The 70,751-nt window shown below is 48.1% G+C and overlaps 2 protein-coding genes across 5 annotated transcripts in view; one reads left to right on the top strand and one right to left on the bottom strand.

The window, feature by feature from the left end:
- Positions 1 to 7,230: 7,230 nt before the first annotated feature.
- Chst10 (carbohydrate sulfotransferase 10) lies at positions 7,231 to 35,743 on the bottom strand. Of its 4 annotated transcripts, none has more exons than XM_021636018.2 (6): positions 35,492 to 35,743; positions 21,086 to 21,217; positions 16,097 to 16,188; positions 13,814 to 14,048; positions 12,744 to 12,849; positions 7,231 to 11,741 (listed from the first exon to the last, which is right to left on the bottom strand). In XM_021636018.2, the coding sequence occupies exons 2-6, from the start codon at positions 21,183 to 21,185 to the stop codon at positions 11,204 to 11,206; spliced, it is 1,071 nt and encodes a 356-aa protein (XP_021491693.1). In that variant the 5' UTR covers positions 21,186 to 21,217; positions 35,492 to 35,743; the 3' UTR covers positions 7,231 to 11,203. The 4 variants fall into 4 exon arrangements, with proteins under 4 accessions (XP_021491693.1, XP_021491690.1, XP_021491692.1 ...); XM_021636015.2 differs by lacking the exon at positions 35,492 to 35,743 and adding an exon at positions 35,245 to 35,391; XM_021636017.2 differs by lacking the exon at positions 35,492 to 35,743 and adding an exon at positions 30,204 to 30,298.
- Positions 35,744 to 61,762: 26,019 nt separating this feature from the next.
- Positions 61,763 to 70,751, top strand: part of Nms (neuromedin S) — a 9,202-nt gene continuing 213 nt past the window's right edge. The window contains exons 1-10 of the mRNA XM_060368961.1: positions 61,763 to 61,838; positions 62,069 to 62,195; positions 63,792 to 63,954; positions 64,248 to 64,298; positions 66,093 to 66,116; positions 66,210 to 66,263; positions 67,468 to 67,542; positions 68,379 to 68,414; positions 69,018 to 69,059; positions 70,058 to 70,104. Coding sequence (XP_060224944.1) covers positions 61,763 to 61,838; positions 62,069 to 62,195; positions 63,792 to 63,954; positions 64,248 to 64,298; positions 66,093 to 66,116; positions 66,210 to 66,263; positions 67,468 to 67,542; positions 68,379 to 68,414; positions 69,018 to 69,059; positions 70,058 to 70,096 — 687 coding nt within the window. The 3' untranslated portion in view covers positions 70,097 to 70,104. The remainder of the gene's footprint in view (positions 61,839 to 62,068; positions 62,196 to 63,791; positions 63,955 to 64,247; positions 64,299 to 66,092; positions 66,117 to 66,209; positions 66,264 to 67,467; positions 67,543 to 68,378; positions 68,415 to 69,017; positions 69,060 to 70,057; positions 70,105 to 70,751) is intronic.

Here is a 70,751-nt window from a genome sequence, read left to right on the forward strand (position 1 = left end):
TAAAACAATAGCAACATCTATCTGTGTTGGTGACAATACAGTGCACAGCCTTAAAAGAAATACAAATATTTCTAAGAGGAAGGACTGGGAACTCAGTGATCTAAGCTGTCCTCTGAGGAAGCTGTGGTCCTCTGAGGATCCTCTGAGGAACCTGTCCTCTGAGGAAGCTGTGAGACCAGGTGCTCAGCTACTGAAGCTTTCTCGAAGGAAACCTTGGCATTCTCTTCAGTTGCATAGCAGTTTCCTCTGAGATAAAACATTTCATCTTGGAAGGAACCTGTAAGACAGGTTCGGAGGAGGTGAAATAGTCCATCCCGCAGGGAAGCTTTGTAAGCTCAGGAAGTACACAGCTCAATGGCTTCAGGAAGTCCCTAAAGCTGATCAGATTTACTAGACCCCCTTCCTCACCAAGGGTATAGTCAGTAAGGACTGCTGAGAGATACTCTCGGGTAAGTGCCTAAAGGAGGTTTAGACCAGCCAAGCTGCCTCAGAGAGACCAGCCAACACAGCTAACCACGGCTCAGCCTAGCTCAGCTGTCAGAAGTCACACTCTGACCTCCTCAGCTGCCTGCACATCGTGAACTGTGCTACAGGGTTCGAGCTGTGGTGAGCTCTCACGTGTGCCGGCACTTGGCACCGCTGTCCTTTAGTCATTTCTGCTCTAGCAAGTAACTCCAATGAAGCGAGATGATCCACCAAGTTGGACTGTTGTACTATTTTTACTTTGGTCTGTCATTGGTTCTCTGAGGTGAGTAGACCTTTGCTCACATTTTCCCAGGAATTGTGTCATATAACACAGCCATACTTAGCTCCAGAGTAGTGGCTTGGAGATGTCACCAGCAATATATTATCCATATAAATCTATATCTGTATCTATCTATACACACACGTATATATCCTTTATATGCATATGTGTATGCATGCATACATATATGTCCTACACACACGTATATATCCTTTATATGCATATGTGTATGCATGCATACATATATGTCCTACACACATATTTATACATATATGTACACATATATGTATATATAAATATATACATGTATATAGGATACACATATATCTATAGACATGTATATGTTTATATACAACATACAGATATACACACATGTATATACAGGATATGTGTGGATATATATCCATATACATGTATATATACACATATATATCCTTCTTATTCATATATATATATATATATATATATATATACATACTCACATATCTCCTGCTCATTAATATATATACACATATCTAAATACGTATATATGTGTGCGTCCTGCTCATATATATGGGAGAAAGCCACAGAGCCTTCTGGAAATACTGCGTAGTGGGCAACAGGCAGAAGCTGGAGCTGAGTTTTGACAAAAGTCGCCTGTGAGAGGCGAAGCATTTACTGCACATGTAGGTCAGCTGCTGCGCAGCTGCTTTCGAGAAGGCACAGAACAGGATGAGACAGAAGTAATTTCAGAAACTGGCTGAACGAAATGCATTTTCTAAGCACCCTAACGTTGATTGGATTAGCCTGTGAAGCAATCTGTGTGCCAGGCATTGATGAATCCAACTGAGAAGCCAACTGGCAGTTAGTGAAGCTTCACAGCTGGGGAAGAAGAGAAAACAGAGAGCTCTGCCCGAAAGTCTCCGTCCTCCCAGTGTGACCACGAGCATTCCTAAGCCTGGCCTCTAGCGCAGCATCAGAAATGTCACACTTGGGTGGCAGGAACAGAATAGAGCTCACAGGAACAGTCCAGCCTGCCACTAAATGAACAACAACAGCAAAAAGTGCTGGGAGGGTAGTCTCAGTCACCGCAGCAAGCCAGGACCAGTTTCTAACCAAAACAGCAACAAAAGCGCACACTCAAGACAACAGGAGTGGACAGAGAGATTGGCCGTGACCGTGATTGCCCATCAGATTTTGCAGGAAAAGATTTCCAAACAGTCATTCAAAACATGTTCAAGTACTAACGTGGACTGTGGTTAAAAGTTTGAAACAGGAAATGATGACAATGTTACATTAACAGGCCTCTGGGTTTTGAGAGGGACACCGAGGCAAGTCTTTTGGTAAGGGATTTATTAAGAACTGTAATGCCAGGGGCTCGTAGGAAAGTTCAGGGCTCTGGGGCTAAGCAGGGGTTCCCTATCATAGATTTCAGAGAGGAGGGGGGCGCCCATGCCATGTAGTTGATAAACATCCATAGCGCTTTGTGTGAGAGGAGGGTTGGGTTTAACGGAGAAAATGTCAGATGGTGGAACAGATGCAGAGGAACATCTGGGGAGAACTATAAATGAAGCAGAAAGGTACGAATACAATGGGAGCTTGCACACTTGCGGTTCTTTCCTCCTGTAACATCTACCCGGTCTCTCAAGGCATTGCAACCAAGTATCAAAAACTAGGTCACATAATATCAGAACCATCCCCGTTCAGAAAGCCGAAGTCTGAAAGCCAAAGGGCTCTTTCTTCCTGGGGTCCCTGAAGACCAGAGTGCTCTATGTTTCTCTCTTAGCTTTTGGGACTCTGCAATTTTTTTTATTGCAAATTAGTTATAATTATTTGCATTGGAAAATGTAGATAACTCATAGGATTATAAAAGTGTCCCCCAAGTTGGCTTAAAGTGATGTAGAAAATTTGTACAGGCCAACAACCTTAGGAAAAGCAAAAAACATTTCAAAAGCTTTCTATTTGACACCATATTCAGGCCTACTTGATAGCTTAAGGTTTGTTTTCCAAAGTTCATGGAGAACAAATAACTCCATGAACTTCCAGGACACAGGAAAGGGAATCCTGAACCTGGTGATGAATCTGCACAGGATCAAGAAGTGTCGGGCACTGTGGCAGACGGTGAAGTGAGACACAAGTGCCATGTGCCATGACACGAAGAACTCAGAACAAACAGGAAGGAATGAGCAAGTGCTGGCCAACTCACAGTGAGCCCGCCACCTTGGCTGAGATGAGACGGCTGCCTGTAACCTTTAACCTTTCTCACTCTCACATGCTGGTTGAGTGTGCTGGCAGCCCCGCACTTGCCCGTTTTCTACCGTATCACTGCATGCTGCCTACCCTCCCGTTTGCTCCTGTGTGGTGCCCTTGAACCTGGAGCATCCCCCCTCCCCCTGGGGATCTGTGTGTCAGGGGGACCACCATCTCCTTCCTTAGTCTCTTAGTCTGTTTTCAGCAGTTACTCCCAATCTCTGTCCATCTGATGGTGATCTTGCCTCTCGAGGCTCTGCTTCTTGGCTGCTCTGTAAGGATCATTTTCCGTTATTGCTAGGGAATCATCCTTCTGCGTCCCTGAGTCTGGTGCTTTTTTATCATCACTCGGTTCGATGTGCCCTTTTTCACCACAGTAGCTGCTGCTCTTATTTGTTGCGTTGTTGGGATAATGGGGAAATTACTGAACTGGGAGGTGAGAAGGGAAGAACTTTGAAAGAAGTAATGAAAACAGATGGGAGGCAGCACAGGGCCATGTGCTCAGCTTTCTCTCTTTATGCAATTTTTTACATCATCTATTTCAGCTACCTTCACTGTATCACAGATCCTGTGGCGCTCCTGGTCCTGCATTACCTGCCCCACTACTCAAATTTGTGAGCTAATGTTTATGGATTAGAAAAAAGGCCCCGTGTGGTACTTAAACAACAACAACAGTCATCTTATTACTGTTTGTTTAATAACGCAGCTCTCAGCTGGGCTCATCTTATTCATTTAAAAGCTGCCCCTCCCTTTCTTCTTCCTGTTCTGTAGAGCACTCCGTGCTCTTGACTGCTTCACTGAAATTCCAGGTGTTACACACTCACTCATCAAGATCCTCAACTCAATTAGGCCACTCTAAAATTACTTCCTAGCCTGACCTCTTAGTATCTATGTAGCCATGGATGGCTTTGAACTCCTGATACTCCCGTCTCTCCCTCCCACGTGCTGGGATTACTGGTGTATAGCAGTATATATACATATATATTGGTATTATTGTATATTATATATTATGTAACATAAATAATATTATATATTTTATATGTACATATTAAAAAGCCATTATATTATATTCCTATTATAAGCTATTAGCTCTTCATGGCTCATGTGTTGAGACTTGAGCAAGTTCTTGCTTAGTGATGGTAACATCAGGAACAACACTCTCCTTTATTTATTGCATTTTTTCCCCGACAGCTGTGCTGTTTTTGAAAACTCAGTTGTACCTAAAACCAAGATCTTTTACTGTCATCGCTGAATATATCGTTTTACTATCACTAAGGCACCAGAGGTCTTAAGAGCAGTTTTATCTCATAACATTTCTTAAACACTGAAGTTTAGGGCAATGGCATTAGTTCTTGCAGGGAAGGACCTCAAGCTAGCAGGTGGTATTGGTAAGCCGGTGGGAAAGCGCTGACATCCCAGCAGGGAAAAGTGATTAGTCCCATGTCCAGACAGTGAAAGAACAGAGAAACCACTGCCCAAGAGTGAGAGTCAGCTCCTGCTGCTGCGAGGAGCGAGCTTGTTGGAGGGAAGGGCTGTGTTTGAAGTCTAAGAGAGTTTCTGCCCTTAGCTGATTTGCCTTGTGGCTTTGGGGCCTACAACGTGGCAAATCCATCATGGCAGAAATACGTGGCAAAGGAAAGCTGCTTGTGCTATCATTCTGTGACATCAGGCAAAAGAAAGGGGAGAAGGAAGAAGAGAGACAGAGGGGAGACACACACAAAGAGGAAAGAAATAAGAGACAGAATGGCAGAGAGAGACAGGCACTAGGGGTAGATTTTAAATGACCCCCAAAGTTCATGGGCAGACATCAGGTCCAATGCAGCAGTGTTCAGAGATGGGGCCCTTGGGAGGTAATTGCATTATGACGGCTCAGACCACACCAACGGATCAATGCTCTTTTAGCTTCCGGAAGGGCTATCTCCGTGTGTGTCTCTCCTCAGTCCTCCCCTGCCCCTCTCTGCCATTGAGGGACATCTGGGTTGTTTCCAGATTCTGGCTATTATGAATAAAGCTGCTACTAACATGGTTGAGCAAATGTCCTTGAGCATATTTTGGAAATATGCCTAGAAGTGGTATAGTTGGATCTTGAGGAAATGCTATTCCTAATTTTCTGAGAAAGTGCCAGGTTGATTTCCAAAGTGGTTGTACAAGTTTACATTCCCACCAGCAATGGAGGAGTGTTCCCTTTTCCCCACATCTTCTCCAGCATGTGTTGTCACTTGAGTTTTTAATCTTGGCCATTCTGATGGGTGTCAGGTGAAATCTCAGGGTCATTTTGATTTGCATTTCCCTGATGACTAAGGATGTTGAGCATTCCGAGAAGAGCAACAGAGCCAAAATATCTGAGCACAGGGATCTTTTCTGAGACTGATACTCCAACCAAGGACCATGAATGGAGATAACCTAGAACCCCTGCACAGATGTAGCCCATGGCAGCTCAGTCTTCAAGTGGGTTCCCTAAGGGGAACAGGGGCTATCTCTCACATGAACTAAGTGGCAGGCTTTCTAATCACCTTCCCCTGAGGGAAGAACAACCTTACCAGGCCACAGAGGAAGAAGACTATGAAAGACAGTCCTGATGAGACCTGATAGGCTAGGGTCAGATGGAAGGTTAGGAGGACCTCCCCTCTCTGTAGACTTGGGGAGGGGTATGGGAAGAGAAGAGGAAGGAAGGGTGGAATTGGGAGGGGATTAGGGAGTGGGCTACAGCTGGGATACAAAGTGAATAAACTGTAATAAATAAAAAATAAATTTAATAAAATAAAGATTGCAAAAGCAGAATCAGGTAGCTTCTCTATGTAGGTGACAAAACTCTCCGGTGGTTCAGGTTGAGGGTTATTAGTGAATGTCAGTCTAATAATAGGGCAAGTGCTGAAACATTCTGTCTATGGAGAACCATCTCGTTTAAAGCGGGAATACACCTTTGCATTACATGGAGACGAAGGGCACGCGGATTTTATTCCTCTTTGCTAGGAATGGAAGCTGTTGGCTTACTGATATCATAGGCACATACCTATATATACACGAAGCTTTTAAAAGGCATCTGGATTTTTCTGTTTACTACTTCTCCCCCCTGTAGAATAATTATCCACAACTTGAATAGAAAAATTGCTCACTCATGTGAAATGCTTACTCGTCACTTAGTCCTGGTTGGCTGGCTTCTGTGGACACCGATGAATAAGCAAGTCAAGATGGGTACAGAGAGACTGGTTTTCCTGACTCTCATCCAAAACCCTAGGAAGATGCCTTCGGCCGAGACAGGCGGACCACGCCATGCCGGAGAGCCGTTTCTCCCACGGCAGGGGGAGACCTACTTTCCCTAACAGAACAGCAGCTCTCAGCCCACAGCTGGTCTCTGTTCCTTTCAGAGCATGATTTGGGGTAGCTGGGATCCATTCCGGCTCGTTCAGAGCAAGATTTGGAATGGTTGCTCTTTCTAGGGCTGCTCCAGCGGGGACGAGAACACAGTAACGTGATACAAATGACACCGCCCGTCACCCCTGACAAAGCCCTGCCGGCGCGGGCAGCCTTTTGCCAGAGGTTGCCCTCCGCGCAGGGAAGCTTTCTGCTATTTTCTTTTAAGTTTTTCAAAACTTCCACCCACACAGCTCAGAGGTTTTTAGCAATCGGTCTGTAAACTTGGCTCTCTTTCTATTTCTACCTTCCCTCAAGCACAGAAATTCTAACCCCACAGAGGCTGGTCCTGATCTCAAACGGCAGTGTTTTCCAACTGTCATCCTTAGTGCTTTCAACAAGCTCTTACAGCCACTTCGTCAAAGTGACGGTGCAGAGGGGCCAGGATTTGACAGGAGCCAGACGAGGGAGAGCAGCGCCCCCTGGAGGCAGATGGGGCCATGCAGCTGGCTGGGCGCCTCCTACCACCCACAGGTTGTAAGGAAACAGGTATGAGGTCCTCAACCACTTTTTTTCTAAAGCTGCATGACGTCCATATTTGTCTTGGGGGTTGTAAGTATCTAATGCCTATGGAATAACAGAATTAGAAAACGTATTGCTGAAAACTTAATTATACTTATATCTCAAGTTTTCAAGATACGGTCATCACTTACTTTGTTGTTGTTGTTGTTCTTCAAATACTTTTTTTCATGCTTGTGTGTATTTTGCCTGCAGGTGTATGTGTGTGCAGTGCCCGTGGAGGCCAACAGAGGGTGTCTAAGCATCTGCATTCCAGATGGTTTCCAGCTGCCATGTGGGTGCTGGGAATCTAACCCGAGTCTTTGCAAGAGCAGCCAGGGCTCTTAACTGCTGAGCCATCTCTCCAGCCCCATTTTTTATTGGTTTTTTAAAAAGCACACAAAGCAATGGGCTTCTCTCTAGCACAAGATTCCGTTTTTACCCCAGTTCCTAAAGAACCGATCGTGCCATTTGCCTACATCTAACGCTTTCGTTTTATCCTCTGTGTAATATCGTTGCTGCTTCTGGTTTTGTGCATTGTCGGCTCCCTCAAAGTCCTAACACTCATTTTTCTTTCCACTCAAAGTGGGGTTAGGGTGTAGCCCGGCGGTAAACTGCTTGGCTGGCATATGTTAGCCCTGGGTTCAGTCCTCTGCACTGCACACAGAAGAAGCACCTGTGACCCAGCAACTAGCCTAACATGACAACCTCACACCCACAGATCTCTATATGATATTAGGTTATCATGTCATGCTGCTGGGTCACTGAATACATGCACCATCCTTATATCAACAATAGGTTATCGTTGCACAGAGTGGTAAAGAGCCTGGGGTGTGTCCGTCTTGGAGCTTTTGGTGGCAAGCAGAACTTGCAAGTGAAGAGATCCAATATTTTGCCGGATCTGGGCAGAGTGCTGGAGGAGCATTGTGCCTTCTCCCGACCACGCATAAAGATAGCTCCCAACTCAGGATATTTTGACTCAAGCCTTTTTTTGCTTTCTAATGGTGTGAAATCAATATGAATTCAGTGAAAATTGTGCTCTGGATTTTAATCCTTTCCTCTAGACTGGCAACATTGGATGCTGAGCAGCAGCAGTGAGCGGCCAGCTAGCCAACCAGTCACAAGAGCAGACAACCGATGCTCCAGCGGGCTGTGTTCCTAAGGTACCACGCCCAAGGGGGAAGGTACTCCGTGTGTTTCTGACTCAGGGTACTGTTTGGCTTCCAATGATCTGTCAGGAAATTACCCTTACACGCTGAGGCCCACCTGAGTGGCAAAATCTGAGCACAGAGAAAGGCATTTGAGGCTTGGTTATTAAGCAAAAGACACCAGAATATGAAGGGTTTCAACATTCTTAGCCTATCGAGAGCGCAAGGGAAGAGAAAATTCGTGGAGACAGAGCATGATGTTGTTCTTCAACCAGGACGTGAGACGGGTGGGGGTGTGAACCATGGTCGTCTCTACAGAGCCCGTGATGATATTCTTGGTTGCTACCTTGACAACCAAGTACATCCAAATGAACTAAAACCCAAGCAGCCGAGTACATCAGTGAGGGACTTCTCTTAATTAAATCATTTGAAGTGGGAAGACCCACTTTTTTTCTCATTAATTTACTCATTCACTTTACATCCTGATCAAAGCCCCCTCCCTCCTCTCCTCCTGGTCCTACTCTCCCACTCTCTTCCTCCTCCCCTTCTTCTCTGAAGAGGGTTGGGGAGGGGGGCTGTGGTTGCTGGGAGTTGAACTCAGGACCCCGAGAAGAGCAAGCAGTGTTCTTAACCTCTGAGCCATCTCTCCAGCCCATGAGAAGAACCATCTTTAATCTGGACCACACCTTCTGCTGGCAGCCTCCACAAAGGACAAAAAAGGAGGAAGCTTGCTCTCTGCCTGCTTGTTCTTTCTGGCAAGTCCATTCCCTCAGTGGCATTAGAGCTTACTCCTGACCAAATCTTTTGATTAAATGATTCTGGCATAGACTGAAGATCAAATGAGGCACCTAGTCTTATTTACTGAACCACAGGACCTTTCATAACCACTGATGGACTAGCTGGACCACAGCTTGTAAGCCACTGCAGGGAATCCCCTTCACGGAGAACAGCAGGCAGAAGGCCGGCTGCAAAACACCTGGCAAGCATTAGCAAAACCGGGGCTCACAGGCAATTTGCAGATCGGGGCTGCTTCTCTGCAGCCGCAAAAGAACCAGCAGAGGCTGCCAACACCGGGTGGGCGGGGGTAGGGAGGGAGGAGCGGACCAAGGTCTGCTGGAGTCTTCTGGGCCCCTTCCAAAGCTTTAAGCTGAAGAGAAGGACTGAGTCAAAGGGACAGGTCCACCCTGCAGAGCTGGATGGGTGACTACTACCCCAGGGTCTCGAAGAAGGGTCTGCCGTTCCTTCCCCGTGAAGAATGCTTTCTGAGCCAGGAGACCCACCTCAGCTATGAAAGGCTGGCGAGAAGGCCAAGTCATGCGTGGGGGTGCAATGCTCCCTCCGTGCAGCAGTGTGGGGAGAGCAGCTACAGCCTGAATTGCGATGAACTTGGCAGTGGGTCAAGGGACACAGGGAAAGAACTGCCTCCTTGAATGAAGAGAAAGAGGAACGTGAGTTTGAAGACAAGAAGGGCATCCTGAGACCTTGGGAAAGGGTATCAGGCTGAGCCACTCTGGAGACGCTGGTTGTCTGGGACCAGGAGCCACGGTGTGTGGAGTTGTCCTGTTCCAGGTGTACTGTGGTAAAAATATTTACTAGTTCGGCAAAGAATGTTAGGGAAATGGCCAGAAGGCCAGAAAGGAGGGAAAGAGAAAAACCAAACCAATCCAGCCACAGTTTTGTTTGTGAGAGAAAATGCTGCTTTAATGAGGACTAGCTTGAAGAAGGCCTCAACTTCACACACATTATTACCTCAAAAACAGAGAAAGAGATTGCTGTTCAGCAACTCGGGCCTGAAGTGATCTTAAGAAGGCTCTGCTAAAACTTCACTAAACCCAACATCACAATTGTGGCAGCTAACAAGGAAGGGATGAGCCTCCTTCCGGTCCATAGCCCAATCCCTGGCCTCGGCCTGCAGCCCCCAAGAGTTACCTGTGGCCCTGGAGGCCCCTCCCTTGGGACTCACTGGTCAGATTTGGCACATAGTTTAAATTTTTTTTACTTTCACATTTACAAGTTCAGGAAGGCTTTATGAGAGAGCTGTGGCCTCTAGGAAAAGCTGCCACAGAAGATGTGTGTGCTAGGGCCTCAGTACTCGGGGAAACCGCCCTGTCATCGCTAGTAGCACTTGGCGGCTGGCTGGCAGCTGAGATGGCCGCCATGGCTTTCTTCTTGCTGGGGCTGGCCTCAGTGCCTAGGATGACGTGTTACCAGAGGCGGCCTCACCCGGGATTTTATTGCTGATGAATCTGATTATCCAACCTGTGGGTCTTTCAGTCCAGGATGGTGGCAAGATTAGAATCAGGGCTGCAGGATCCTACCTGTGGACGCGAAGGGCTACGGCAGTGTGTGATCAGCCTGGCTTCTGCAGTGAGGGCCTGGCCCTCCTACATGTTCCCAGGAGGAGCCTGGATCGCCCACTGGACATGCTCTGTGTTTTCTCCCCTCTCTGGACAGTGAGGTGCCTGGAGACGAGTGGAAAAGCCCCTGCTGCTCGCTCAGATTCGGCAGTCCAGGACAACAGCCGAGTCAAGCCAGGCACCTGAATTCCCTCCTTCCCCACCCCAAGTTCCAAGTCCCTAAGACGCTCCTTCAATGCCCGCACTTTCCAGAAGCAGCCGCTTGTAGGCTCAGACATCCTGAAAACATGAGCTAGCCTGGGTCATGGAAGGACAGCCCGCTCAAAGCGTTCCGTGCTTACCACCACCAAACGTCACAGGGCCTCAAGCTCAAAGAGCACGTGATCTGCCTCTGGGCCTACTGCTGTGCCCAGAAGGCAGAAAGAGGAATCAGGCCTGCGCCCCAGTTCCCCCTGCAGACATTCAGCCACTCTGTCTCTAGAAAGCTCTGGGACTGTACGTGGGCACCCGACCATAGCTGCTGATGGCCACATGACCGCGGGAGGACGCAGCACCTCACGCTGTGTCCTCTGCGTGGTCTGTCCACCAGTCTGCAAATGTTCAGTCTCTCCTAGCCTCTCCTGGGGGTGGTGGCCGGTGACCCCTAAAGATACCGGCTGGGGAGGGGAACCACCAAGGCATGAGCCATCCGAGCTAAGCAGATACTCGGAGCCCAACAGCCTCCAGCAGAACCACGGGGCACTGAAGCGTCACTTCTGCGCTTAGACCTCCACCGAGCCAGCCCCACCTAGCGGGACGAAGCGTCCGGTGCCTTAATTTAGCAGGAAGTCTGGCTTCTGGTACCCGAAGAGCCTGAAGTCCCCTTCAAAGCGAGCGTACAGGCGCCGGATGTCTCGTTTGCCGATGCCCAGGAAGTAGCGCTCCACCTTAGTTCTGTTGTACACGGTGATGCCCGGCGGGATGGCGGGGTAGGACACCAGGTGGTCTATGCCGGCCTCCTTCAGGATGTAGGGGGCGTCCTGCTCCAGGGTCTCGTGGTGTCCCACCACACTGTATCTGATCTCACAGGGCGCGCACAGCTCCACGTAGGTCACCCAGTGGATGATGTGGTCCCCAAACTGAAGGTCTAACCGCCTGCGGTTCGGGTCGCCCAGGTAGCGCACAAAATCCTCGAACTGGATCCCCCGCGTCTCCGTCCGGTTCTTCCGGTACTTCCTAATGATGCCGGGCGCGATCTCGTGCCGGTACCAGGGCTCGAAGCGCGGGTTGTGAACAAACTTGTCCTTAAAGGCCGAGATCAGTCTCTCGAAGGGGTCTCTTACAATAAAGAACTTGAAGTATGTTTTCAGCCTGAGAGAGAGGAAAGCGAGTTAAGAGACGAAACGGATGCCCGGGAGGTCCTGCTGAGAGGGCAGGGGAGGGAGGAACAGCAGGCTGCGCCCGGGGAAAGTGTGCGTCTCACACACGCGCATGCGTAGCGCACTGAACTTGGCTGTTGACCCAGTCTAGAGGCGAGGAGACGGAGACTTAGAACACTGAACTGCTCAGCGCCCTGCCACGCATCCCCTGGGGGCGATGAGGAACTTTTCAATCAGGGCTTCGTTTTATTTGGCTAATTCAAACCTTCAAAAACGTTTACAAGTTTTGTTCCTGGGCAGGAAATCACCAGGGCTAGGAGTGTGAGTCAGGATTAACGGAAGCCAGGGATTTATTTTATGGGCACAGCTTTAAGGATCAGACCCCCAAGTGCCAGTGGGAAGAAAAATCAAAGAAAAAAAAAGATGGGAAGAGGGAAGAGGAAGCCAGGCTGCATGCTTCAATAGGAAGGTACCCTGGACCTGGCAGGGAGGGGCAGCTGTTAATTCTGACCCCTTCAGTCCGGCTCTGTGAAGCCCCTTCACAGCTAGAATGGGAGAACTTCCCACTGCTGCTGACTCCCTCCGCCACAGTCAGGGGGCCAGTCTCCTGCGTGGCCCGGGAGGACATGCTCTTGCCTCTACCAGGGGGAAGTCCACGCAGAAGCAGGCTCGCTGTCCCGGGAAAGTGCGCAGCCCTTTCTTTATCATGGAGAAATGATCCTGTTTAGTAAGGAACCCATAAAAACATAACAAAACCAAAACACAGAGTGCTCCCTACTTCTGGCAATAATCTGGTGCAAACTTTAGTGGCCTTTGTGACAAGGCTGGGGGAGGTGTTCTGAAATTCCCAGGAGGGCTGAGGGTTGCAGCCTGTGCGCGCCAACACAGAACGGTTGACCCTGTGGTCCCCGGAGCCATGCGAACCACACAGCCAGGCTGGGGCTTTGCTGCAAGAACCCCGCCCGCCCTCTCCCCTCCCAGAAGCTGCCCTTACCGCTTCTGAATCCCTGTTTGGCTGAAGGAAGAGAGGCGGGGAAGGCCGTTTTTCTCGTGGTCATGGACCACGTTTTCCGGGATCTCGTCGATGGAGGAAAACGCTCCTGGGGGGACAAGAGGAGAAGGTGCATGGGCTGCCTCAATGTGACCCTGAGAGGTGCCGGTCTGTGTCACCGCAATCCCCCATCATCTCCACAGCACACCCGAGGAGCCCACTGTCTGTGTGTACGCCCCTAACAGCGGAAAGAGAATCTAACAGGAGACAGGAAGGTTCAGCTGGGAAGGGAAGGAAACTGAAGAAATGCACGCGGCCCTGGTACCGGGCCTACCGGGGCAGGTCTTGGTAAAGCCGACAGCGCCTGCTCTCCCGAGGTGGCAGGAGACGCCGACTCTCGTGACACACCCACAGCACCACCAGTTCTGTTTCTCATAGAACCCCACGGCAGCCCGCATGGCGAATGACCTGGCAAGCCCATGCCCGTAGATTAAATGAGTCCATACTGGTTTACAAATAAACAAGCTGACTTTTTCTACCAAACAAGGCAATAATTGGGATGATAAAAAGCTTTCTTGAAATAAGTTTAACTTTTACTCTCAGTAAGACATTTTGTGGATGTTGAGGTCAAGGAGGGTCCTTTGTCTTCAGTCTAAATGATCTGTAACTGATACGTGAAAACACAGCACACTATTCTAGCAGGCACCGGAAGTTTGCTGTGCTTCCCAGGGAGCTGCAGCAGTGAGGTGTTTGGACAGACACATTCCTCCTCCTCGCTCATCCCACCACTGTGAGCTTTGTGTTTCCCACGGCCACGCCCCTACGTGGGCCTTGCTGGTGTCAGTTTGACTGTAGCCTTGATCTCCCACTTGAAAAGGCAGCCTCTGGCGCACCATCCCGGAAGCAGAATAACTGCACACTGTGTGTGACGAGGTGGCCGCACCGACCTGTGCAGTATAAGGGGAAGGAAACAGCCACAGCGAACCTTCAGGAAGACCTGGGTCCTCTCAGGAGAAGCCACGGCCTCCTTTGGGGCCTCCCACCCCCTCCGGTCACAGTCGGGCCCCACGTACCGTTCAGGACGATGAGCACTTTCTTCCACTGGGTGTTGCCCACTTTGGGAGTCTGACAGAAAAGGATCTTGTGCTTGTCACAGACAAATATCCGGTCGAGGACAAACTTGGAGACCTCGGTGTGCGAGAGGTTCCGCAGAGCCTCCTCCTGGCAGGCGTTTCTGATGAGCTCCAGCCGCTGCAGATAAACTGGGGGCTGCTCAGGACGGCCGTCGGAAAGCATCTTTCCGGTAGGCTGTAAGGGAGCGGGACGGCCGTGAAGCAGGAGAGAGCCCTGGGGTGCCCTTCTGCTTCCTTCCCATTCCTAGAGTGACAACTAACGCGTCCTGCCGCTTCACGGGGCCCTTCCCAGCCCTCTCCGCAGCCTTGCTGAGTTCAAGACAGATAGGGGCAGGTGGCCAGAGAAACAGATGCGCCTGGCCTTGGCTCCTGTGATTTTCCCAGGAGGCTGATTTGACACATTGAACAGGTGAGAAAGCTGGGGCTCCAGGTGAAGGAAGAGGCAGGCTACGTTCCTCTGCTGGAAGGACGGCCCTGACACGCGCAGGCCTGGACTCCATCTGCAGGGCTCTGAAGATGAGCAGACGGTTCACTCCTTCGCTGCTGCACCCTGACTGGGCGTCACAGCCACGTGGTCTCATGGGGATACCCAAAAGCCTCAGGAGTAAAAGGAGTGGCACGAGAGAGCCTGTGTGCAAACGTGTGCACATGAGCCCTGTCACCGTATGCATGGGGAGGAGGGGCGCTGAAGAGGAGGAGCAGAGGGGAAATGGGCGGGACAGGGGGAGCTGGACCTGAGACACAGGGATTAGTGTTCAGTAACTTTTACTGATCACGACCTGTGTGTGTGTGTGTGTGTGTGTGTGTGTGTGTGTGTGTGTGTGTAGCATTTCAGTGTCTGACTCCGAAGTTACACGTTTTCTGACAGGCATCTGAAGTAGCAAGGGGCCACCACAGGGTAAGATCTATTTTCCTTGAAGCAGTATCTTCTCAAGTGTGTGTCGGGGGGTGGGGGTGGGGCAAGGCTAACCTCGAACCACTTTGCAAATAGCTCTCCTGCCCGTTTACTCTCCAGTCATGTATTTAAATATTTTCTATTAAAGACCCGGCCCCTGCGTCCTCTCAGAAGAGCTCTGCAGACCCAGCCTTTCTGAGGTGAGTGTCTTGCTGAGGAGAAACCACACAGCTGCCTGTGGCCCTGCTGGGGTGCTTCTGTCCTTACTGAGTTCTCATTTGCCATTTTCACACTGGGAACCTGGCAGGCCCTGCCCTTTGCCCTAGGCTAGTCCCGGACACCTCATCCTTTCCAGCCCAGCTGTGGTCTTCACCTTCCAGACCCAGCAGGAAAGCTGATAAAGTGGGGACCTTCCTGAGTGCACCCCTGTCCCTGGGCAGGGGACAGAGTATTTGTGTGAAAGTGGCCCTGCAGAGGAATTCACAGTACCCAGGCATTGAGGACTCCATGAAAGCTGGCGGCCTGGGCTGCGCCTGTCATCTGCCATGCCCCTGGGGGCCTGTCCCTTGCTCTGGATTCAACTGCTCATCCATGCCTTTTGAAGACTGGTCCCGTGTTCCCTGTCATCCTAGAGTTCCACTCTGGGTCAGAAATCTTTTCACATTCCCTGTTTCTTCCGAAGTCTATCCAACACACTCCACCCCAAGCCAAGGAAGCCAAAACTCGGGAAGGAAGTCAGCACAACCAACGCACAGCACCCATGACGAGGAACACAGCATAAAACATTCACCAAATCCAAATTAAAACCATGAGTGGGAGCACAGGCAGCAAAGGATCCACCTGAACAACCCAGAAGTGTGTCAGGTTTGAGATGGTTTTGGACTTTGGAATATTCCATCTACAAAACGAGAGATCTTAGGACTCAAGTCCAAACCTGAAATTCATTTACGTTTAATACAGACATGAAGGTAACTATGTGCAATTTTGGGGCCTTGTGCATGTGAGGCAGTACCTGTAGCACCGAGTGACAGCCCTGGCCATACAGAATATTTTACATAATCCAATGCATAGAACAAATCTTTGTGGTGTGTGAATTTCCACTGTGGCACCATGTTGGTATTCAAACAACCTCAGCTTGGGCAGTTTTTATATGTCAGGTTTTCAGATTAGGAATTCTCCACCTGTACCATAAGTCAAGCTGCAGTGACACCAGCGGGGCCTGTGAGAGCCACTGGGAGAAGCCGCTGTGAGAAGCCGCTGTGACAGGGCCACAGTGCAAAGTTCCCTGAGGAAAACATTATCAGTTGAAGGGACAGCCTTGTGCTCACCTTTATGTCCTCAGGAAGATGTTTCTCTCCTCTTAGCTTCCCCGAATCCGGCAGGGTCGTCAGGAACATGAACTCCTGTTTGGCACTATAACCTGGAGGACAGATTCACATATGTTCTCACAGAGTCCCAGACACAGAAAGCCATGGGACAGAATGCCGCCCCAGGAGACACTGCCCCACCCAGCCATGCCCCACTGGCCATTGGCAGAGGCAACCCAGCTTGGAGCTCAGTCTGTTTAAGAAAGAGAGACGGAGCAAGCGGACGTCAACTGACAGAAGGAGCCGTTAATCCTCATTTACACCGTTTAAAAAAAGAGCCCAAAATCGATGAAATTAAAAGAACAAACGGGACAAAACCTTTAGAAAACAACTCCGTCGAAGCTTAAAGCCCAGGCTTTGCAAAGGCCCGTTTGAAGAGCTGCGGGCGGGCAGGAATGGAGGACAAGCCTCACGCTCCACAGAGAGCGTGTTTGTAGGCAACGTAAGGAAGATAGCAGGTGAGGCAGGTAGGAAAACCAACGAGCCGATCTGCACAGGACAAAGGCATCTCACTGGAGACTCTCACCGCCTTCACACACAAACCGAAACCACTGAAGACGGCTACAGATCCAGCAGAAAACATGAGAAAGACAGCGACCACCCCCCACACTGCAAGTGGAGAAACCTGGTCATGTATGTACTCAATGCCCCGTTGTGGGACTGCCACTCTGGAAAAGGGTCTGGTAATTCTCATAAAAAAGAAAAAAGGAAAAAAAAAAGCAATATGGTAACAAGACCCAAAAATTGTTACCTAGAATTTAATCCAGAGAAAGAAACATAACAAAAACCCTTATGCAAATGTACACAACAGCTCCGTTTGTCATAACCTCAAACTGGAAACAGCCCACAGGCTCTTCAACAGGTTTGTTTTTTTTTTTTTTTTTTGTGGGGGGGAGGCTAACAAATGGGCACACCCACACAGAGGAATCCGACTGAGCAGTAACAATGGAAGGCTCACTGGTAACACTGAGCACACTGGGAGGGTGCTCTAGGGATTGAGGGACTCCCACAACCGGGTCACAGACTGCAAGGCGCTTTTGAAATGACACAGTTGCATAGAGGTGCAAGAGCTGAGGCTCAGGGTGTGTGTGTGTCAGCTGGGCATAGTGGCACATCTGTCTACAATCCCTGCACTCCAGAGGCCAAGACAGGGCGGACACAAGTTTATAACCAATCTGGGCTAGACAATGAAATTCAGATTTAGATTAAAAAAAAAAAAAGAAAGCCAAACCCAAAGCAAGAGACAACAAATCACCAGGGTTGACCCAACAGACCCTCAGGGTGACAGTATTCTGCACAAGTATCCCTGCCACTATTCCAACGGTGACACTGCAGTGACCATGTGGGCCTGGAGGGTAAGCAGAACTCAGGGTCTCCATGTCCTCTGCTGTTTCTTCTTCTCCTTTTTTTTTTAAATTATTGGCATGACTACTCTGCTTACGTGTGTGTCTGTGTACCCGTGTGCTCCTGGCACCCACAGTGGCTAGAAGCAGGCGTCAGATCCCCTGGAACTAGAGTTACAGAGGGTTGAGTTGCCATGTGGGTGCTGGGACTCCACCTGGGGTCCTCTTATAGGGACCCACTGAGCTACCCTCTGTGGTATTTCTCACAACTGCATGCCAGTTGTGATCACCAGAAAACAAAACAAAACATTAAGTTAATTTACAAACAAACAAACAAAAACAAAACTCCAGCAATCAGGTTAGAACTTCTGGGTTCGTGTCAGAAGTCATGTGACTGCATGTCAGCCAAGAGGGCAGACTCAAGCCACTCGGTCTTGTAAATGCTGAAATAAACAGGTTTTGTGGAAATCTTTCAAATAAAATCTGTACATAATCTATCACTTTCCGAAAACAAACATGTACTTTCAAAAAAAAAGTTCGAGTGTCACAGAAACATAAAGACACAGTAAAAGCACATCAGATATATAAAGGCATTTCATTTAGTGAGCACCCCCTCTTGGTTCAGAGCTGCCTCCATGTTGCCTGCTCTACTCTAGCCCCGGCCACACCAGTCCACTCTTTCAAATCTGCTCTGTTATTTTTACCTTCATTTGATTTCACTTTGTGTCTTTACTTTGTGTGTTTACACGACCATCTATACCACATCCGTGCCTGGTACCCACGGAAGCCAGAAGAACTGGTTGTTACAGACAGGTATGAGCTGCTGCGTGGGTGCTGGGAATTGAACCTGGGTCCTGTGGAAGAGCAGCAGGTGCTGTTAACTCTGGTGCCTCCTCCCTCAACCAGACAGGCTACGGAACAGCCTGGTTTGGCTCTCTGTGCAGTGAGGCCGGGAGCGTCCTTCTGTGCACTAATGAAGCCACTCTGCCCCCGCACCTCAGGGCCCTGGCTCCACTCCTTCCCCTGTGGCTTGACCCCACAGCCGGCTTCCCCTGAGGGGAAGTACAAACCTGGCTGCAGGTACAGGCACAAGCCGTCCTGAGCCAGCCAGAGGGTAAAGTTCATGATGCCTGGTGGACGCAGGGCACCTACCCGCCCCAGTGCTCCTGGCTGCCCCACCTGGGCTCTGACTCCCATGCTGACTGGTCCGGTCTCCATCCACTCAACCTGTCCCCTTTGATGTTGACACGCTAAATGGATGTGTGTGCAACCTGTGCTTCCTACGTTCTGGGTATAGAGAACCGTGTTCTGAGTTCTGCATAACCGACTTGCTGGCGGCTGCCGGAAAGCAACCTATTTCCCATGCTCAGAACACACAGAAGTCGCTACCCTGGTCTGAACAGTCTCACGATTCTAAGCTCCACAGATCCTCTCCTCAGCTAACGACCCTAGCTGACCACAGAGGAGGAAGCATGCCCAGTGGCCTAGTTTTCGCTTTCTGCAGTTTTGCTGGTGGGGAGTTCTCTTCAGCAGTGGCCAGCGTCCCTGCTGCGATCGGGGGTCAGTCCCTCCCACTCTGCCACTCAGAAGCAAGTCTCCAGCTTCAGGGTGGAGAGCTGTGCTCCTCGAGGCATGGCTGGGCATCTTCATCTCTAAGATCATGTCTGCTAACAGAACGATGGCTGTTGATGAGTTTGTACAAAATGTCTGCACTCGCACGTGGAGTACTGCTTTGCTTTGCCTTAATTGTCCCCTCGCTGCCTACCACGCTATCCGTGATGCTGCCTCCTGCCTCACAGCTCATGCCCATGCTACAAGGCAGAGTGTGGAGATAATCCAAAATCCTGGGATTCAGCCTTCAGCCGCTCAGAAGCTGCGATCTGGCCAAGGACTGGCTGAAAGAGAAGGCCCAACAGATGAAAGAAAGATCCCAGACCCACTCAAGGCTTGTTTGTTATTCCAAACCTTGACAAATCACAACACTAAATGCCCACCGCTGGTTTGGACTTATTTTCCTGGATGCAATCTGGCTTATATTTCTTTGCTGCTTTGTTTCTCAGGTGGGGTCTCGCTGTGGTTTTTCCGGTCTCTAACTCAGAAGCTCAATCAAACCCCAGCGTGGGCTAGTTCGGAAGGCGTGTGTCACCCGGCCTCAATTATCTAATGATGACTGACAGACGGGTCACTGTTATGCAGGACCACTGTCCAGGCTTTACAACAAAATGAACTACAAACCGTGTAATCTCGCGGCTCACCCTTCCCGCCCTCCTCCCTAAGAGCTAACGCCAGGGCTCAGAAGTCACGTTATTCTCAGCACGTCCTCTCAGCTTCTCAGCTACCCCGCCTTCGGGACTGCTGCCCACCTGAGAAATCTGAATTGTATGTGTGTCACCAGCAGGCTGCAAAGCCGCAGTGCCTCCAGAACAAGACCCTTTCTGTCTTCCAAAAATCACCAAAAATGACTTGCTGAAACTGCTAAAATCCCCACACTGACACTGGGATCGCTGATCAAACTCCAACTATGCTCCAAGACTTGAAACTCGATCATCTTAGGGAGGCCCTGGGCCCCAGAACCACATGATGGTCCCGGACATCCAACACAGTAAGGGTAACACCCTCCCCCAGGCTGCACAAATTGGCACCTTTCTCCCAAGGACCCCAAGAAGACAAAGGGACTGCAATGGCAGCCAAGCATCCTCTGTTGAGTGCCTGGAATTACCCCTGAGTGCAAATTGTGGTGACTGGGCCCACTGCAGGGGCTAACTTGGGTTTCCCTCTTCTCCCTGCCTATCTGCTTCGGAATTTCTTTCTCCACAGGTAAAATGGGACAGAGGATGGAAGAGGGCGGGCATCAGATGCCCTTAAGTAACTAGGAGTGCACCAGAAGCTCTTCTGGGTGTAGAAGGAGCCCACAGCCAACTACCCACCTACCCTGTAGGTAGGACACCGCTGGTGCAGACACGCCTCTCACGAGCTGGCAGCCACGGAAACGAGCCCAGCCTCTGTGTTCCAGCTCCCTGGGAAGCGCTTCTCCGGCCAGGATACACAGCTGTCTACACCAGCGCAGCCAGCCACGCCCCTCCTCTCCTCAGCGACTGCCCTGGCACCAGAGGGTGGGGTACAGAACCCAAGAGTAACATCCCATGTCCCCCTGGGCAGGGCAGCCCATCACTAGCCAGTCCCTCAGCTGGTGGCGTCAGAGCAGGCAGTGTGTCCATTTTGCAAGCGAGCTTTGACAAGAACAGGAAGCAGGATCAGCTAACCTGGCGCTCAACATCTGCCTCCTCTGAGAGTCTTGGTCTAGTAAAGAGACGAACTCCCACACACAGCCTCACATCACATACAAGCCTCCCTCTACAGCTGCCAGTCACACAGTGAGGACACTGCTGTGCACCCTAGGGCGAGGTGGAGCCTTGCCATTCAAGCATCTCTACCCCAACAGTGACCCGGTGGCTTCAGCCGCACAGAAAGTGCCTCCTCAGGAGGAGCTCCCACAGCCATCTTCCTGCCCACCTCCCCCCGGTTTCCGTGGCATGAGGACTCTGGTCAGGACAGCCGTCCTTCACGCGTGGTGCCCGGGAACAGCGTTGCTGTGAAGCATACCTACCATCCGGGTCTTTAAAGGTCAACGTGATGAACTTGCTGGCCACCATGAACATGAAAACCACCCAGAAGCACGCAGCCAGCAGTAGCCACTGCTGGGGCATGTTGTCAGACGGCGGCCATGCAATGATCCCTCCTGGAAGACACAAGCAGCAGACAGTGGTGAGACGCCGTGGCACTGTCAGTGAGCCCGAACGCGCAGGGGTGAGCACCTCCACTTTGCCGCCTCGGGTGCTCTGACCGGACGCCACTTAGCGAGTCCTATTTAATGACTACTTTAATGAAGGACCGAGCTTACAGCTAAACGGAGCTCCCAACAGCCAGCGGAGGGGAATAACAACGAACAATCGTCATCCTGGAAGCCAGGAGCGTTTGCTGCTGCAGACCTGCTCCCTATCCCCGTTTCCCAGGTCAGTGTCCCAAGACACTTGTGGAAGGGTCTGGGAGGAGAGGTCCAGCAGGAGGGATGGGGTGGGGCCCAAGGACCAGAGGGCAATTCCTGGAGCGCAGGCAGCGTGCAGGGGCAAGCACAGGAGGCTGGGTTTAAAATGCTGGCTGTTGGCTGGTGGAGGTGGATCCACACAGAGAATCTAAGAAAAAACAAACAAACAGCTGTGCTTCCGAGGCCTCAGGCCATTTGCCTTCTAGCACTAGTGCTGAACTCTAGTGATGGTGGGCGGTGCTCTTCATATTATCCCTGGGAGTGATGAGGGCACAGCCTACCACAGAAGTCACTCTCTGCTGAAAGGGCACACAAGAACCAGGGGGTCACCGTCCGTCCTCAGCACAAGGGACAATCGAACATGTTTCAGTCAAGAGGCGCTTCTTGAAGCAAGATTAGACTGTGCGAGGAGCTCGGACTGGGCTGTTTTCCGCCAGCTGACCGTGGCCGGCCATCAATATAGACAAGAGAGCCGGCCGCCCGGCCGTTAACAGTGGGTAGTTTCAGAAGTGGCTTCCCATCCCTGCCTAGACATAGCTCAGCCAAGACCTGGAAAATAATAAGCCTCCTTCTTCCCCATGCTGGACTCTAGAGCACCACTGGGACCAGGCGTCTGCAGCCAGTTCCTTCCAGGGCACCTGGGCGTGGCTCCCTGACACCCTGTCTCTATACATCTGTGCCAGGGAGCCGGCCACCTTCCACACTGCCTGTACCTTCCCTGGGTGTCTTGTAGGCACTCTCGGGGACCCACAAAGGTCCAGTGTGTTTCCAGGGGTCTCCAAACACTGCCAGGAGCCAAGGCCAGCTGGTAGAAAGTTACAGACAGCTGCAACAAGGTCGTGGGTGAGAGATTTATGTTTCCGGAACTTATGAGACATCTGTTCATGAGGCTAGAGAGTTTGAGATGCCGTAGCTGACATTCTTGTAGTATCTCTTTTAGTAAACCTTCTTGCGGTATTCTGCATCATCAACCACCCTGTTATCTTTTGTATTGTGAACTACTTGTTTATACATTTTCCCTTCCTGCCTTCTCCCTATAAAGTTGTGTGAAAATTTTCAAATAAACAAGAGCTAGATCAGATGATAGATTTACTCTCATTCTTTGTGTCTCCTGTTCTACCCATTCTTTTCACCCCTCCTTAGGAACCCACTGAACTCCCGCTGGACGGGACAGAACATGGTTGCCAAATTACACAAAAATATAGGGGCCCAGTGAAGTTTAAACTTCCCATAAACAAATACATTTACAGGATCTACTCAAACAAACAAAATCTCTCTTCTTCTCTGCGTGTACACTGGGCCCAGTGTTTCTGGCACATCCCAGGGATCGGATGCCAGAGTAAAAACATAGAAATGTGAGAGAGCGCATTAAGTTTCTAGGAAATAACACATACATTTTAGGAACGGGACATCTGAGAGGGAAAAGCTACTTGCCGATTCTGACAGATTTAGCGGAGTGTTTGCAGCTTGTCTGTTAGAAGACACACCAGAATCCCTCAACTGCCTGAGGCAGACTGCCCTGAGTCTCCGGGAAGTCGAATCTCTCTCCTCCTCACTGGGGCAGCTGCGTGCAAAAGCAGAATTCCAGACTTGCCTGCAATCTCAGCCTGCGCCTGATTTCAGGCTGTCTCTCAGGCCACTAGCTCTTCTGATGGGCTTCCAGATCCCTCCTCTGACAAGAGGCCCTCATCCTCCCAGGGTCAACATGAAATGAAGCTATGTCAACAAGAGATAGTGTTGAGGGCCACATCTGCCCAAGGCTTTCCCCGAGGCCCTGACAAATGAAGAAAGACTGCAGTTCCTTCTCCATACCAGAAACATGCTTAGCAGAGCCAGAAATGGCCTGGAGCCAGGGCCTTGGTGGGGGGAGGGGGGAAGCTGTGACTTTGGATCTTGAGACCTAACTCTTTCTACCCTAAGGGGCTATCAGTCCCCAAATTGCTGTGTGCTCAGCCTGACATCCTTGAGGTATCCTGTGTTCTCCTTGTGCAACACGGATGAGCTTCCTGCTGGCTCTGTCCCATTGTCTGATGGCTTTCTGCTGACTCGCTCCCATTTTTTGCTCTCCCCAAAATAGTAGGTAAAACACTGTACTTCTTAATAAGCTTGCCTGGCATAAGACACAGCTTGTGCGAGTACCCCGGCCCCAGCTTTTTATCTTCTTCATCTTTCTTATCTCCTGGCCCTCCCGCTTAGAACCCTGTCACTGTTAGAACCACCCGCTGGCCCAGGTCAAGCGCCAACTCCCTACTGTAGACCTTAGTGAACTAGGTTGCCCCAGTCCTTTCTTATTCTTTCCAGCTTATTCTACATTTGTGTAGTGTGGCAGCTAGAAATGAGTACATCACTGTAGTGTGGGTCCCAAGAAGACAGGAGAGGGGGTAGAGGTGCTGCCTCAGACGACTAGGTCCCAAGAAGACAGGAGAGGGGGTAGAGGTGCTGCCTCAGACGACTAGGTCCCAAGAAGACAGGAGAGCGGGGTAGAGGTGCTGCCTCAGACGACTAGGGTGAGTCTCAGCGAGCCGGGTGCAGCTCAGAACCAAGAGGCCCTTGTGCTGCATGGCCCAGTCTCTCCTGGGCCATGGACTGTGAGTGAGGGAACACGGATGAAGGCGGAGCTGCCCTTTCACACACGCAGATTTGCTGGTGACAGCGCACGCCAGGCACTGCCCACTTTGCTACCTGCTCTGGCCATTCCTCACGTACGCCCTGAGCATGTGCCTGGCATCAGGCTGCGATGGTGGTGGGCAGTTAAGGAACCCAATCTCAGTGGGAACCGGTCTTCTGAAGGGGTCTCATTGTGCTCCCACTGGGCCCACCTCTATGGGGAGCTGGAAGGACGGAGGAAGAGTTCTCTGCCACAGGGCGCCTCGCCCACACACCTGGTGTTGCAGGGAGGAACCCCAGGGGTCGCAAAGCCCAGCCTTGCCTGCCCTGCAGCTTCCTTAGGCCAGGGACTCCCAGGCGCTCCCCGCTGGGCTAGGACCTGGGCATGTCTACCCTCCCAGCTGGGTAGCTGCAGACTTCTCATGAATGGCTGTCTGGGCACCAAGTTAGGTATCCCTATGGATAACAGCACCATTTGCACACGTGCCAACGTGCTGAGGCTCCCACAGACTGAAGCATTGGCTGTGGTTACCTCGCCACAGTCACACTGCTCACAGGAAAGTCCAATGTGCTTTTTCATCCGCCACAGGGTTTAATTTCCAATGCAATGTGTGTAAAATATTCTCAGGGCTGACACCTAGACAGCCCCCGTCCTCCTCAGCCCAGCTACCTGCAGGCTTGGGAGAGGGAGAGAAGTAATTGCAAGGCTCCTCCCTCCCTCCTGTCCACTTCACAGCTCACCCACTACCCTCCTTAAGATACAAGTCCTGTGGGGCATGAGGACTTAGAAAGTTTATGTGCACAAACAATAGCACCTGTTCAAGCTGGTCCTAAGAACATTAGCACCAAGGCCTTACACCAGTGTCTCAGGAACGGCTGCCTGGGTTAACCTGCGACTGGCCCATGACCCCATGTCCTGCTCTGGGCTCTTTAGCACTGACGTTCAAGGTCTGCTCCCCACACCATGAGCGGTTGAAGGGCAGTTTCCTTTGTCACCGCCCCTGCTGTTCCGGCACTGGTTTCTCTCATCCGGCAGCCCTAGGCCTTTGCTAGGCACTGCCTTCTGCCTCTCCCGCTCTGGGTTTGTGAGCCCATGCCAACCAATTAACACAGCAGGGATTCGAGCAGTGCCTCACACACAGAGACCTTGGGAGCAGCTGGCCAGCTTGTCCACCTTCCTGAAGCATGATGCCTCACTGAAGGCTCAGAGAACAGCAGCTTCCACATGAGACAGGCTGCCAGGTTCATTCCCTATACTCAACACGGGAGCATCCAAAGCTCTTAGAACTTCAACAGTGCCTGGAATCAGATGACATTTTCTACAGCACAGTGAGTGTGTCTGAATTGCCATGAATTTAAAGCACACCGCCAGGCTGCAGACACGGCTCAGTCAAGAGCTTTGGCTGCTCTTCTGGAAGACCCGAGCTTGGTTCCCAGTTGTGAGTTGGAAGCTCACAACTGCCTATAACCCCAGCTCCAGGAGAGACTACCAACGCCCTCTTCTGGCCTCTGTGAACACCTGCACGCATGTGCTCATATCCACATGGACCCAGACATACCCATAAATAAAAAAAAAAAAAAAATGAATTTTAAAAATGCTGATGGAGGAGTTAAGAAGTCATGCTGGAGTCCCAAACCTTTAAATTTTAAAGAAAACCCTCTGCTAAATGACAAGCCTAGTGGAGAGATCCAGGGTCAACATCGATCATCAGTACATAAAGAAGGAAGTCACAGGACTGGTGTCTGATCCTATTTGGAAATAAAAAACAATACGCTTGCACGCTGAGTTAGAGAGCGTGACTGTGCATTTGAACACCCATGATACTCAGAGTAATACTCGGAGACGACCGTGGGAGGATCACGTACTTTACACGTATTTGTATTTAAAAGCTTTTCTTTTTTAAATAGCAATAGCATTCTCACAATAAAAATGAATAAGAAGTCAAAGAATGCCATCTTTGCACACGTAGCCTGATGCTTTTCGCTGCTGTTTAATTTTTTTTTCTGCTTTACTGGTATTAGCCAGCTTCTTTGCCACGTGCAGCCTGGGGAAAGGAGGTAGGGGCTTTTGTAGCCAGGAAAACCTGATGAGCTGGCGAAGTCAATGTGCACTGGAACACTTAGCAAAGACATATTTTTTCCTTAGTTAATTCTTATTTGCTTTAAAAAATGAGTGATTAAGCATAGGTGGCAGAGAATAACACAAGAAAACACCCCTTTTAAACATTCCACTGCGGTTTTGTTGAAAGTGGTTAGGTTTTTTTTAAAGGGAGCTCTGTAAGCATGGTCAGCGTCCCTCCTCCATCTGTCTGAGCTGCTGTACCTTACCCACACCAGACACAAAACCTCCCACAGATGAGCCAGGGGGATTTCTCCCTAAGGCAGGACAGACCTGTGAGGCAGTAAAACCAGGCTTGCAAGGGTCACTACATTGTCCATGGGGCTCACCAGAGGGGCATGCTACAGCCGGTGAGACCGGGACAGGGGAGGCACCCAATATTTCTGTCTAGCTCCCCACGTCACAGCTATAGTGAGAAAAGGTGAGTAACACAGGCACATTGGGGACAAGCGGCAAGTCAAGGTGACACAGTTAAAATGTAGGCCAGACCTTGGCTTCCAAGTTGCAGACAATGGGAGCCAAGCAGTGAGGCTACAGCCTTGTGGTCTCTCAGAGCACCCACTCCCCTCAGTCCCTAGGTTAGCCCTCTTTATAACACAGGAGCCTCAGAGGTGAGGAGGCTAGACAGTCCCCAGGGGGGAAAAAGCCACAGCAATGTTAAACATTCTGATTTAAAACCTCTACAAGGGGCTGCAGAGATGGTTTAGCTGTTGAAAGTACTCGCTGCTCTTTCAGAAGACCAAAGTTCATTTCCCAGCCTCCACATTGGGCAGCTCCCAACTCCAACTCCAACTCCAACTCCAGGGGACCCACCATCTTCTGGCCTCCGTGGGCTCCTGCACATGCCCATACGTGCATACAGACACATGCACACACAGAAATAACAAATGTTTAACAACAACAGAATAAGCCTTGGTGACCTTGGAGAGCTGATGGACAGTCACAGGTCTCCAGGCCATTACTTCTGGGCTTCCTTCAGCACACTAAATACTCACTCACTGCCTGGCCCTGTGTGTGACCTGACATCCCTGGGACTGCTTGATAAATCCACTTAGAATGTATGAACACACCCCTAGCCTCCACCACTGGAAGGCTCAGAATGCCACCACAAAATACCGGAGGCTAGAGCAGAGACTGCCCTGCTTCGCTATAGCCCATATAACCCAGTAGTATAGTTTGAAAACTGTCTTGATTGTCTGGTTTTCTTTGTTATGCTTCCATAAAACTCGACAGACCTGTTACTGGTTAGAATGTGGCTTCCGAATCCATCTTCCCAGGCCATGGCCTTTCATAGTCATCCCCAAAACAACGTTTTCTTTCTTTCTTTTTTGTATAACTTATTAAGATGATTTATTTTTATTCTTATGTGCACTGGTGTTTTGCCTGCATGTCTGTCTGTGTGAGGAGTGTTGGATCTCCTGGAATTGGAGTTGCAGACAGTTGAGAACTGTCAGGTGGGTGCTGGGAATTGAACCCAGGTCCTCCAGAAGAGCAGCAAGTGCTCTTAACTGCTAAGCTCTCTCCCAGCCCCAGAGCAACTATTTCTTATTTCCTTTGAAGTGACAGCTGTGTTTTATTTTATTTTTTGGCACAGGCATATGCATGTGTATGTAAGTTTGATAGTCGGAGTAATTAAGAAATCGATCGCTCTCCAATTCACCATGAAAACGTATGCCCTTTCACCCGGTAAAACAGGCATGAGAGACACAACAGTCTCATGACTAACAAACCCACAGGAAGCAGAAAGATAGTGCCTGGTGCCATTGGAGGGAGATGGTACCGTAAGAAAACAACAGAGGCCATGACCTGGGCAGAGAGCCCTCGCCAGAGGAGGTAAGAGGACAGGTCCCATGCAAGGGAACACACTTGTGACGGAAAAGAAAGGCCCACATGGTTCAGGACACAGCTGCAGTAGAGCAAAGGCGGCTCAGCACACAGGGGCTCTAACGGTCCTTATGGAATCCGGTCCATAAGGACTGAAAGAGAAACACACTGAAAGGAGGGTGGGTGGGGTCAGGCAGTCTGACTTTAAATTTTTGCTCAAAGATGCGAAGAGCACGTGCTCACTTGGCCACAGACAGTCCATTTCCCCTTGCAGAGGAGGGAGCACTCTCATCAGTGCAAACCAACCTCGCTTGCTCTCCATGTCCATCTCAAAAACCAGAGAGAGACAGCTGGGCAGACAGCTTGGTCAGTAGGGGCGCTTGTTGCACAGGGATCCGAGTCAAGAACCCACACAGAAGAGCTGAGCACAGTGGCATAGGTTTGCAGTCCCGGTGCTGGGGAGACGGGCAACAGCATTCCTGTGCACACGCACACGCACATGCACACGCACACGGGCTAGCCCTCTCCCCTAGTCAGTGGGAGCCAGGCCAATGAAAGGCCCTGTCCCAGAAAAGCAAGGTGGTGCTGGAGAGGTGGCTCAGCATTAGGAGCCCTTGCTGCTCTTCCTGCACAAGACCCAAGTTTGGTCCCTAGTGTGCAGATCTAGTGGCTTTCAACTGCTTATAGCTCAGGTTCCAGGGGCATCGGATGCCCTCTTGTGGCTGCCTCAGGCACTGAATACCCAGGGTACACACCCAGACAGCAGGCACAGCACATACATGTAAATTAAGTCAGATAGATGGATGCTGACTGAGGAATGAACCCAGCGCTCACCTCTGGCCTCAGTGTTTGTGCACACACGCACTCGTGCCCACACATCAGTGAGTGAGCTAGCAAGGCCCACAGCATAGAGTGTGTAAGGCTTTGAAGGGCCCTGGAGAAAGGTGTGTCTCGCAACCAAGCTGTGATTTCCTTGCTGGTTATCACCAGACAGCAGCAGCTATCTAGTGAGTCTGGCTCTACATTGAGGCCCGTGGCTGTCAGCCTTGGCTGTACGTTAGAACCGCTACATCGATCTTGAGAAACAGCAATGCCTGGGTATTGACGGGTCTACGAAGGTGATCAATGGTGGGGGAAAAAGGTTTAGTTACAATCTAAGCTTATCTTCCATAACTGTCTCGAGTCCACTCTTCTTCCAGCGCCTCCATCCGTGGAGTTAAGATTTGCTGCCCACGAGGAAAGAAACCTATGAGGATGTGCCCTAATTTCTAAACCAAAAAGCACCCCCAGTCCCCTCAGGCTCACTTCCATAAGCATCCCCATTCTCCACACTGTGTCCCTAAACACAGGTCTTCTCCATGGAGCTTGCCACCATCCAGGCTCACAACATCCACCTGCAAGGGGACGGGAGCCTGGCACACCTGCACACAGTCCTTCCTGCAGGCTTCCACTAAGGCAGGCACTACCCTCCTGTAACCGGGTGATAAATAGCCTTCAAAAGGCCTGGCATTTGCTGTAATTAACTCCCCATTGTTCAAGGAGCCAAGACAACTCCATCATGGCCCTTGCAGCTAATGGTGGTGGCAGAGCCGCACACGGCTTGGGTCTCAGTGTGCTCCTGGAGCTGGTACAGCCAGCCACAGAGCTTGTCTCCTTCCAGTCACTAAGCGCTATTTACACACACCTGATTCCAAGCCAGAGGGAGGGCTCTGAGAACCCTCAGACAGAACCTGTGGGGGGCAGAAGAACCCACCTCAGACAGAACCGGTGGGGGGCAGGAGAACCCACGGGAAGCCTACATCTCTTTTCTCTTTCAAACAGAGGAGAGGCAGCACACACATGGGTGTCTACAATGACTAATGACAGCCACATGCAGGTTTTGACTTTGGCGGCAACCTTTCTCTCCTGCACTGAGAAAGGGGATGCCCATCTGTCCCAGCCGTCTGTGCTTTCCCCGGTTGAAGCACAAAGCCTTGCCCGCTACGTGATCCAATCCGGTCCCATCCGATCCCGTCTACTCCTCTCAGCTTTTAAAGTGTGCGGGCTGGTTTAGGAAAGGCTCTATAAAAAGGGCCTGCGGCACACAAGCCGGGTCACCTCTGTTTTGACAGGCTTTAGCCATTTACTCACTCAGTGCTGATCTGAGCCCCCAGAACACAGCGACACGTGCTCCCTCCAGGACTGAGTGAGCGCTGACTGATGTCGAGGTCAGAGATCTGTACAGACTAGGAACAGAGAAGGAATGACATGAAGGCCTCTGGGACAGAACAGTGTTAAAAGTGGCAGGCATTCCTTCTTGCTTAGCTTCCTTAGGACTATAGTTTTAATGTTTAGTCTATATTATACGTCTAACATCCACTTATAAGTGAGTCTTTCTGTTTCTGGGTTACCTCACTCAGGATGATCTTTTCTAGTTCCCACTTTGTTTTTAATTGCGGAGCAGTATTCCATTGTGTAAACGTACCACATTCTATATCCATTCCTCTGTTGAGGAACATCTGGGTTGTTTTCAGCTTCTGGCTATTACAAATAAAGCTGCTCTGAACATAGTTGAGCAAATGTCCTTGTTGTATACCTAAGCATCTTTTGGATAGGAGTGGTATAGCTGGATCTCGAGGAAGCACTATTCCTAATTTTCTGAGAAAGTGCCAGATTGATTTCCAAAATGTTTGTACAAGTTTACATTCCCACCAACAATGCAGGAGGGTTCCCTTTTCTCCACATCCTCTCCAGCATGCATTGTCACTTGAGTTTTTGTTCTTAGCCAGTCTCATAGGTGTAAGGTGAAATCTCAAAGAGGGCAAACACAATAGACATCAGGAGCAAGAGAAGACAGGGAACAGGACAGGTGTCTACCACAGATGGCCTCTGAAACTCTACTGATCCAGGTATCGAAGCAGAGGCTGAGACTCACAGCCAAACTTTGGACAGAATGCATGGAATTTTATGAAAGAAGGAGTAGATAGATAGACCTAGAGGGGACAGGAGCTCCAAAAGGAGACCAACAGAGCAAAAATAAAAATAAAAAAATAAAAAAATTCTGACCCCTGGGGCCCTGAAGAGACTGATACCCCAGCAACCAAGGACCATGCATGGAGATAGCATGCACAGATATAGCAATAGATTCAGTCTCCAAGTGGGTTCCATAGTAATGAGGACAGGGACTGTCTCTGACATGAACTCAGTGGCTGGTTATTTGATCGCCTCCCCCTGAGGGGAAGCAACCTTACCAGGCCACAGAGGAAGACAATGCAGACAGTCCTGATGAGACCTGATAGGCTAGGGTCAGATGGAAGGGGAGGAGGACCTCCACTATCAGTGGACTGGGGGAGGGGCATGGGAAGAGAAGAGAGAGGGAGGGTGGGATGGGGGGAAGAGGGAGGGGGCTACAGCTAGGATACAAAGTAAATAAATGGTACTAAACGATAATAAAAAGACAAGAAGTGGTGGGCATTTAGCAGGGAGGATTTGGCAAAGCACTGGCCTGCCACAACTCTCAACCCTGGGCGCGACCACTTGCCTTCCACTAGCATGGTGATGTCTTCCCCATACTACCAGCTGCTAGGTGAATTCTGGCCACCGTCTCTGGGCCACACCCAGAGGACCAGGAGCAGCTGGGCACCTTGGGGCAAATGTGCACAGCTGCTGGCTACATGGTCCAAGGGTGGCGCAGAGAGACAGGCGCTAGAATGTGGGGCTACCACAGGCACCACCGTCCTCACTGAGGCCTGGTCCAGGCGCCTTCCAGACACAAGGCCAGATCCTGTTAGTCCTGCTGGGGGGCGGGGGGGGGGGGCGAGCTGACAGCTCAGCTCTCCAGCCGAGATGAGAGCGCTGGTTTTCAGAATGCTAACAGTTTTGTCTGCTGTTCTCCTGCCATGGTTCACTAGTTCTGAGCGTAGATGCTCAGAGGTTGGGGGAAATTTTTTGCAGTGAATTAGGAGGTACATTTTAAGAAGTAAGGGTTGAGCCAGGTGTTCTGTTTTTCAGCAGTAGTTTAAAAGACAAGTGACTTTTCAAGCAGACAACTGTTTGCCCCTGAATACCAGTGTCTCCCGCTAAACTTGAATGCACGTCTATCACCCAAACTGATGGGCTCCTTTTACGGCCTGACAGGACTCTGAGGACTTCCTGTACCTTCTGTCAGCACTTTTCACTTCCTGCTCGGCTGGGGTGCCATCCCCTGCAGGTCCTGCTCAGTGGAGCGTCTTTGCTTTAGCTCTGAACTCTTTGATGTCAACCTTTAAAATGCACAAGTTGGAGCAGTGAGATAGTTCAGGGTAAATGTGATCACCAGGCCTGAAACCTGAGTTCAATCCTTGGGGTCCACGTGGTGGAAGGAAAAAACTGATTCCCAAAAGTTGTCCTTTGCCACACACTGTACCGTGACATATACATACTCGTAAACACAAACACAGACACACCACACACTCACAGGCACACACCACACAACCAAACACTCACACAAACACACAGCGTGCGTACAAAGTGATAAATGTAAGAGCATGCACAATGATAAACACTGAAAGAGCAATCCCCCAGCCCTGACAACAATCCTGAACATTTTCATACCAAGACTGTATGCAGATTTCAGTTCCAGGTTTACAGCACCTGGGGGAAATGACTGACACAGTTTCTATCTTTGAATGTATAATTTGATATAATAAAGCTTATTTTGATTAAAAACAAAACTGCTGAAAGGGGGGATGGCGCAAACGAGGAAGGGGTGAACAAGCCACAGTTTAGGGCCTAGAATTCTGACATCCACCAGCAGCCAAGTGTCCCTGGGGCAATGTGAACAAGATGGGTTAGAGGAAGGCCTGAGGTGCAGAGATGCTCTCTGGGGCTAGAGTGGGAGTCCTGGTCCTCACTCCATCCTACATACCTCGTCTCCACAGATAGTGTCCAACTTCTATAACACTTCCAGACCCAGAGGGAACCTCACCCAGGCTAGGGGTGATCAGTCCTGCCACACTTTCTGATTCTGAATCGCGATATCGCAGCAAATTGTCAGACTATAACTTAACAAACCACAAGACAGCATATACTTGTCATACAGAGTCCCATTGCAGGTCACCGAGCATGTAAATTCACAGCGCATGTTTCTCAGGGTCAGAGTTCAGAATTTCCCTTTGTCTTCTCTGCTGCCTGCCGTCCTCCCGGCCCTGCCTTCGAAGGATGCTGTCCTTGCTTAGCAGGATGTAGACACCCTAACTCTGTCCAGTGAGAAATAACAAGAGACTGCTGAAGGCTACACTAACTCAGGACGAGCTGCTGGGTGTGCCCTATTAGAGCTGAGGAAACATTTCTAAGTGTGCATGTGCTTATTCACCATCAGAAGCCCAGGCTCCCTAAAACCCCTAGGCAGCAGAGAGAGGAGGCACTGCAGACAGTGAACTGCAGTGATCTCTCATTTTCCCTGAGGTTCCGTCTGAGGCCTGGGGCTGGAGGTTTCAATTTCCCCTGCTGTACTTGCCCTGTTTGAGGTCTACGGTTCCTCTCAGAACCATACTGGATGATTTAAAATAACAGCGAGATATCAAGGCCATCCTCGGCTTGAAGCCAGACAGGGCTGGTAAAACCCCCAACTCAAAACAAAACCAAACCAAAGCCACCACTGAAAGTTAAGTCAATTTTCTTAATATAACTTAGCTTCTACCAGGATGCAGTTAGTTGGGCTCTTCAAGTATATTTTGTGTAACAGGTCCTCACAGAAAGCAGGCAACATCTGTATTTCTCAATAAACAAGAATATATTTCAAATGTGCCAAGAGAGAGCCTGCTATTTAAGAGCCATCCATGTGATTCAGTATGAAAACTAAAGTTATTAATGAAATATTCTTACTAAGAATAGTCCAATCCCACTGTTTCATTTGCTTGATATTGCATAAATAATTTTTATACAGCACCATCAATTATACCAATGGTAGATTCACATTATAAAATAACCCCTATTTTCCTGGATTCTGCCAAGCTTTAGCACCTGGCAGATTCTAGACAAAAGTCATTTAATAAATGGATAACAGATAAAAGTCAACCTCCTGGGATTAGAGGGCTCACAGATTTAATAGGGTTGTTGGCAGAATAAAAAAAAAAAAAAAAAAAAAAAAAAAAGGCCTTTATCCTAAAAAAAATCTCTGTTAAAATTAAAGGCAACTTCATGTCACACAGCTCAAACAATTCCAGACTTTGAAGAGAAGGCAGACTCTTCTGCAGGTTGACCATCGTCCTCTGTGTGCATTCCCGGCCTTCTAATTCTTTATTGTATAATCTCAAACTTAAAAAATGAGCCAAGTATCACCGCAAGTGGCCTAGGATATTTACAAAGTCCTTCCAATGCTCTTTGTTCAGCCTTGAAAACAAAACAAAACAACAACCCTATTTTCCTTTCCAGCAAGGGGAGACATTCTCAGGTCTTTAAGATTCTGTTTTTCAGGGTCAAAAGCAAACATGCAAAGATTTTTTTCTTTTCAACTTTAAATTCTAATTCTGCTTCAAGATGAACTATGTCCCAATTATCCTGGGGATGGAAGGCACAAAACCATTTCTCTCTTTCTGTCTTTTAATCCAGTCTCTTTGAGAGAGAGAGAGAGAGAGAGAGAGAGAGAGAGAGAGAGAGAGAGAGAGAGAAGAGAGAGCGAGAAAGATGAAATCGTGGTTATTCGCAAGCCAGATCGGAGCTGAACTGCCTCATTTTAAGAGTGTCTCAAGTCATTCCCCTACTCTAGCAGCTCGAACAGACCAACGCAATAAGCCAACTCCTTGTGGCCCAGAGGCTCTGTCTGGCGAGAAGAGCTTTTTAGACAATCTGGCTGCTCAGCTAACCAGAACCAGGCTGCACTACTTTGCAGTCACTGCCCAGCCCTTTCCTGCCTTGAAAAGACTCGGGGAGCGAAAAAGCGCCAGCCTTTGGAAAACCTGCCTCATCTTTTCAGGCAGAGAGCACAGAAACCGATGCCTGGACCCCCAACTTCTGACAGGCCTCTTGGAGAAAGTCTGAGGCGAGCCCTGGACCTGCGGGCAGCGCTCCCAGCGCCCAGCAGCCCCGCTCTAGCCCGTGCTCGCTCGGAAAGGCTGCACAGGTTCGTCGCTCCCGGTCTCCCTCCCCGCACACTCCCGGGACCCAGGCGGGGATTCTTCTCTTCCTTCCACCCCCAATTACAAACGCAAACCCGCAGTCCAGCTGAGGTAGATGACGGCTGGCACAAGCGTCGCCGATCCCGTTCATCACTGCATCCCGCACAAGGACGCCTCCTCGTTGCATAATTAAGTGATGAAGGCTCTTCCCGGGGATCTCCCCGGCGCACCCCGAGCCAGCCCGCCGAGCAAGCCCGAGTCCATCACCCTTCCGTGCCCCCGGGGTGGGGGTGGGCGGCCGCAGCTCGGACAGAGCCGCCGCCCCCGGGGTGCCCAGCTCACCCTCCGCGCAGCCGGCGCTCGCGCGCTCCCCGCGGCCGCCGACCCTCCGCTCCGGCCTCGCGGGGCCTGTGGGCGCCCCGGAGCCCGGGAGGCCGGCCCCGCCCCGGGCCTCCGCGCCGCCGCCCGCGGGGCGCAGGGCTGCGGCGGCGCCGGAAGGAGGAGGGCGGGCGCGCGCCGGCTGCGGGGCTGCAGGCCGCCGCCCGCCGCGGCCCGGGACTGCCAGCCGCCCGCCGCGGCCCCCGAGCGTGGGCCTGGTCCTGCGCGTGGCCGCCCGCGCGTGGCCGCCGCCGAGCACGCGCGCGCGTCCGCCTGCAAGCCTGGGAGGCGTGGCGTGGCCTTCATCCTGGGTGCCCGGGTCCCCACCGTCTCCATTTACCCTCTGGTGGAGAAATCAGATGCACCAACAGCCCCGCGCCAGAAAACGCCTCTGAGAAGGCGAGTGAAATCCCAAACTTAGAAAACGGCAATGATGATAACAATAAAACACAAAAATAGATCAATAATCACCCGTTCATTTTTTTTTTTTTTTAACCTGAGTAGAGGTCAGGTCTCACGGGCTTCGGTACAGTGCAGATCTCTATTCCTCCTTAAATAGTTACTTGTTTTATTCTAGTTTGGTTTTTACGCACCATACCTCATTGTAGCGCAGGCTGGCCTGGAACTCCTCACTATGAAGCTCAGGCTGGCTTCAGGCAAGAGTCAATCCTCCAGTCTCAGCCTCATGAAAGCAGGGCGGGATAAGTGCCAGGCACCTCACCTTCCTTCATCCATAATTTCATTTTTAAATATTTGCTCGTATTATTTTTAATCATATGTATATGTGCGTGTCCTTGTGTGGGTGTGTGTACTTGAGTACAGGGGCCAACTGAGTCCAGAAGAGCATGAGATCTCTTCCAGATGGAGCTGAGAATGAGTTGTGAGTTACCCAATGTGGGTGCTAGGAACTCAACTCAGATCCTCTGCAAACCAGCGCTCAAACACTGTGCCATCTCTCCAGACCTATCCATAGTTTCTTAACTGATGGGAATTTTACTGGGTCTTATTAAAGCTTGCTTAAGAAGCAGGACTGGCTGGCTGAGCTCTGTGGAACCTGCCTTTTATCCCAGCTTAGGAGGCAGAGGCAGGCAGGTCTCTGGGTTTGAGAACAGCCTGGACTACAGAGGGAGCTCCAGGACAGCCAGGGCTACACAGCCAACCTTAATCTCTCTCTCTCAAAAAAAAAAAAAAAAAAAAAGGAGGAAGAGGCAGAGTAGGTATATGCCTGGTGCTAGTGGTGACCTCACGGTTTGGGGTATTGTTTTACTCAGAGCCAGCTATTTTGAAGTAACCTTTACTGGTTTGGCAGTTAGGTAGTTTCACTTGTCCTTGTGATAAAGATGAAACGTACTGTACTTTTCTCTTCCCCTCCCCTTCCCTCCCTTCCCTTCCTTTTCTCTCCTCTCCTCCCCACCTCTCCCCTCCCCTCCCCTCCCTTCCCCTCCCCTCCCCTCCCCTCCCCTCTCCTCTCCTCTCCTCTCTCCTCCTTTCCCTCCCCCTCCTCCTCCTTCTCCCCACCCCCTCTTCCAGCTAGAGAAGGCTAAGAGGCCTCTGGAGAAAAACCTTTACAAACTGGCAGGGTTGGTTTCTCAGTGAACTTATCTTAGGAGTCACCATGAGCTTGCACAAAGCCTCCCCATGAACTCAGTACGGACACTAACTGCAAAGTAGACCCCTATGATCTGGGTTAGCTCCAGAGCTGTAGGTTTAGCTCAGAGGCTGTTCTTCTGCCCACAAGCACTGGACTGTGCTCCGGGAACACAGCTTCTGTGTGATTAAAACAAAACAAAAACAAAACTGTCCTTTTTTTTTTTTTAATTTAACTCAGAAGCTGTGAGTTTTAAAAGGCTCAATATATTAAGATGGTGGCTGACCACTGAATGACTTTTATTCTGAGAATGGCTGTCCACCAGCCCTTGTCCTCACTTCCTGGCTCCTGTGCCACTTGCCTCCTCCCTCAGTCCCTCCCTCACTTGCCACCTTCACCTCTGTTCCCCCATCTCCCTCCTTTAAACTTCTGGTGGGGTCTTCCTTCAGCTGGCTTCCCACCAGCAGGCTTTTATTGAGCTTGCATCTCTCCTACTTTGCCCCCAGCCAGCCTCCCCCACATCCATTCCCTTCAGAAAACACAGAAGCCGCTCATCCAGGCCCATCGGGCTTGTTTGTTGGGCATAAAAGAGGGTCCAGTCAGGCCAAACTGGTAAATCCTAATCGAGTTTCCTCCCTCCTAGAGAGCTGCTTCTCGCCCCCAATAAAGACCTGCTAGCCTCTCTTCCACTCTCCCTGCGTGCCATTCTTTGCAATGTTAAATCAAGGAACCTGGTATCCATTTGTTCAGAGTGGCATGGGTGGCTGTTGAGTTTCTGGGGCCTCAATTCTTTGAGTTTAGTGCGCCTGAACTAAGAAATAAGCCCTGTCTCATTTAAAGACCCCAGGGAGACCTGAGCTCACATTTGACTTAAGTCAGGACATTCTCAAGGACAATCTGACACTGCTGGTTGCGATATGGAGTAGAACTATGGGCTCAGCTCCATAGTCCCCTCAGCCCTACCGTTCCCGCTGCTGTCGTATTTCTACACTGTCCTGTTGAGATGAACCCTAACCCTAACCCATAGTTTATCTAACAGATCCTTCTAAGAACAAGCCTTCTTAGAACAGTACACAAATGGGTACTTTAAAATCTGAGTCCACTTCCAGGTCAGAGGCCTGTGAAACCATTTGCTTCTCCTCTTTCTAAGTCCCTGTTCCCAAAACGTTCTTTCCCAGGATCAGCTCCAAAGTGCCTTCACGGGATCTAGAATGACAAAATGATTTCTTTTGTAAAACATAAAGGCATTATTTGTTATGTTCTCTGTCTATCAATCGATCTGGTGGCACAAGAGTGATAAGGATAAAACTGATGGCACAGCCTGGACCTAGCAGTGAGTCCTAATGAACCTGAGTCAGTGGAGAATTCTCCCTTCCACACCATATTCTTGCAGTAAAAACCCAAGTGAGAATGTCTTCTAGGAAGCAGTGATGTCTCTTGTGACCTGTGACATTTTAATGGCCATTTCTTTTGCTGTGACAAAAATATCCCAATAATAAGCAACTTATGGGACCTCCTGCCAGCACCAGCAGATGGACTCCCAAAATGGTGACCTGGCTGCTCCCCACATCAGCAAAGGAGCCCAGCCCAGCTGGGGTGCTTCCCTGTTCCTGTGGAAAACAGGCTACCAGGAGCCATTCAGTCTTTTCAAATGAATGGGGCCCAGGCATGGAGACACTGACATAATGAGTGGAGAGCTGAGGAGTGAACTCTCCCCACAGTTCCCAGTGCCTACCCTCACTGTGTGTCCACAGTGAAGCTCCTCACTTGAGCAACCACTCCAACATCTGCTGGCCATCCTCAAAGACAAGTGGTTCGATCTGGATGATGTCAGGAGCGGCTTGCTCGCGCTATCCAGCGCACACTAGGAAAAGCCAGCATCAACAGCCCCTTGAACATATGTCCCCCCCCATCCCCCGCCCCCTGCCCGGCAAGCTCGCCCCACGCACCACCTCGGTGTGGCTGTTGCTGAATCACAATGAACGCACTACAGTTAGTAAGTAATTTTCCTGAGTTCTATGATATGCCTTAGCAAGCTGTCGGACTTGGAGGTGTGGTATTAAGGTGTGGATATGAAGTGCCCAGGATAGTCTCGGAGTTGTTGGTCGCCAGCTGGTGGTGCTATTTTGAGAGGTATCAGAAACCCTAGGAGGTGTGCCCTCACGGGAGGAAGTGGGTTACTGACACCAAAGTAAAGGCAGTCTTGGGCGACCAAACCATAACCCAGGCAATCGAACCTCAGCCCCACGCAGTTAGTTGAATTCAGAAGCTGAATTAGGCGCTGCCCATTGGAGTCTCGGCAATCAGAGCAGATACCCCGACACCAATGAGTTAGCATTACAGAATGCAAACATAAACACTTGGTTTCCATGTTGTACTGACATTTAAGGAGCTAGTCCTGCTGAGAGTGAATGCTGAGGAAAACTCAGCCCAAGTTACCTAGAAATAATAAAATATTTCTTTTGTTCTACTTGTCTAAGTGAAGAATTTTCCTCATATTCCTGGACTAAAATAATGCATTCCTGCAGACAACACACAGAGAAATGTGTAAATTCATCTGATTTCTCCTAGGTAGCCATTAAAGACATTTGTAAATTTGTGAACAGTGAAAATATAGGTATTTTTCTTTACAATGGATTATTTGTAATAATGAGCATAATGGGGATATTTGTTTCTAAATGGTTTAATAGCTGATTTGGCCGTGAATTTTTTGACTTCTAATACTCTCAAGCATTTGTGGACATAACTGAGATTATTATGGGGCATCCTTGAACATTTTAAAGTGTGTAAATGGGTCTTTAGGTCATAATGTTTGGGAGCTGTTATTCTGAAAGAAACTCAGAAAGAAAAGAAAGTCTGCACTGGATTCTTTGATCATGTTTTCAAATTCAGTGTTGGCGGTACCTGGTCTGACGGTACCTGGTCTGGTGGTACCTGGTCTGGTGGTACCTGGTTTGGTGGTACCTGGCCTGGCGGTGGTAGCAGGGAACCCACAAATTCATCACCAGCCCATTCAGGATGGGACCTAGTCATATGTAGACCTCACACAGGTGGCCATTGCATCCTACAATTTCATCTGAACTCTGTGGCCAGCTGGTCAGCTCGTCAGTTTACTGTCACTGTGACAAATAATTGAAGAAATCAACTTATAAAGAAAGAAGGGGTTGACTGTGATTCACCCTTCTGGAGATTCCAGTCAGTGTTTGACCATGATGCTGCTGTTTTGGTATTTGTGGCAAGGCACCAACCATACCGTGGTGTGTGCGCATGACAGAGTAAAAGTTTTTCATTACCAGCCAGGGGCAAAGGAGAAAGAAAAAGAGCTGGGGTTTCTCTGGGATCTTTGAGGGCCTATCTGCAATGGCCATTCTTAGCCTCTAAGAAGCAGCTCTCTGTCATGGGGTCATTGTGAGGGCCATGCCTTTAGCACACAGACATTTGAGGAAATATTTGAGACCTAAAATCTAATGCCAGCTGAGTATTACATAACCCACTAGTTTTACCGCTCCCTAATTTGCCCTCCTTATAAATCAGACAGAGTAAACACCTATAGAATACCTTACTCTAAAGGAACAGATCAGGAGTGGGTCTAGACATGGCAGAGCTCCCTCTGTGACTTATACGCCATTTGATAAGGCAACCCTGGGAGATTCACAAACACGTAGAAGTTGAACAACGCCCTTCCAAGGAGACAAAGAGTTAAAAGAGAACTCAGAAGTGAAATTAGGAAACACTTTGAAGAGAATGAAAGTGAAAGCACAGCAGGCCAAAACCAGAACACACTGACATAGGCGTTCAGACCCTGCAGTGTGGCTTCATTCATTCATTACTTCTAAAACTCCTTTTGGCAGCCTTGGCGTTTCCTTCATGAAGTGTTATGCCTTCTGCAAGTAGAGAGTTTCACTCCTGTCTTCAAAGTGAATGACCTCTATTTCTTTTTCTTGCCTGCCTGTCCTCACTGGCACCCCAGGAAAACACGACAAAAACTGATGAGAAATGAGGGAATGTGCAGGACTGAATCCCAGCAACTCAGGAGACCGAGGCTGAGGTTCTAAGTTATTAGTCTGCCTGGGCCGCACAGTCATTCAAAACAGACCTTAGTTCAGGTAGGAGAGTGCTGTTTAGTGTTGGCATTGAAAGCACAGACCACAGAAGAAAACACACACTTCATTCAAAGTTCATAGTGATTTTTCTGCCAGAAGACATGTTTTCAGATGCTGTCGCAGCATATTACAGGTTGGGTAATTTATAAAGAACAGGCGCCTGTTTATATCACAATTCTCAATCCTCCGAGCATGGGGCAGGCATCTGCTGGCTTTGCATCTGGGAGTGGCCTTCTTGCTGTGCCACACCGCAGCACAGAGCCTCACAATCATGCTAGAAAGAACGAGAGCTTACTCTCATAACAAAATTAATCTCTCAAGGGTGCATTGGTTATTAATGATCTATTCATGAGGACATCCAGACTTCCCTATGGATCTAACTACAAATCCTATCAGCATATGACTTTTGGGATTAGGGTTATAACACATGAAATCTGGGTTATACACATCCAAGTGATAGCAAAGGTATGATACAAACCACAGGAAAAAATTTAAAATCCCTCTGTGTGTGTGTGTGTGTGTGTGTGTGTGTGTGTCTATCCATCCATATCCCTCTATCATCTATCTACACACACATATATATACCTATCTTTATATATACATATATATCTTATACAGAGAAACACATGATAAAGAACTATGTGATATCTTACTGTGGCTATGAAAAAATATATGAGAAAAATCAGTGTAAAGGAGTGGGCCCAGTCCATGGTCACTTGGCTTTGTTGTTCATGGGCCTGTTGTTTGTGGGCCTATTTCGAGGTTAAAAAAAATATGACAAAGAAAGGGTTGTTGAGAAAATGTCAGTTTATGGGTGGTTCAAAAGATGGTGGGGACGAAGGAGGAGAAAGAGAGAGAGAAGCAGTAAAAGAAAATGTGTGAAAGAGAATGAGAGAGAATGAGCCAAAAAAGAGAAAGAACAGGGGGAAGAATGATACAGGGAGGGGGAGCTGGAGACAGGGACCAGAATAAAACCTACCTCAAGGCCATGGCCAGCTTCCTCCAACTGCCCATCCCCTCCGAATAGCTATTGACCCCTCAGTGGCTCCTCAGACTGATGACTAAGCCCATATCACATGGCCTTTGGGGAACATTTGAGATCCAAAGCATGACAGACTAATACCGAAATTATCCACAGATTTCTTAAATTTAATAATAAAAATGCAAATAGCCTAATTTAAATGTGGGCAAAAGTTCTTCGTAGACATTTGTTCAGCTGTATAAATACCCGATAGCCATGACAAGATGCTCATCATCATTATTAGAAGGGAAATGAAAATCGAAGTCTTAATGAGCTATCACTTCATATCCACAAAAGTGGCTATAAAAATCATAGAAGCAACTATTAGCAAATTGTGGGGAAAAGAGCTTTTATGTGTTACTGCTGAGAATGTGCGACGGTAGTTGCTTTAGAAAATGTGTTGTGTCTTCACAATGTTAAAAGTAGTTCCCAACAAGCCAGCAAAGCAGTCTTTAGTATATGCTCAAGATATACAGGAGAAATAAAAACACGTCTGTGCAGAATTGTATGGATGCTCACAGAACTACCCACAATACTCAAGGAAAAAAATCCAAATGTCCATCAAAGAGTGAGTGCATTTAAAAAGTAGTATATTTATATGGTAGAATATCTTGGCACCCGAAAGGAATAAAGTATTTATACATACTATAACACACGTGTGCTAAGTGGAAAACCCAAACACAAAGGACTAAGGACCACATATTTTATGAGTCTGGATGAAATGTCTGGAAGAAAATCTATAAGACAAGAAGTAGGAGCTTCAGTGACGGTTAGAAATTGGGAGGAGCTGCTAATGACACAGCAGTCAAGGCTATATAATTTTGTTTAATATCATCGGTTTGAGACTAACTTTATTTTGCAAACATTCTCCTTAGGAAATGCTTCTTTTTATTTTTCTTTGCTCAGAAAAATATCTAAAATTACTGCAAACAAAAATCTTGTTAAGTGGCTGAGATCTTTCCTAGAGGTGAGGAAAAGGAGAGTACATAAATCACAGGACCCCAGACAGTCTGGGATGATCCATCACTAGTTTGTCAGAAGCTGAAACGCCTGGCAAAATTTAAATACTATCAAAGTATGGGCCAAGAAATTGCTGTTTCTGTTATCCCAGTTAAAAAAAAAAAAAGAATTATCTAAAAGCTCCAAGGGTAGCACAAGGGACAGTGGTCATTTGTCCAGAGAGGTGAGAAGTGGAAAGCAACATCCGGGCAACAGAGAGCAAGCCTGACTCAAGCAGATGCGCTTCCTGCCTGTTTTCTCACTGCGCTTCCGTTCCAGGTGGCCTCAGCTGTCAGACGACACAGGCCAGCGTTACTGGATTGAGTCTCACCTGAGGAATTGTCTCACATTGGCCTGTGCGCATTTCTGTGGGGTGTCTTTTTGATGGCTAATTCGTGTAGAAGTCCACTATGGGAGGTGCCATTCCCAGGCAGGTGGTCTCGGGCTATGTAAGAAAGCCAGCTAAGCAGAAACCAGGGAGCAAGTCAGAGCAGCCTTCTTCAATGACTCCTCCCTGCGTCCCTGTCCGGTCTTCCCTCAGTGATGGCCTGTGACCTGGAAGTGTATGATGAAACGGACTTTTTCCTCCCACAGTTGCTTTTGGTCATGGTATTTATCACGGCAACAGAAAGCAATGGACGACCTCCTTTCTCTCTCAAAAGCCTTGCATGGCTCTGAGTTCACAGAGTGGGAGCTTTGAGGAAATGCCTCTCCATCCTTCGAGACCCTTAAATAAGCATGTGTGCCTTACCCCATCTACTCTCCTCTCCAGAACGTTGGCTTTCAAGCACAAATGCTAGTCTAGTAACAGCAACAGCTATAGAGTTTCTTTGGACACAATGGAAATACTCTGTGATGATTCCTGTCAGGTCCGTGAATACACTATAATTCCCACTTGGGTGGGTGTATTTTGTGATATATGAACTCATATCTCAATAAGAGTGCTAATGCCTGTACATGAATCATGATTTAAATAAATGCTCTCACTTTGATCATAAATTTTATTAGTTGAGTTGTCTGAGCTAAGAGGATTTCCAAGATAACTCATAAAATATCAGTCCCATATGTTTCTGTGACCGTTTCTGGAAGAGGTCAGCCTTTGAATCAATAGAAGGATAGAACCTACTTTTTCTGTCCCTTAACCTGTAAGAAGAATGAAAGCTGAGATAACATTACTAGAGCAAGGTATTGTGTTACACACTCGTGATCTGGTGCTTGGGAGGCGGAGGCAAGAAGAATGTGAGCTCCAGGCTAGCCTTTGCTATATAGAAAGGCTCAAACAAAGAAGAAAAAAAGAGATAAAGCTCTCACACACACACACACACACACACACACACACACTCACACACACATACGGTACATAGTCTGTTGCTCAGAATGCAACAGTAGGCTCATTTTTTGTAGTAAACTATTTCTGAGTTGACACTTTGAAAAATTGGTTTATTTCTTTTCTAATATTGAGTTCATATAGCTTGGGAAAATGTAACCCCACAGATAAAGCCTATTAATAAGAAAGCGTGCCCAGATGGTAACCCCCTGCTGTCTTGTGGTTGGACATTACTTTAGGGCTGTTCTCAGAATGGCTCTGCGCAGAGTGGAAGGCTGGAAACTCACCGGGTGCATGCTCTGTTTGCATTACCATCCGACACTCTCTCCGGCGAAAATGTTATCTGTGAGGAGCCGTGAGGAAGCCACCTTAAGTGGGTAAAGCAAAGGAAGTGTCTGAGCTCTGTCCCAGGGATGATACTCCAGCAGAGTTAAGCCTGGATGCTCTAAAAACAAACAAACAGCAAACGTCTCCTTACAAAAGTCCTGGTAGAGCATGCTGGGGAATGCTGACTCGGTCAAGGCTCCGAGTTTCTGGCTGTCCCAGGCATCAACTCTACAAGGCTGTACTACCTCAAGAACAGCCATTCCGGGGACAAAGCAGAGAGAGCATGCAGTAGTCATCCTGAAACTCTTTTTGCTCAGTGAAGGCAGTCATACATCCCCAATGTCCCACTAGTCTTTGTTTGCAGGCCCACATTCAGAGTTTTGGCCCAAGAGCTCTTGGTTTGCAGTCTAAAGACTTCCCTGATTCTCTGGCAACAGTACAGAATGTCTTGGAAACGGCTGCCATCAGGAACCAGAGTGCGTGTTCCCTCCTGCCTGAAGCTCTTAGGACTGTGATACAGAAAGGCCCAGAGCCGTCTTGTCTGTTTCCTGCTGGGGTGGAAGCATTTATCTACCTGAACGCTTCCTTGGATCACATTACTGGATGCTTAAATGCTTTTCAAGCTGGCTGGATGATTTTGACTGCATACTCCAATTTATGAGAATAGACTATCTAAGAAGAGCAGGATAATAACCTGCCCTTGTTTTGGAAACCCTGAGGTAGACGAGGTTTGCTGGTTACTCCTATTCTTGAACTGCTTTGGCTGAAACACAAAGACACCATTTCAGTGCTGCGTCGTGTCTATAAGCCTTCCCTTTTTTAGTGAAAAGCTGGATCCAAATTCAAAGTAATATTCAGCCACTGTGCCATCCAAGTAATTTCCTTGACCGAAGTGACAGTGGAACAAGAGATGCCTTGCACGCATGAGCGAGTGGGCATGTGTGCCGGTGGTGGCAATCACACCCCAGTTTCTCTTCCTCCTGGTGGCAGACAGATTTATTTTACTATCAGTTTTAAGAAGCAAAGATGGGCCTAGGTGATGTCCTCGTTCATTGAGAATCAAGGTGAAGAATGCCTGTCAAGCGTACACTATGCTGAACCCTCTGTCGGAAGCACTCAGCCAAAGGCAGTGGTCATCAAATTCCCTCCTTCGTAGACAGTTACCAGATGGTGTAAGCCAGGCACTGTGCAAGATGCTGGAGATCACAGACTAATAATAATAACAGCAGCAATATAGTGCTGATGACATGCAACCTGGGTTTTTCAAGCTACGCATGTCATTGGGTGAAAAATTCAATTTAATGCTTTGCTGCCATCATTTAGAACAGTAGATGGGCGCTGGCTAGGAAATAGTGCTTCTATTCTATTAAGGGCAAAAAATCCTTTCATAAACTATTACTGTGCACACATACGGACCCAAGCATCCATGCACACTGGGTCACAATATAATGTGCATTTCCTGTGGCGTGTGTCTAAACATCTTTAAGACCAATGATGTGTGAAACACTATTTTCAGGGAACAATGCATACATTGTTTCACATTCTTTGACTGTTCTCAAACCATTGCACACTAGCTTGCCGGTGCTCTGGCTCCCAGAGATCAGGCCGTGCCCACTGCTGCGGCTCTCCCCGGTAGAGAGCTGACGAGTGAAGTGTGCTGTGCCCTTGTAGGCTCCCTTGCCTTACACCTGTAAGCCTAGCCGTTCCCCATACCCATTCCCAAGACAGCTGTGTGTCATGCTTTACACTTACCTCGTGACTTCCTCCCTCCTGGCGTGTAGACTAGGTCATATGGGATGACTGCCCCTCTGCCCCATCCCCTCTCTGGTCCAAAAGACCGTAAGAACAAAACCCTCTTTATTTTCTAGAATTGAAGGGCATCTCTCCTTAGTGCCCTGTCATGTGATCCCTGATCTCCGTTACAGCGCCTGAGCGGTGTGCAGAAGGGAAAGCCATCTCTTCTGCCCTGTGAGGTACCAGCAGGAGTGCTCACAGAGATGGCTCCTCCTCTCCAGCCTCAGCCAAAGCTGCCTTCGGACAGGAAGGTCTCCAGCCCTAACCCATGGGCCCCATACAGGAAAAAGGAAAGTAAGAAAAGCCATCAACCCCTGAACAGAAAACCTCACCATGGGCACAAAGACCCACCAATCCCGGAACAGGAAAACCCAAACCCCTGAGCTTCCCAAGGTCAGGACTTGAAATCCCACCAATCCTCACCCTGGAAACCTCTGCCCTGGAAGGCTCCACCCCCTTAGAAATCCTACAGAAGCTGGGCCACTGTGAAATTTCCTTCGCAAGGACTCTCCCAGTGTGAGGTCCGCTGGGAGGCGTGGCTTGTTTGTGGAGCTGCTCACTCAGCCCAGCAGAGCAGAGCTGGAACACTTTCACCAGAGCTAAGACAGCAGAAGTGTTACGCTCTTTGGGGAAATGGAGCAGAGCCGTAACACTTATGCTGGAGCAGACCTATGATACTTCTATAGGGAAAGCCTTTCCCTTCAGAGCTCCAACACTTACATTTTGGTACCAAAACCCAGGATAGGCTCTCCTAGTGCTTGTGGTCCCCTGTGGTCTGAGCTGCACTGGACCCTATCAGGCCCACCCTCCACAGACTCAGCTTCCGGCTCACCTTTCGCTCAGCATCCCATCCACCAGAATTATCTGAGTTTCCCCTTTAGTCTAATATGCTAATATACTAATATACTATATATATATATATAATACATAATATATACAATACACACACACATAGTATATACAATATATATAACACATCTATACACTATATACATGTGTGTACATATGTATATACACACACACACACACACGCACAATATGCTAATCTAGAGCCTTGAGCCCAGGTGGAAAACAACTGCTTATGAGCTACTTTCCCCAGAGTTCCCCTGATATGAGGGCCAATCTTAAATGTCTAGAGAAAGGACTCCTGACTCTTCCAGAGAAAATCTTCCAGCCATGGCCTTCGAGATGTACCATGGGAGAGGTGAAAACCCCCCAAACAAAAATACCTAATGATTGCTAAGGCCTCTAAGCTGGCCAAAGCAAAAGCCCAGGCTTCCTGGTCCCCCAAAGCCCCCAATTTTCCACATCCCTGTTTCAAATGTGATCAGGAAGGTAACTGGGCTTGGGCCTGTCCGAATCCTTGTAAACCACCTGGACCATGTCCAGAGTGCCATCAGAAGGACATTGGAGTGATGAACGCCCCCATGTCCCTTGAGGCATGGAGACATCGAGGCCAGATCACCCTTCAACTGACCTCAGTCTGTCACGATGACTGAGGGGGCCAGATTCCCTTGGCCTGACAACTGCCATCTCTGATATGGAGCCTCAGGTAGTCATCACAGTATCAGGGATACCCATCTTCTTCCTTCTGGGTGTCAGGTCCACCTACTCAGTCCTGACAGGGTTCTAGGGACCCACCTCTCCCTCCTGTTCCCCTCTTGACAGCCTTACCAGCCTCACCAAAACCCCACCAAATATACAACCCCAGACCAATACCCACTTGCTCATCAAAGCCTCAGGGGACTTATACCTTTTATCTTTGACTTCTTAGGAAAGAATCTTCTGCACCCCACTTTTCCCCCCATTAACACCCCCTTACTCTCAGTTAAAAAAATCCAGTGGAAGCTACTGCTTGGTCTAGGATGTCCAGCTCACTGATTCAGCTGTAGCTCTCCTTCATGCCGTAGCACCCAACCCATACACTCTCCTCTCCACCATCCCCCAGAGACCACTTGCTTCTCTGTCCTCGACTTCAAAGGTGCCTTCTTTCTATTCCTCTGGACATCAGTCACAAAACATCTTTGCTGGTACCTGGACTGACCCTGAAATTCACATTTGTACCCAACTCACTTGGACCGTCCTACCCCAGGGGTTCTGGGACAGCCCACATTTATTTGGCCAGGCTCTGGCCTCTGACTTACTCTCTTCGTCTCTTCCTAAGTCCAAGCTTAGACAATACGTGATGACCTTCTCCTTCGTTTGTAGTCCATTCCTTCAAATGAGCTGGGAGGACGCCTCTACCTTATTAAACTTTCCATCCATCCAGGGATGCAGGGTCTCCTCACCCTCTAAGGTCTGGCTGTCAGGCCCTCAAGTTAAAATTGGGACAGTACCGTCAAGAGAGAGCTCCTTGTCCATGAGCTCTGGCTGCAGCTGCACTTCATATACGCCAATCAAAAAGGTCAACTTTCCAGTCACCAGCTACACTGTTCTCTTTTCACCACCTCCTGACACACGAGGGCCTCCCATGCTGCCCTTCCGCAGTTCTCTCTCTTCAGGTAGCATCAGCAGAGGATGCTATGCTTACATGCCACGCCCACATCCCACCATTTCAAGGTGACTCAAGTTACTGACCCGACTATCTTAGAGTGCATACAGATCCTTTGTTTCTGCTGGCTTCTGCCACCATCCTGTTTGGCTACATATTGTAGAGTCTGCCTGTTCAGCAGCTTCTTCCCTCCACCTGCGCTAACCATCGTCTCTCCTTGCCTCCTGGATAAGGAGCCTTTCCCTGGCTCTTGGGGCCTACTTCACGCTCCAGAGCCCCATTGTGTGGGCAATAGTCTAGTTATTGAGACCCTTGCTCCTCTCCTTCTGTTGGAACCCTCCCTGTTTCCTTTCTCCTCCTCTAGGGGTTGCCTGCTTAGCCACACAGCATCCTTAAGCTCCTCCATGCCACTGTGACCTTGTCCCTCCTGTCTCTCAGCTCTGTCCTGGTATCTCACAGCTTCTCCACAGCACAGCCTCTCCACAGCACAGCCTCTCCACAGCACAGCTTCTCCATAGCACAGCTTCTCCACAGCACAGCCTCTCCACAGCACAGCCTCTCCACAGCACAGCTTCTCCACAGCACAGCTTCTCCACACCACAGCTTCTCCATGTCACAGCCTCTCCACAGCACAACCTCTCCACAGCACAGCTTCTCCACACCATAGCTTTTCCACAGCACAGCCTCTCCACAGCACAGCTTCTCCACAGCACAGCCTCTCCATGTCACAGCCTCTCCATGTCACAGCCTCTCCACAGCACAGCCTCTCCACAGCACAGCCTCTCCACATCATAGCCTTTCCACAGTACAGCTTCTCCACAGCACAGCTTCTCCATAGCACAGCTTCTCCACAGCACAGCCTCTCCACAGCACAGCCTCTCCACAGCACAGCTTCTCCACACCACAGCTTCTCCACACCACAGCTTCTCCATGTCACAGCCTCTCCACAGCACAGCCTCTCCACAGCACAGCTTCTCCACAGCACAGCCTCTCCACGTCACAGCCTCTCCATGTCACAGCCTCTCCACAGCACAGCCTCTCAATGTCACAGCTTCTCCACAGCACAGCCTCTCCATGTCACAGCCTCTCCACGTCACAGCCTCTCCATGTCACAGCCTCTCCACAGCACAGCCTCTCAATGTCACAGCTTCTCCACAGCACAGCCTCTCCACGTCACAGCCTCTCCATGTCACAGCCTCTCCACAGCACAGCCTCTCCATGTCACAGCTTCTCCACAGCACAGCCTCTCCATGTCACAGCCTCTCCATGTCACAGCCTCTCCACAGCACAGCCTCTCCACAGCACAGCCTCTCCACATCATAGCCTTTCCACAGTACAGCTTCTCCACAGCACAGCTTCTCCACCTCACAGCCTCTCCATGTCCTTTTGGGCGTCTTTGTCTCTCAGCTCCCACTTGGAGCATTCAGAAACTCCCTCTGGCAGAGTTCACTTTACAACCCTTCCTCACTCTGTTACCACAAACAGGTTGGCCTCAGTCCGGTTCAAATGGCAAGCTTGATTTTCAATGATGGCAACCCTGCCACTGCACAGACAAATGATCTCAAACAAAACTTTCATGTTCTAATGAAGGACCCATGGCACCCCAGAAGGGAGATGGGGTCACTGGAGAACTTGACTGTAGCATTCACCCCAGCCACCCATCAGGCACAATAAAAAGACAGAGGGTACACGCCTCCCTCTCTCAACCCTAGGTAGAGACATGGGAGAAGAAGTGGTTCAAGGCTCCTCAAAGGGCTTTGTATCCCTAACACCATCCCCTTTTAGAGGATTTTGACCCCACCTCCCTGCCACACCGTCTCTTGTTTCAGCCCTTACCCTCTGCCCATCAGCTATCGACTAATGCCCTACCCAACCGCTTTGAAGAATGTTGGTGGTGTGTCCCTCCTGGGTCAAATTCACAACCACCATGTGTGGCCTTGTCCATCCTCTTACTAGGTTCTCTCACTGCTCTGAGCCACTTATCTCTCCCAGATCTCTCTCTTTGGGATCACAGTCTGCTTTAAATCCTCGGGAACACGCTCTGTGGGCACGCTGGCCTTCATGGACTGTAACAATGCCCTAGCCAATAGTATTACCACCCAGCCCTATGTCCATACTCTCACAATGCCTCAGTTGTCTGTGGCACTCAAGTATACCATTCCCTACCCACTGGCTGGCCTGGGACTTGGACCCTGGTGTTTCTTTTCTCAAAACTAGGGGTGGAACCTGGTGAAGAAGTTGTGCCAATTCCTGTGTCCGGGTTTCTAGAGGCAAGGCATACTAAACGATTTGGGTCCTACCCTTTCTACAAGTCCTGGGCATTGCTGCTGGCATCATCGCTGCAGTGGCAGGACCAACTACTTCCCTAGATATTTACATCAGTTTTGCTCTCAGTTCGTCCAGAATCTCCAACAGATGGCTCAGACCATCCTTACCCTCAAAGGCCAAATGGCTGTGGTAGTGTTAAAAAAGCAATGAGGATTAAGCATCCCCCCACCAGGGTCCTTCTTGTTGTTTAGCTTCTTTAGGACTATAGATTTTGGTATGATTATCCTATAGTATATGTCTAATATCTACTTATAAGTAGGTATATGCATGTTTGTCTTTCTGAGTCTGGGTTACCTAACTCACGATGATATTTTCTAATTCCATCCATTTGCAGCAAATTTCATGATTTCCTTGTTTTTAATGGCTGAATAGTATTCCATTGTGTAAATGTATCACAATTTCTGTATCCATTCTTCGGTTGAGGGATGTCTAGGTTATTTCCAGATTCTGGCTATTGCCATAAATTTCTAAATAGCACTTTGTTTGCACCTAACTTTTGACATGTAAGGGCAGCATTCAGTGCTCTCTCTCTTTTTTTCCTTTCTTACAAGTTCAGAAGTCAGCAGCTATGATAACTTCACATATTAAAGCACTGTTATAACACATGAAACATGAAATAAAGCCTAATTAGAATTAGAAAATCTCAAGAAATTTAGAAATTTTTTTAAAAGATTGGAAATTAAAGGAAAATGGAACTTTCAAATGAAGAGAAAATTACAAGCATGATGCAAGACCAAAGAAACGATAGAAAGAAATGAAGGACGAAGGAAGGATTAGAAAAATAGCAAATATTGATGATAATAGTCACAGACATTCTGGTAAAGGAACTGGATTTTAGTAGAAAGGAAAAATATTTAAGCACTTAGAACAAAGAGCTCAGGCTTCTGAGGAGATAAAATTAGATTACTATCAGGATTTTTGGCAGCAGTACTTTCTGCTATAAAAAATTTGAACATGTGCTATCCCTGGATATGCTGGAGTCAGTTCTCACCACACAAATCCCTTTATGATCAACTCTTCCAACGTGTGGGTCTCTCTCATGCTGGCTTCTTTGCAGTGGAGCCCCTCAGGGGCTGAGTTTCTCCGAGTGTACTAATCGCCAGGCTTGAGCTACAACCATGTCTACCCAGCGAGCCATCCCACCAGCCTCAAAAATAGATCCTGATTCTTCCCATTTTAATTCGGAGCCAGAAGTTTTACTAACTTGGTCGGTGACATCTAAATTTCCTTTCTCCCATGTGTGAGAACTGGGGCTGATGTTGTCAGCTAGGAGTGTGTGTGTGTGAGAAAGCTGTGCAATGAGAGTCAGGATGACGGTGGCTCATGCAGATAAGCAGCTTCCTGTTAGGATGGGCCAGGGAGGGCACCTGGCTAGCAAAGCTCTTCATAACTCGGGTGCCCTTTGCCTTGTGGGAATCTAGTAAATCTGCTGTTATTTGTGAGGCCTTTCTCTTTCCATTTGCATCGGAATGGTTAAGAGACAACATAGTGATCAAGGCATACAGAAATTCAATAAACAGACGAGTGAGCTGTGGATATGTAGTATACGGGTTAATTCCAGGGGTCTTTCCCCCACGGTGATTTCCTGGGGGTGGTTGTTTCCTGCAGTGGGTTCCCAGGTCCCACATGGCAGCTCACAGCCTCCTTTAACTCCAGCCGTGGGATGTGAAGCTCTCTTCTGACCTCCGTGGGTTCCAGGCTTTCACACCATGCAAATCCATACATCGACACAGCCACATAAAGTTGACTTTTAAAAAAATCTCTTTAAGAGAGGTTTTCTAGACAACCAAGGACATCACCTGAGCAAGGAGACAGTTTTGTCTCTCCCTCTTCAGTCTGTGTGTGTGTCTGTTATTTCTGATTGCTGTCCTTCTGCTTCATTGCTGACCACACTGTGTCACATAGGAGTTGTAAACAGCCGCTGGGGCATTCCAGATCCCAGGCGGGAAGCTGTCCGGCCTTTCCTCACTCAGGGCAGGGTTGGCTGTCCATCTTCTTCTGCAGAAGCTTGTTGGTAAGTTGGAAATGTTCCCATTTTTCTCATTTTTTTTCTGAGTTTTTAAGAACATGGTTTATCACAAATTAGTGTTCAAACTGATTAAACATTTTAAATCACAGACACATAGTCATTTTAATGCACAGATTGCTGATATTTGTAGATTTTCTTCTTCAGCCTGTGTGTGTGGTGGATTATATGGAATGATTTTCAAATTTTGAACCAGCCTTGTGTATTTGGAGTAAATTGGTTCTTTACTTATCTATCTATCTGTCTGTCTGTCTGTCTGTCTGTCTATCTATCTATCTATCTATCTATCTATCTATCTATCTATATCTATATATCTATATCTATCTATCTATATCTATATCTATCTATCTATATCTATCTATCTATCTATCTATCTATCTATCTATCTATCTATCTATCTATTCTGACTATGTGTCAGAGACCTGTTGCCATTCCTGGGCTGCTGGCTTATTTAGTACCCAAAGTCCAAAGAACTTGCCACTATGTCCACCCAAGCCACCTCCCCTAAGCCCCCCTTTCTGTCTCTTAGGGACCCATCTTCTCAATGACTGGGAACATCTCCTGCATCAGAAACCCATCAAGGCTTAGGGCTCCCCGTAAACACGATAATATAATCATCCTCTAAAACAGGCAACCTCAACTTTTTTGCTTGGTTTATGGATTTGGGCTATCTAAGGGAAACAATGCAAATGTTTAAGCTAGATGTTAGAAGTAATCTCTGCTTCCCATTTGATGACACAGTCTATTCTTTAAAGACATACAAGACAGTTGAGTCTTTTCAACCATATGCTTCAAATGCTTAAAGGCAAGAAATGGGCTCAGAATTTGGAGCTTTGGTTTCTGGCAAATATGAGAACCACTGACATTAAGCTGGGTAATAGATAGCTGTTACTATTCCAAGAATTATTTAACCTCCAGACAATAGGAAACTGAGTCAGTCTATGAGCTGGTGTGCAAGCAATGTATAAAGAAAATTACTAGCATGAAGAGTAGACGAACAATGTGCTGACCCTGTCTGATTTTATATTTTGAGAAGTGATTGCTTCCTCTACAGTGGGTACTGAGCACGCCTTGGTGCATCTTGCGAGCATAGCCTATTCAGGATGGGTAATGAAAACATGGAATCCGGAAAGATGCTATATTAAAGTGTGGGTTAAATGGCTTTGCAGCATGGCCCTGAAGTGGAAAACAGAGCCTGCAATTTCTGACTAAGAATGAGAGCACTGCGCGCGTTATCACAGTCAGCCGTAAGACGTGAAGAGACGCCCGGGGAGCAGGGCGAGAGATGCTGGAGGGTGTTGTTTGCAGATTGCGTCTCAAAATGACAAATCTGAGTCATAAACACCTTCCTGGAACTTTCCTCCTCCAGACCGGTACATGAGGACATTTACAGTGCTGAGGAAGGTGCCCAGATCCTGTAGATGACCGGAGCTGGAGCTGGGCTATAGCAGAGATTGCCCAGGTTATGTCACTATGACCGAATAAGGATTTCCTAAGAACTAGAATCAAAATGCTATATTTTTTTGTCCCAAGCGTTCTTATGTTGATGCTGAGATGGGAGCATAACTAGCGACAGAAGGTGGAAGGGCTCCAAGGGAGTGGAAAAGAAGCTGCTGAGCAAACAGGAGATTGCCCGGCCCTGCTTGAACTGAGACTACTAACCTGGGTCTAAAGCCTATAGACAAGGTTTCTAAGCCCGGCTCACAGCAGGGGTCTTGACAAATCCACTCATCAAGCCCCTTGCCACTCACTGCAGCAGCAGCATTGATGCAGAAGCTGGGGGCCGGGGGGAGAACCTGCCGTTTTCAGGCACGCCCAGGAGCCTCACGACACTCAGAGGACCCTTGTCGCAGCTGAGGGACCTGTCCATAGAAAGAACCGCTGGAGGAAAACGTGCCTGAAACCCTGAAGTCATACACAATATTGGGTATTCAGAGGTGCCTGATCATTTTTCCCAAATGAGGGCCTGTGTGTTTGTTCATGCCCTCTGAGGTGAATGAAGGCAGTTCTAAGAGGCAAGTTCATAGCAATAAGTGGCTACATAAAGAAACTGGAGAGATATCATACCAGGAACCTGACGCACATCCGAAATCTCTAGAATAAAAAGAAGAAATCACAGCCAAAAAGAGTCGATGGCAAGAAATGACCAAACTTGGGGCTGAAATCAATAAAATAGGAACAATAACAACAAAAACAGTATACAGACTTATATTTACTGTCGGATTCTGAAATAAATCTCAGAATGCCTGCTCAGGCGAGGTGGTGGTGGTGACATGCACTTTTAATCCCAGCACATGGTAGGCAGAGGCAAACGGATCTCTTGAGTTTGAGGCCAGCCTGGTCTACAGAGTGAGATCCAGGACAGCACCTCCCCCCCATACCAAAAAAGGAAGGAAAGAAGGAAGGAAGGAAGGAAGGAAGGAAGGAAGGAAGGAAGGAAAGAAAGAAGAAAGGAAAAGGAAGGAAGGAAAAGAAAAGAAAAGAAAAGAAAAGAAAAGGAAAGAAAAGAAAAGAAAAGAAAAGAAAAGAAAAGAAAAGAAAATGCCTGCTCTTCAGATAGACAGGAATTTGCCACTCTGAAACACAGGACTAGGAGATTACAGTGTGCTGCTCCAAAATAAGCCTCTTTTGCGTAGAGGGATATTTTGAGCTAATTATTTTGGGAAGCAGCAATCACAACGAATACTCTTAAAACAGAAGCTATCTCTGTGTAAGAAACATTCACATTTACACAGGAAATAATCATATGTGAGACAGTCTCTGTCTGCAGCCAGGAGAAAGGGTGCGTAAAACTGCTAACCAAACGCTCAGCAACCCACGCCTGACGAGACTGACTCAGTACGTTTCTTGGACTTCTCCCCATAACCCGGCCCTCACCATGACCAGCCTTCCTGGAACCTAAACTACCTGTTGAGATTCAGTCACTGTCCCTGGGGCCTCCCTTGTACACAGGAGGTGTGTTTATTAGTGGGTCTGTGGTACTATAATAAAACATCCGGGCTAGACAGTTAACAAAGAATGGAAATGTTTTTCACACAGATATGGAAGCCTAGAAATCTAATGTCACCATGCTGGCATTGTCTGGTGAGGCCTGCTCTCTGCATCTTCTAGAGGCGGGTCGCGCCATGGGTGGAAGGGCAAGAGAGGGCTCCCCCATCGACAAGCCCTTCAGTAAAGGTGCTAGCCCCACTTCTGAGGACTCACAATTTAGTCATCAGACAAACACACCCTCCAATACTTTCATCACATGAGTTTTGTTTCAACGTGAACCTAGCTGTTCCAATATGAATTTGTGAAGTGAAACCATCACTAAAATCGTAATGACATGTCACAGAACTTTCACCTGCTTCTCTTTGGTTAATTTTTCTTTCTTCATAGGGATCCATCCCAACTAGAAAAAATTACTTTTCCTTTCACTGTCTTAGTTTACGTTAGACCAAAGGTGACTTAGAAAGTTACCTCGGGGAATTCAGCAGGCTTTACTTTGAACACAGAAACTGATCATTGATTTACAAGTTAATTTTTTTACATCCTGTGGATTAACATTCAATTTGTTGAGAGTCTGCTGAGTTTTAATATTATAGAGCTTAGCAAAGGGAATCTGCTGTAATGGGAGAATAATGAGAAGGAGTTTTTAGCTTAGCTCTCTGCTGTAGGCACGATTCCAACGTGATGGGGCCATTTGTTTACAAAAGCTTTATCTTGCCAAGGGTCAGTAGGTCATTAACTAAACCTTCAGTGGCATCAAATCCTTTAGGATGAACACCACTTCATTTTTTCACTCATTCTTTCATGCTCTTCAGCAGAGCCTTGTGAGTTTCTTTGTCAGTGCCCTGTGTGTTTATCTCCCGCTTAGGTCTTGTTCTGTTACAGATTTTAAAGCCACCTGCGGGGCTGGAGAGGCACTCACTGGCTAACAGCGCTTGCTGCTGCTCTTCCCTAGGACCTGAGCTCAGGTCCCGCTACCCACATCAGGTGATCAAGGACCTGTATCTCAGCTCCTGGAGATCCAGTGCCATCTTCTGAGCCCTTCAGGTACTGCATTTATGTATACACACACACACACACACACACACACACACACTTAAAAACAGTGAAACAAATCTTTTTTTTTAAATAAAGCTATTTGATTTATTTTAAAATTTACTTGTACTCCGAAGAAAATTACACCTGTAAATAGTTTTCTTTAAATCTGATCATTTTTTATAAGCTTTCAGTGCTTTACTGATTGATTTTTTTTCCTTGTAGACAGCCATACTTTGAAAGCAGTGTGAGTGTCTGACTTCTTGATTTTACCAGAAAATCCCTTTGTGTCTGTATTCTTCTGTTTAAATCACCATAATAAAACACCATAGATCGGGGCCTTCAACAGTAGTGATCAATATTTTCAGAGCTGTGTGGGGCGGGTTTCTCGTAGGCTGCTCTCCTCGGCTTGTGGCCAGAAGCTCTCCTTTCCCACAGTGTCCTCTCATAGCCTGCAAACGTGAAAGGCTGGAAGAGAGCTCTCTTGGAACTCCACTTAACCTTCTATTGAACGCTCTAGCTCTTCACAGCTTTGCCAGGGCACAGACCTTCAACACAATGTAAACCAAGGAGGGCACAACACAGCATGGTGACAAGAAATAGTAAAGGCACAGAATTTTTCCTTATAGCTTTATGCTTTTGAATTAACATTGCAAGCGATACTTTACATCTTGTCTTGAATATCTAAGAACTAGTGTGGACCAGATATGCATATGCAAATACACAGAAGGATCTGAGAATTAATATGGACACAGCATAAGTTTATTTTGAATTATGCATTGCAGTGGTTTATTTGAAAAAAAAAAGTTTCTCTAGACACAGACCAGATGTACAATGAGCACCTGGTGATAGACAACTGAGCTGCCACAAATGTTTGCTACGATGTGCATGTAGAATGTCTCAATGCTTGCAAGTGGCTTTCACCTAAAGCAGTCGTTTGCCTTTCATTCAGTAAAGACTTTCCGTTGGGCAATAAGTATATATTAATACAAGCGGCATAGTCTCCACTTGGTGCGTAATGACCATGAGTTATTCTTGAACTATAATTTTACATACTATAATAAATACAAGTCTCTCTACGTCCTACCAAATTATGGGAGGAGAAAAAATATTGTGATGAAAGAGACTTTACAATCTCCATCCTGCTACAAATGGAAACTCTTGGAAGACAGACATAGTTCCTGCTGAACAACTCTCACCCAGGATTATTCTTTTGTAAAATAAAATATGTGTTAAATTTTTTAGAATTTCATACAATATATTTGGATCATAGTGACCATTCACATCTCTGTTTAACTCCAGCCAGGTCCATCTTGTATTAGTCAGGGTTCCCTAGGAGAACAGAACTCACAGAATTAATTTATCTGTCTCTATCTATCTATCTATCTATCTATCTATCTATCTATCTATCTATCTATCTATCACTTGCCTATTATTTGTCTATCTATCTACTTATCTATCTATCATCTGCCTATTATCTATCTATCTATCTATCTATCTATCATCTGCCTATTATCTATCTATCTATCTATCTATCTATTTATCTATCTACTTATCTATCATATATCATCTCTTTCTCTCATGTGTGTATATGATTTATTAGAATGGCTTGGAGGCTGTGGTCCAGCTAGTCCAACAATGGTCATCTACAAGCTGAAGGTTCAAGAATCAAGCAGTGTTCAGTCCATGAGGCTGGATGTCTCAGATTAAAAGTGGGTCTTTCCACTTCACGTGATTTCATTAAAAAAAAAAAACAACACAATCCCTCATAGGTGGGCCCAGCCATTTAGGTGTTGGTTAATTCTGGACGTATCCAAGTTGACAACCAAGAATATCCATCACACATACCTACCCCTTACCACCCCAACTTTGTGTTTGGTTTCTATTTAAATAATCCACAGACTCCAATTTGTGCTTTCCGCACACTCTTGTGTGGGTGGAGGCATCCACTGGAGTTTGGTCACCCTATTAGGAGCCACGCCCTTCAAGAGAACTGATTCTCTGTCCTCCAGAAGCTGTCGCTCTCCGTATCCCCTCAGTTAGGAGTGGGGTGTGAGCTGGAATGCTGCTGGCTTGGTCTTGTGCAGCCTTACTCAGGCCACACAGCTGCCGTGAGCTCATGGCTGCACAGTCCTGTCATGTCCAGATGACGCGTTTTCAGTGTGCTCCTCCTCAGCCTCTGGCTCTCCCCTTTCTGTCTGGTTCCTAAGCCATGAGGGCTGTGTGTGTACATTCATGACTGAGTGCGATCCTCGGTCTCTGAGTTCTGAGCACACATGGGCCTCTGCATTAACCGCTGACCGCTGTACAAAGAAACTTCTCTGACGGAATCTGAGGGCTGCCCTGCTCAAGACCATCCTTAAAAAGCTCACTCATTTAAAATGAAATCAGGCAAATTAAATCAGTTTTTAAAACAATTTTTAAAATTTAGAAAAATACATCAAAGGAAAAAAATAGTAACATGTTTGAGGTATGTTGAAGAACTCTCTGACTATCTTGTAACCTCTAAAGGAATAAAATTAAATATATACATAATGAAAACCCCTGAAATATGTATTGCCTTGTGTGTTATTGTTTTGCAAGAAGTAGAACTCGATGATTTTCTTTCTGTCTGTCTCCTTTAACCCCCAAAGGGTTCATTTTAGAAAAAGTAATTTATCAATCCAAATCTCATAGGCAGGCTCAGCTGCCCTTGGGGTCAATTTACTGCTTTTGTCCTCAGGAGTTTGAGTGGACTCTGGTGAGTTCCTTGATAATTCCTAGCTCCAGTTTCCCCATTCATAAAATCAGAACAGCATCAGGGTACTGTGGGTTTGCCCGGTTGGTTAGGAGTTAACCTACTTGAGATGATGAAAACAGATCCCAGCATGCAGAAGCTCAGCCCACAAAACCAATTCACTTTTATTATTTTAAGTAATCATTGTTGTGCTTTTAAACTTACTAACTTAACCTGAAATATTTAATGTGTCTGTAGAAATGAATCTTTAAAAAAAAAATCTTAAAGAGGTAAATCTCCAACCATGATTATTTGTGTATTTATGTACTTATCTAGTTTTGGAAGGAGGTCTCTGCATAGCCCTGGCTGGCCTGGAGCTCACAAGAGAGCCACCTGTCTCTTGTTTCCCAAGCACCAATATTAAAGAAATGCTCCAGCACTCTTGCCTGCGTCTGTAAACAGTAATATTTTGGTTACTGAATTACTTTTTTAAAAAGATGTTTCTTTTAGTTTTTGAATTGATAACATAGCCACATCCTTTCCCCCTTCCCTTACCCCCTGTAAACTTTCCCATTTATCTCTCTTTCGATTCATGGACACTTTTTCCATTAAGTGTTAATATATACATACATACACACATACACATACATATATATACACACACCTTTATATGTACATATTTAAACACACAAAGAAAACCTCCTTCGTCCGTACATTATTTGTGTGTATGTTTTCAGGACTAATCGTTTAATATTGGATAACCAGTTGGTGTGCTGTTCCCTGGGGAAGACTATTTCTCCCTCTCTCTGTCTTCCTCAGTTGCCAGTAGGTCTTTGGGTAGGGTTGAGGACTCCTGGGGCTTTCCCCACCCTCATTAGCATATCTGTTGGTACCCTTTTTGTCCAGCTCATGTTTAGGCAGTCAGGGTGATGAAAGGTGAAATAATGACATCTTCTAATTGAACTTTGGCCTCCTGTAATGTTAGATCCAGGATTTTTTCTCAGATTCACCAAAGACCAAGAGATAGCCTTTGTTGCTGTGAGAGTAAACAGTTTCTTAGGAAGCAAGACCTTATGATGCAAGAGTTTATAGATTTATGTCCAGCTCTATGATTTAGAAGAAAAGGAGAACAGGCCTATTCTGAGTCAGAAGTTTTTCTCAAACCATTATAGAATAACAATTATGACTCTCTGCTTCTTATTTTTATTACTGGCTTGAAAAAGATGACTCTACAATACTTACAGCAGGCGGATATTATTCTACAAATAAGGGCCCAGCATGACATTTATGAGAAAACCCAGGTCCTCCTGCGCAAAGCTGATTGGTGCACAGCCAATGGGCTCCAAGATGCCGCCAATAAAGGCGCCTACTGCCCTGGGCTGGGCAGATGCAGGGCAGAGGGTCACCACTGCCTCTGCACTCCGGGGAGATGCTCATCACCTCTCTGAACAGCACACATCTGTGGTCTGCAAGGAGAAGCCAGACAACGAAGATGGAGCATCTGCTTCCCCAGTTCTGTCCAGTCCTGGTCGTCTGCTGCTTCTGTATGCTGCAGATTCCGCACTCAGGTAAGGGGACTGCCATCACACCCACCTGACCTGAGCTCTGTGGAGGACTGAGACAGATCTTTACCCCTCAGAGTAGTTCCCAAGGGATCTGCCCTTGTTTCCAGGTGCGGCACTTGTGTCTAACCAGAATGGTGGACACAGCGAGATGCCATGGCCTTTTATCCAGAGATACTGGGATTAAACAACTCTTACCCCAGGAGTGCTGAAGGGTATGGTCTCCGTGTGAGTAGGGGAAATCCTGGAGATGAGAGCACAAGGAGGAAAACTGGGTTTACGCCCCCCTGGCCTGAAAGTGGATGAGCAGCTGAAGAGAGCAGAAAGCAATTACACAGACATAAGAAACTGCTCTGGGGAGTAGTAGGTTCTCCAAGAGCTGGGAATCAAAAGGCCCTGAGAGCTGTCCGAGGTTCTGACCGCGAGCTGCCTCTGATTTCTGAGGAGCAGTTTGTAGGGAGCCAGGAGTGTGCATAGGGCCTGAAGTCCTCAGCCAGGATCAGATCACCTTCTCCAGGCAATATGTCACAGAGTTCAGGAAACTAGGCCATTGATGAAAAGCCACGATTGCAGAAACTTGGAATTTTTTTTTCATGAGAATTTTGATTTAAAGGCGTACAGAACCTTGAGAAAATATAGTGTGTTTGTTTTCTCCTAAAGAGTTTTTGAGACACCTGGGCATTGTGGGAAATGGTATCAGCTTAACTTTTTCAGAACTCTAAGTCCTCTCTGTGGTTTACCAACTGGCCTTCTAGATTCTAACTTTAAGCCCACTGCCTGCCCAGGCCAACCAGCTGCTGTCCCTCCGGCCTCCTATAAAAACTTGTTCATAGTTTGCCTTTGGAATTTCAGGTTTAATTTCATTGTCTGCACACATACAGCCACCTCCCTGTTTCTCCTACTTGATATTGTTTTCTGAGGAGCCGGTCCTGTCAGCTTCATCTTCGTGTTAGCACAGACCTCTCAGCAAGACCTCGTGAGACTGGTTTGCAGGACTTTGCATTATCAAGTGATCACAACCATCAAAAATATCTTTACATTAAGCTGTGATGTGATCACATCTGACTTAAGTCGGGCATTTTGTCGGGGTCTGTGGGGGGTACACCAGAGTAGATGAACGTTTCTTGCTTGTGACAGCTCTCAATATAACTGAAATGACTTAACACAAACAGCAGTTTCAGTGTTTCTGGAGAAAACTATATGCACCTTTAATTCTGCTTTACCTTCGTCATTTCAAGTCAGGCCATTCCTCTTCAAGGCATGGACATCTTGTTTAAATAGTTTTATTGCAGAGAGCAAGTAACACAGTGCATATAAACATATGTGCATACATGTATGTGAGTGTATATATGTATACATGTATGTACATTTGTTCTTAGAATAAACTACTCTTGAGCCATATAGTCCCTGTTCCACATTTTAAGATATACAAATTCAGGGCATAATACGTACTTATTTAATCTTAATTTGTTAGTGCTAACCTACCAGGATTCTTTCAACTACACAAACCTCTGGGTGTTATATCATGTAAAGTGTTCTATCATGTGTAAATGAGAAGCTGTGTTCATTGAGGTCAGAGGGGGCTGGAAAGATCCAACTGCATGCCAGCAGCAGCTTTCTTTAGAACTGCACTTCTGGACGGCTGATGACGGAACGGAGACGGTTACCTGCGTGTCTTAAAAGTCCTGATTAGACAGTCATCCTCTGCAAACATTACTTTCTGATATTTGACCTTCACAAATTTCGCCAAAATATACACTTCCTTGCTCTCTTACTGTTTTCTCTTTCTTTCTTGACTTGCTAACAGATGGACTAGAAACAGCCATTAAATTGAACACATTCAGTTTTAAAATAATGTTCCGCATCTTGGGTTCGACAGCACCAGGCAGAGGCAGCTCAACTCTCCCTCCTCTCAGCAGCACCTCCTGTCAGTCACCTCTCGAGGATGCTTTTGCTCAGCTCGGTGGCAGAGCCCATTGAGAATGCTGCGTATTTTTACAGCCCGGGTGCAGAGGCAAATCTGTGCCGTCTTTCTGGAAGTGATGTTTTCTTATCTTTTGTCGTAGGGGTTGCTCAACCTTTAACTGACCCTCCTGACGGCTTGGACACGGTGGAGCTTGAGGTATGCTTTTATGCAGCTCTGTGAGATTTGCGTTTGGCCTCGGCTTTGAAATATCATGTGGTTAACGTTCACTTGAAACTATTTTAAGATCAGATATTTGGCTGCAGCAAAAACTCACTGTGATGGCAGCACGGCCTCATTTAAGACATCCTGGGAATTGAGCTGAAATTTGCTGCATTGTATGGGAGATAACTCCAGGTTCATAAATGGAGCAATTTTAGAGTTTTAGAGAATTCTACCGGCTAAAGAATTTATTCTCATATTTGGTTTCTTTTCCTCATTTTGTCTTTTAGCAACTGGTCTACTTTCTGAACCAGTGGGAAACACTTTCTAGCCAACCCAAGGTAAAGATAATACACATGCTAGCTCCCTGTAGTTTACCAGGATATATGTCGACACTGTAACTTATGATTAAGAAATGAGCGGCTGCTTACTAGCGAATGTTGTGTACAAGTGCATGTGTGTGTATAAAAATATAGTTTCAGGAAAATCAAATTTCTCCATTTGATATAAATTACCACAAAATACTGGTGCTTCATATGCATTTTTAAGGTTATGTCATCTATATATAAAATTAATTATATGTCATGACATTTATTGTTATATCTTATAAATTGATGTATTGTGGTAAACGGTTCTCCAAATGCAGTAGATCTCATGTAGAGGACTACGCCTAGCAGTATCCATAGTAACCACAATAGAAGTAATTCAGTGGATGCAAAGTCAGTATTGATCAGAAGAGTGGTCTTGGATAGCTCACAGTTCTCAACATTGCCTCTCAGTTTTCACCTTGAGTAACATCTTGCCTGCACCAACTTCGCCAATCTGCAGCATCGCACAGTCCGGCCATGCCCAACACCAGACCCTTTAAATCTCTGTACAGACTTTCCTTCAACTAGAACCATCTCTGCCTCCCTCAGAGCCTGTAGTTACAGCCCAGGCCCTCAAACTCCTCAACCCTGGCCAGGTCTCAATGGCTCTGTGCCTTAGTTGGCTTGTCTGTCACGCGTGTGATTGCTGTGACAGCTCCGGTGGCCTGAGGGCTGAATGCTTTAACATGCGTGATGTGCTTTCACCATCGTCCACAGTGTGGAGATTGACGGCCTCGGAATGCCTCTTGTCCCAGCCACTTCTCCCTCACACCCCAAGTGCTGCCGTCTCTCTCAAACGGCATGAAGAGACTGGACTTTTTGGGTCTTGCTTTCAAGTGACCACTATGCATAGGTTTGGAAATGATTGTTGTAAGCATTGCCCTGATATCTGGACCAAGACTCAAGGTGAAAACTCAGAGATGCCTGCTGGAATACATTTCCTTTGCCATTTTCATTTCCCCAAACCCCATCTACCCATGATTTCTGGTGACAGAACAAGTAGCTGCTCTGTGAACAAAACTGCCAGTGCTTTCAGATGTGAAGGGAGAGGTAGTGGCTCTTCCTGGCTCCATTGTTGCACCCAGCTGTCAGGTGCTGGGAAGACTTGCTGGAGGTCCTGACGTACTCGCCACGCACGGGCCAGCTCTGTGTCTGCAGGAGACAGCTGTGTTCAAGCAGCTCTGGGGGTGGCTGTAGTCCACACGCAGATACTCAAGCTCCGCTCTCCTGGACACCACATGGGATCAGAAGGAATTTAAACAGGGAGGAGGTCCTGTGGATGGAGACCCATTTACTCATTAATCCAGAAGAGATGCTTGAGAACATGGAACCGCCAGGTGCTAGGGATGGGGTCATGACCCTCACAGAGCATCCTGTCCAATAATGCATGTGTTAGAGTTAGGAAAGTGGATGGAACTCTGCATGAGTAAAACCCTACATGAGTAACACATAGTTTTCTATCAAAAAAGAAAGTGAAAAGGATACATATGAAATGCGAGAAAGTGTGCTAGCATCTGGAGAAGAGTTGGATAAACTGTGGATTTTTATGAAATGTGGGGAAGGTTTTCCTCCCTATGATTGAAAAGATAAGAAGAGATAGATAAGGTGTCAAAGGCAACTTTGTCGTAAAGGCCTTTGTCAACCGTAGTCAAGTGACTGTTTTATAATATTTGAGCAAACCCAGCCAGGCGCAATGTGACTCACATTGAAAACTCCATCCCGCTCCGGAGAAACTCCACGTAACTTTCTTCTCAATTCTCTTTCCAGGAAAACCAGAACTTATACAAAAGGGTGAGCACCGTTTCCTACCTCGTCCTCTGCGCTGTGTTTGGAGCAAGCGACTCTTGATGCTGAACACCCCCTCCCCCTTTTTTTTCTATTTAGTTTTTGTTTCACTACTCCAGGGCTCAGAAGCCGCCACACCCAGCCAACTCTGAGGTCAGTGTGTTAAGAACTTCCTGCACAATCCTCGTCTGCGTTCCTCTTCTGCCTTCTGAATTTGTACTCACCCACAGCCAAGTATTTCTTAGTCAGGGAATCCCTAGACACCCGTGTCCCCACCCCCTTCTCAGGGCAGCAAGAACTGTTTCTTTGCCATCGCGGATGAGAGTGATGACAATAGACAGTTCCGAACGGTTAGGAGATAAACTGCAGAAGAGGAAATTGTTTTCCCGTACTTGAGCAGAAGCGCAAGAAGAGGCTGTAGTACCGCACCCCATCTCCGCTGCTCCCTACCGCTTCCCGGCGCCGCCTCCCACAGCGATGCGCTCATCTCCCGTGGCTGTCAGGGTGTGGACGGGCGGTGGGAATAGCAGCTCTGGGGCTGTCTTCAGCTCTGGGGCTCAAACCCCGGGCCTTGCGCTTGCTAGACTCTATCACCGGGTTACCTTCCCACCTGACCCTTTTTCTGATCCAAGTTCTCAATGGGTCGACCAGGCTGGCCTTCCTCCTTCTGAAGCCCTGGAAGAGTCTTACGATCTAGATTTTGGTCTTGTCACAGCAACTGAAGTTTTACCACGGGAAAGCCACTTATTTACACTCTTAGGGCTCCAAGTCTTCGGGGGGGGGGTCTTGAAATTGTCAAATACTCAGAAAAAGTACGTTTCCCCCAAGAGGCAAGGAGCCATCGATGTTCTAGGTCTAGGGGTGGGATTAGATAAAGAGGGGGCAGTTACCAAAAAGCATAAAAGAGCAAGGGAAGGGGAGAGGCCTTGAGGAACGAAGCACCGGGGGACCTGTGAGGGCTAGAGAAGGACACATGCCCATGCCTGAGAGTGCGCAGGCAGGTGCAGCCACGGGGTGCAGGGCGCTTGCCACCCTGGCACCTCCTCCCCAGAGCGGGGCAGCCCCTGGGGGAGGGGCCCAGGCAAGGAGTGCTTTGAGCACAGGACAGAGTGCTTAGGGTTAAGGCCAGTGAGCAACTGACTGCTCCTGAGGGGAGATTTCTAAGTGCTGCGGAGGAATTGAAACCTGTATCAAGGCAAGAAAGGCCTTTATTGAAAACATAAACCTTTCCAGCTCAGGCTCCAGCATTGATTCTTCCCTGGAAATTAAACCCATTTGTAAGAGAGGCGAGTCAGGAAGCGTGCGCATGGCTCGGGGCGCACCACCGCTCAGGCCTCACAGCGCCCCTCTGTTGCAGTTCGCCCCGGTGCACCCCTTGATGCGCCTGGCTGCCAAGCTCGCCAGCCGAAGGATGAAGAGACTGCTGCGCCCGGTACGTGCTCCTTTCCTCCCACCGCGGTTCGTGGTGTGCGTGCTGGCGAAGGTGCACTGTCGCCCCCCACCCCCCTGTGTGGCCCCTTTGTGTTCCTTCCGCGAATCCCCGTCTCCAGTTTCTGGGGGGGGGGGAGTTGTGGGCTGAAACACTGCTCCCTTGACCCTGCCCTTCGCGTCTGTAACCCCGTGTTGAGGGAGGGACCCTGTGGTCCAGCGCCATCCCATCTCTTCCTTAACTTGCTTCGGCCTACGTTTTGTTTTCGTTCTGTGTTCCTTTTCAGTTCTCTTCCTTTGTCAAACTATTATTAAAAATATATATATTAGTTAAAGTTTTGTTACATGGCAGCAAAATAATTAGTGAAGAAACATTTCTTTTGGCTACCTTGAGCCCAAGTACGTGGCCAGCATAGGCTGTTTAGTCCAAAACCTTCCAAGCCTTAGATCCGGAAGTCCGGAGAGCTCTGGACTTGCTCGGCCACTGGGTCTGGGCTGCCTGGGCTCCCTGCTGCCTGCACACAGGCTTCTGAGGCCACGCTCACTCCATTCTTAAACCAGGTTATAGCCAAAGCAGACTGGCGATGCTGACCCTGAACATTTGCTTAAACCAGAAGTTGGGGTTATTCAGGCTTGTAAGCAAATTAAACATACTCCCATCCTAAACAGCACCTCAGATGGAGTGAGAGCTTCCCTTGGAGAACTTGTGCGTGCTCCCACCATCCGCTGCTCTTTTGCAGCCATCTTCTGATGCAGGAAGGAACACCACCATGATAGGGCAGCCGTGAGGCCAGGGGTGTGGTTCCTGATGAAATTAACTTATGCCTTGTTTCTTTCCAGGATTCCAGGAAGGCTACCGTGGATTTTCCTAACAAGGCATGTGAACCTTGTGAGAACGCTCATTTTCAGAATGCTCTAGAAAGAAGGGCAGGGAAGTGCCTGGATTCTGCAGTCCTTCCAGCCCCATTTGGATAGAACAGACCTACCCCAGAGGACCCCAAATACCTTTTCCCAGCACTGAAGTTGGGGGTTCCCTGGGCTTGTCCCAAGGTAGAAAGTGATTACAGCTAAAGCCTCACATGACTCATTGTATGCCTTACATATTTCATTCCAATCTCACAGCCGAGTCACTTGAGCCATCTGTCACTAGGGACTTGACTTCTCAGGTTCAGGGGCACACACGCCATTGTACACCCTTAGAGAGAGGAAGCATGCCTCTGCCAGTGCCAAGCCCACAAACCAGTGACTTTCAGACTTGAGCCTGCACTAGAATATGAAATTGGAATAGTTGGGCTCCACCCTGAAATATAATAGGTCTGACTGAGGTGGGCTCTGAGAATTTTCATTAATAACAAGCTCTCCAGCTATCTTTATGGTGCTGGTCTGAGACCACCCTTTTTGAAACCTTCTCTGTGGACATTTTGAAGGACCTTTGACTTAGAATGTGACTATATAACAGTTTGTGTTTTTGTGTTGCAGGATCGCACTACCTCCTTGGGGCGGCCATTTTTCCTTTTCAGGGTATAACAGATTTCCGTGTTTCCGTTCTAGCGGTATTCACTGCCGTCTTCCCAACCTCCAGAACCAGATGGGCAAGGCTCTCCTCCACTGAGGGTGTGGCTCAGCCAACGTTTCTTACAAACTTTCAAGGGATAACAGAGCAACAAGACATAGGCTGAGCATGTTCATAGTCTAGGAGCTTGGAGGGCAAAGGAGAGGGACTCCTGTTGATGGACAGATATTGAGTAGACTGGAGTCCGCAATGCCAAGCATTACATTCCAGGATATGTGACCGAAAATCACATTGGTGTGAGGCGTTCAGGTGCCATGTCCCTTCCCTAGTGGCAGCAAGGTCCTTGCCAAGGTCATGGAGTTTTCAGTTTTGTTCTATTCGTTAACTGCACACAAGGCCTTAGCTTCTCAATATTTGCATTCAAAATATGAGTGCATCCAACAAAATACATGTCCACTCCAAGCTGTATTCTGTGCATCACTGGTATCCTGCAGAAAAAAAAAATATGCGAGATTAGAAGACTCCCCCAGCCTTCCCAAGGATCCACAGCTCACAGTGGCTCATCGCAGGCTCAGGGGAAATGTCATGGAAAATGCTCCCTGTCTCTTTCGTTTGCCTCACATCCTTGACCATGAGAATCCTTACTACTTTTTCCCACTTTGTACCTTTTTCACTTTCATGACGGATTCATGTGTTGTTTTCTGGAAAGAATGTGGGAAGCAGTAGGTCCCTGCTGTGTCTCCAGGCTGGAAAGTCTGGGAAGTAGACCCCTCTCACCATGAGTCTAAAGGTGGAGGTCGGTCGGGAATGAGCACCATGTCCCTCAGAGAGGTGAAGGGCCTAGATTATCCCCCGAGAGGACGTAGGAGGACTTGCCATGTAGGTCTCCAAGGATGGGAGTGAGAACTAGTAAAAACAAGGCCTATGTGTTCAGGAGCGAAAAACAGTCCAAGCGCATGTGTTGATATTTTTAAGACTTTCTCCTTCACATTTTTTTTCTTTTCAGCCAAGGAATGGAAGATACTCCGACAACAGAGTCCAGTAGATGGCAAGGTTTGCTTCACTGCAGCTTTTCTATTCTGTACAAATGTTCTAAATCTGCCTTGCAGGTAGTAGAGACAGAAGGTGGGTGCTTGTTCAAGGAAAGGACTCCACGCTCCACAGCACCGTAGACCCTGAGCCCAGTCTGTCAGAAGCAGGCTGCCCCGGTAGTGTCACCAGCCTCTGCCTTCACACCTGGCCTCCGGAAGTGTGTTGTTTCTAGATAGAGTGGTCGTAGAAAATGAAGCCTCATGTGGCCCCAGTTGCCTTAAACCCCTCCCTCCAGCACTTGGCCTTTACCAGGAGGAAAACACCACCCTGGTATGTTGAGATGGTAGCGCCAAGGAGGCCTTTAGACAAGGCGGTCCATGCAGGGGGCAGCTCTAGCGTGCTCTGTGTCCCCCGAGGGGCCTGGGAAGCTGAGAGCACTGCCAGCATCAGGGTGCTAGCAGTTCAAAGTGTCCGAGGCAGCTGCCCTCATGCTGGCAGATGGGATTAGGCAGCAGAAACAGGGGTGATGTGTTCCTGAGGTCAAAAGATCTATGTAAATCCAATAATCTAATCAGGCACCAAAAATAAATACCCTTAGCGCCAATTGTAAGGAAGTCAATGTAGGAATTTGTGGCATACGTCACGTCACCGTGTGACTGTAGAATGTG

This window comes from Meriones unguiculatus, chromosome 16, assembly GCF_030254825.1.
Source record: "Meriones unguiculatus strain TT.TT164.6M chromosome 16, Bangor_MerUng_6.1, whole genome shotgun sequence".
Taxonomy (NCBI): Eukaryota; Metazoa; Chordata; class Mammalia; order Rodentia; family Muridae; genus Meriones; species Meriones unguiculatus.

What these genes read in the sequence shown, in the direction of transcription:
- Chst10 (XM_021636018.2), bottom strand. Translation starts at nt 21,185, where the DNA reads ATGCCCCAGCAGTGGCTACTGCTGGCTGCGTGCTTCTGGGTGGTTTTC. An exon ending in ATCTTCCTGAGGACATAAAG is followed by an intron (nt 14,049 to 16,096) that starts GTGAGCACAAGG and finishes GCTCCCTTACAG; the next exon opens with CCTACCGGAAAGATGCTTTC. An exon ending in AGTGCTCATCGTCCTGAACG is followed by an intron (nt 12,850 to 13,813) that starts GTACGTGGGGCC and finishes TTGTCCCCCCAG; the next exon opens with GAGCGTTTTCCTCCATCGAC.